This window comes from Heloderma suspectum, chromosome 5, assembly GCF_057233095.1.
Source record: "Heloderma suspectum isolate Gila_16-S chromosome 5, 16-S_ref, whole genome shotgun sequence".
In the NCBI taxonomy this organism is placed as follows: domain Eukaryota; kingdom Metazoa; phylum Chordata; class Lepidosauria; order Squamata; family Helodermatidae; genus Heloderma; species Heloderma suspectum.
Genome location: NC_139462.1, coordinates 127612978 through 127684596, shown reverse-complemented (window position 1 = coordinate 127684596; position 71619 = coordinate 127612978). Strand labels below are relative to the sequence as shown.

The 71619-nt window shown below is 47.9% G+C and overlaps 2 protein-coding genes across 2 annotated transcripts; both read left to right on the top strand.

Annotated features, from left to right (window-relative positions):
• Positions 1–24700: 24700 nt before the first annotated feature.
• LOC146344433 (uncharacterized) lies at positions 24701–45067 on the top strand. The gene is made up of 11 exons (XM_084860371.1): positions 24701–25913; positions 27436–27546; positions 29265–29383; positions 29986–30044; positions 30766–30929; positions 34657–34719; positions 36724–36886; positions 39346–39507; positions 39814–39917; positions 40174–40235; positions 41063–45067. Exons 1-11 carry the CDS (start codon positions 24773–24775, stop codon positions 41099–41101), a joined length of 2187 nt encoding a protein of 728 aa, XP_084716497.1. The 5' UTR covers positions 24701–24772; the 3' UTR covers positions 41102–45067.
• Positions 45068–59977: 14910 nt separating this feature from the next.
• LOC146344432 (uncharacterized) lies at positions 59978–61551 on the top strand. The gene is made up of 2 exons (XM_084859788.1): positions 59978–60172; positions 61138–61551. The coding sequence occupies exons 1-2, from the start codon at positions 59978–59980 to the stop codon at positions 61549–61551; spliced, it is 609 nt and encodes a 202-aa protein (XP_084715914.1).
• The last annotated feature ends 10068 nt before the right edge of the window (positions 61552–71619 follow it).

Here is a 71619-nt window from a genome sequence, read left to right as displayed (position 1 = left end):
AAAGGCGAAGAACAGGCTGAAGGGGCAGGATTGCAGCTTGAGATCGATAGGCATATGGTCAAGGAACACCTAATTACTTTGAATGAGTTCAAATCTCCAGGGCCAGATGAACTGCACCCTAGAGTAATAAAGGAACTGGCAGATGAACTCTCAGAATCGCTGTCTATTCCCTTTGAGAAATCATGGAGGACGGGTGAAGTGCCAGATGACTGGAGGAGAGCTAATGTTGTCCCTATCATCAAAAAGGGTAAAAAGGAGGAACCTGGGAACTACAGAACAGTCAGCCTGACATCAATCCCTGGGAAAATTCTGGAGCAGATGATAAAGCAATCCATCTGTAAGCACCTTGAAAACAATGCAGTGATTACTCGACGCCAACATGGATTTGTCAACAAGTCCTGCCAGACGAATCTGATCTCATTTTTTGATCAGGTAACCTCCCTTGTGGACCGTGTGAATGCTGTAGACATAATCTACCTCGACTTCAGCAAAGCTTTCGACAAAGTGCCCCATGTTATCCTGATGAGCAAACTAGCTCAAAGTGGGCTAGATGAAACAACGATCCGGTGGATCCACAGTTGGCTACAGAATCGGACTCAAAGAATGCTTATCAATGGGACCTTCTCAGATTGGGGAGAGGTAACGAGTGGGGTACCGCAGGGCTCAGTCCTGGGCCCAGTGCTCTTCAACATTTTTATTAATGACTTGGAGGAGGAGGTGCAGGGAATGCTGATCAGATTTGCAGATGACACAAAATTGGGCGGGATAGCTAATACTTTGGAAGACAGAAACAAAATTCAAAGTGAACTTGATAGACTGGACCGCTGGGCAGAAAACAAGAGAATGACATTTACTAGGGATAAATGCCAAGTTCTGCACCTAGGAAAAAGAAACCAAATGCACAGTTACAAGATGAGGGATACGTGGCTCAACAACACTATAAGTGAGAAGGATCTTGGAATTGTTGTAGATCACAAGCTGAAGATGAGCCAACAGTGTGATGTGGTAGCAAAAAAGGCAAATGCTACTTTGGGCTGCATTAATAGAAGTATAGTTTCCAAATCTCGGGAAGTACTAGTTTCCCTCTACTCAGCACTGGTTAGGCCTCATCTGGAGTACTGTATCCAGTTCTGGGCACCGCACTTTAAGAAGGATGCAGACAAGCTGGAGAGGGTTCAGAGGAGGGCAACAAAGATGATCAGAGGACTGGAAACAAAGCCCTATGAAGAGAGACTGAAAGAACTGGGAATGTTTAGCCTTGAGAAGAGAAGACTGAGGGGAGAGATGATAGCACTCTTCAAGTACTTGAAAGGTTGTCACAGAGAAGAAGGCCAGGATCTCTTCTTGATTATCTCAGAGTGCAGGACACGGAATAATGGGCTCAAGTTACAGGAAGCCAGATTCCGGCTGAACATCAGGAAAAACCTCCTGTCTGTTAGAGCAATACGACAATGGAACCAATGACCTAAGGAGGTGGTGGGCTCTCCCACACTGGAGGCCTTCAAGACGAGGCTGGACAGCCATCTATCAGGGATGCTCTGACTTGGATTCCTGCATTGAGCAGCGGGTTTGACTCGATAGCCTTGTAGGCCCCTTCCAACCCTACTATTCTATGATTCTATGATATATTTCTTGTAACACACACTTCCATACCAGTGGGACCCTGTTGTTAACCTCCAGTGAATAGAGGACAAACTGCCAGCTATTCTAGAACAATCAGAAAGCTAGAAACATAAGGGAATAGAGCAATGGAAGGAAAAGACTCTCCAGTGGTGGTGACCTGCAAGGTCTGTGCAATGTTTGTTTTCCTGCCTGAGATCAGATGGCCTACACGTGCAACAAGTGCAAGTTGATCACGCCGTTGGAAGAAAAAGTAAGAGGACTGGAGCGGCGAGGATCGACCCTCCAGGGAATAGGAGAAGACTATGAGTTCTTGGACATAACGGTGGAACTACAGCATCAAAGTGAAGAACAGAAGCCAGAAGAGTAACAGCAAGCTGAGGCAGAAGAGGAAACTGCTAAGGTGAGGAAAAATGACATAGAGGATAGTCCTTGGAAAAGGATGACAGTTAGGAGCAGAAGAACTAGAAGCCACTCTACACCAGCGGAAGCATTGGAACTATGGAACTGTTTTCAGGTACTTGCGGATGAGACTGGAGGACAGCCTGCAGAGGAAGCATTACAGGGGAACCTGCATGAGACTGAGCAAGAGGATGTAGGCCAGTCAAGCAGAGGCAATGAAACTAAGGCCTACAAGAAGAAGAGAAGAGTAGTAGTGGTGGGAGACTCCTTGCTGCGTGGGATCAAAACCCAAGTATGTTGCAAAGACCCATGGACTCGCCAGGTATGCTGTCTCCTCAGAGGACAGATGAGAGACATGACTGAAGGGTTGCCTGCACTCATAAAGCCTACTGATAGGTATCCCTTTCTTCTCATCCATGTGGGAACAAATGATACTACCAAGCAGAGCTATGAAGAAATCACGTCAGACTTGGAAACGTTGGGAAGGGAACTCAAGAACTTTGGGGCCCAGATAATTTTCTCATCCATCCTTCCAGTAGTTAGAAGAGGGATAGAAAGGGAAAGAAAAATATTCCGGGTGAATGACTGGCTACAAAGGTGATGCTGACGAGAGAGATTTGGATTCTGGGACCACGGGCTATACTTCCTGGAGGATGGACTGTTGGCAAGGGATGGGTTGCACCTCACAAAGGATGGGAAGAATGTGTTTGGTCACAGCATGAAGAACTTCATCAGGAGGGCTTTAAACTGAATCCTATGGGGAAGGGAGACGTAAAGTTGGGGGTAACAATGGACGAAGGCTCATGCACCGCAACAGAGAGAACAGCTCTAACAGCACCCAAAAATAGTCTTCAGAAGCATGTAAGAAGAAAACCAGACTATGAAGCACATGGTCTTCGATGACTAAACACTAATGCTCAGAATATGGGAAACAAACAGAACAAACTTGAATTCTTAATACAGGAGGGAAATTATGACTTGATAGGTGTAACTGAGACTTGGTGGGATGACTCCCATGACTGGAATACAGCAATTGAAGGATATAACTTGTTCAAAAAGAACAGGAGGAACAGAAAGGGAGGTGGAATTGTACTATATGTGAAAAATACCTATCTCTGCACAGAAATACAGGACGATGAGCTTGGTAGCCCCATCAAGAGCATCTGGATTAAAATAAATGGAGCAAAGAATAAAAATAACCTGTTTTAAAAATAATACCAAAAAAAGCATCTATTATTACCCAATTATATACGAGATCCTCTGCTCTTTCCATGTTTAGTTTTGCAAAACTAGTGTAGAGTTCTTGTAGAGGAAGAATTCTCAGCCTGGGGAATTCTGGGAATTCTTAAAATCAAGTGTTTTTCAATGAACCATTTTTTTCCAATGATTTGCCTTTTTCTCCCCCCCCCCCTTCTTTTTTTGTCATTTTTTTCTGTATGGTGTAGTCTTCCCTTACAGTACAATCCTATACACATTTACCTGGGAATAAGGCCCATTAAATTCAGTGGGGCTTACTTCTAATTAGACATGTTAGGTCTGCACTATTAATCAACTTGCTCCCCACAATCAGGGGGCCCTGAGAAGTCAGAACGCCAAGGCGAAGAGCCAGCAGCTCCTGCCTGGTCTCCAACAGCTGGTTGGCCACTGTGTGGACCGACAAACCCTTGGCCTGATCCAGCATGGCTGCTCTTATGTTCACAGTCAGAAACAAAGTTGGGGGGAACTCTTCCCAGTGTAGTTGAGACTTTGGTATGATTATTTCTTGCTGGGCAAAGAGCACCTGAGAGCCACCCAGCATCTCCTACTGGGCCTTGCCTGAACTAAACAATCCTGATGGAATCATAGCAACATTGATAAGAAGACCAGCAGCACACGCACACACGCACAACACAAACGCGCACCTTGACTCATAACTTATAAATAGCTCAGTAGGGACATTCGTCAGTTATGCAAATCCGGTAGAGGTCTATCAACAGTAATGTTAGCTAAATGGAAACTTCATGTTCAGGCACAGTCCATCCCTGAGTAGCTGCTGGAGATAGACAGCAGGATGAGACTGGTCATCGTCTTGCTGCTCTGCTGGTGAGCAGGGCCAGCCCTGCCATTAGGCTGAGTGAGGCAGCTGCCTCAGGTGAAAGATGCTGGGAGGCAGCAGCCAGGTGGTGGAGGAGAGAGCTGTGTGTGATGCAGCCTGCCCTGTGCCCCCTACTGCCTTCCGGTGCAGTGCAAGATGCTGACTCATCCCTGGTAGTGAAGTAAGATCCAACTGCCAGTCCAGTTGGCTTTTGTATAGGGAATGGGAGGGGGCACCATCTTGTTTGTCACCTCAGGCAGCAAAATGTCATGGGCCAGCCCGGCTGTTGAGCATCCCAGGGGCTTCCCCAGTAGACTCTTGATTTAATCTAACAAGGCTCGTCTTATGTTCTTCTATGCCAAGAGCTTAAAACGAGCCTTATATGGTGTGATCAAGATTGGTTACTCATGGAAGTTTGCGGGTCCTTTACATAATGTTGTCAACCTCCAGGACCCCTCCCATGGTTTATGACCTTTATCCTGCCTTTGTAAAACGCGGTGAAAGTCCAATTTTTCTCTAGGAAGCGATATGAAGAACTTTACTTGTTGGGTGTACTTCCGTAATGGTGCTATAACAGCAGCACCATATAGTGGCTGTAAAATGAAACATATAGAACTTGCCAAGAAATAAAAACAGCATGTGTTAGCCTGTGTAAAGAAGCCAATCTTAATCGCACAAAGAATCCGGAAGCAGAAGCCCTGGTAAGGATGTGGGATTTTAGCCTCATGTGGTGAAGCCCACACTCATCAGAGCTTAGCTCCAGAACTTATTTCAGGGTCAAAAGGTGGGATAACAAATATTTTAATAAAGACAACAACGTTATTATCATAATCAACAACAACAACAACAACACAACAACAGCAACAACAAATATTTTCAAAGTCAAGGCTCCAAGTCAGCGTTGGAAAATCAGAAGCTACAGTAAAGATTAGAGTAGCTCTGAGCAACATATGTAGAGTGCCTTTTCTTTCCCACTGTATAACCACACACATGGGCAGGTTGGTACTTGAGGAGGAAACTGGAGGACAGCCTGCAGAGGAAGAATCACAGGGGAACCTGCATGACAGCGAGCAAGAGGCTGAAGGTCAGTCAAGCAGAGGCGATGAAACCCAGGCCTACAACAACAAGAAGAGAAGAGTGGTAGTAGTGGGAGACTCCTTGCTGCGTGGGATCGAGACCCAAGTATGTCGCGAAGACCCATGGACTCGCCAGGTATGTTGTCTCCTGGGAGGACGGATTAGAGATGTGACTGAAAGGTTGCCTGCACTCATAAAGCCCACTGACAGGTATCCCTTTCTTCTCATCCATGTGGGAACAAATGATACCGCCAAGCGGAGCTACGAAGAAATCATGTCAGACTTTGAAGCTTTGGGAAGGAAACTCAAGAACTTTGGGGCCCAGATAGTTTTCTCATCCATCCTTCCAGTAGTTAGAAGAGGGATAGAAAGGGAAAGAAAAATACTCCGCGTGAATGACTGGCTACGAAGGTGGTGCTGACGAGAGAGATTTGGATTCTGGGACCACGGGCAATACTTCCTGGAAGATGGGCTGTTGGCAAGGGATGGGTTGCACCTCACAAAGGCTGGGAAGAATGTGTTTGGCCACAGAATGAAGAACTTCATCAGGAGGGCTTTAAACTGAATCCTACAGGGAAGGGAGATGTAAGGTGGGGGTAACAATGGAGAAAGGCTCATCCACCGCAATGGAGAGAACAGTTCTAATAGCGCCCAATAATAGTCTTCAGAAACATGTAGGAAGAAAGCCAGACCATGAAGCACATGGTCTTCGATGTCTACATATTAATGCCCAGAGTATGGGAAACAAACAGAACGAACATGAGCTCTTAATACAGGAGGAAAATTATGACTTGATAGGTGTAACTGAGACTTGGTGGGATGACTCTCATGAGTGCAATACAGCAATTGAAGGCATAATTTGTAGGGATGTCAGAGAATTTTGCCACGAATCTCAGGGAGGCCGAATGCCAGTGCATTTGGCCCCCCGAAATTGGTGGCGAAACGGTCTGCCACCCCCCGCCCCCCCCCGGGACGGGACTTACCTTGGGTGAATCTCCCTGGCGGCGGTGGCGGCTCCGGCGACGGTTCGGCGGCGGCCGGTCTTCTGACCGGCTGCCGCCGCCACCATTTCCAGTAAAAAAAAAAACGTGATAGGCTACGTAAAGATTTACGTAGCCTATCACGGCTAGATTTTTAAAAAATACCATGATAGGCTACGTAAATGTTTACATAGCCTATCACGGCTGAGTAAAAAAAAACAAAAAAAACCGCACGTACACAAATGGCGGCGCCCATGGGCGCCGCCATTTGCATTCCTTATTTTGGCATGTCTAGTCTACGTAAACATTTACGTAGACTACGGCGAAAATAAGGGGAACGCAAATAGCGTAGATGCTACGCTATTTGCATTCCCCTTATTTTCGCCGTCGTCTATGTAAACGTTTAAGTAGACTAGACGTGCCAAAATAAGGAACGCAAATGGCGGCGCCCATGGGCGCCGCCATTTGCGTACGCGCGGTTTGGTTTGGTTTTTTTTACTCAGCCATGATAGGCTACGTAAACATTTACGTAGCCTATCACAGCTGACTGCAAGGACGCAAACGGCGGCGGCTATGGCTGCCACCATTTGCAGACCCGGCCGGCCAGGATTCGCGGCGGGAGGGACAGGGCGCCTCCCCCCCGGCCAGAATTTCGGGGGGGAGGGATGGAGCGCCTCCCCCCAGCCAGAATTTCGGGGGGAAGGACGAAGCGCTTCCCCCCCACCGTGAATCAATTTCGTCATAAGGTAAGTGACTTTCGTACATCCCTAAAATTTGTTCAAAAAGATCAGGAGGAGCAGAAAGGGAGGTGGGGTTGCACTACCTGTTAAAAATACATACCTCTACACAGAAATACAGGACGATGAGCTTGGTAGCCCCATTTAGAGCATTTGAGTTAAAATAAATGGAGCAAAGAATAAAAGGAACATGGTGGTCGGAGTCTACTACCAGCCACCCAATCAAGGAGAAGACGAGGATGAAACTTTTGAAAAGCAAATTGCCAATGTTTCAAGGAAGCAGGATGTAGTAGTAATGGGGGACTTCAATTTCCCCGATATTTGTTGGGAGACGAATTCTGCAAAACATGGCCCCTCCAGGAAATTCCTGACTTGTGTGGCGGATAACTTCCTCCGACAGAAAATAGAGGAAGGAACTAGAGGATTGGCTATCCTTGACTTGATCCTAACCAACAGAGATGACTTAGTGGATCAAGTAGCAGTTACAGGAACTCTGGGGATAAGCGACCATGTTATACTTGAGTTCTTAGTTCTAAAGGAAGCAAAAGCCGAGTGTAGCCAAATGCGTACCCCTGATTTTAGGAAAGCCAATTTTAATAAACTCAGAACAATGATAAGTAAGGTCCCATGGCAAGCGACGCTAACAAGAAAAGGAGTCCAAGATGGGTGGGAGTTTTTAAAAAAGGAAATTCTCAAGGCACAATTACAAACAATTCCAACAAGAAAACAAGGCGGAAGACAACAGAAGACACCAAAGTGGCTTCACAAAAAGCTTAGAGATGGCCTGAAAACAAAAAAGTACACAAATAGGAAGTGGAAGGAAGGGCAAGCAACAAAGGAAGAGTACAGGCAGGTAGCACAGAATTGCAGGGATGGCATCAGGAAGGCTAAAGTTGAGAACAAGCTGAGGTAAGCGAGAGATGCTGAAAGCAACAAAAAACGTTTTCTTCAGCTATGTGCATAGTAAAAGACAGAGGAAAGCAATGGTTGTTCAGCTATTAAATAAGGATGGCAAAATGATAACAGATGACAAAGAAAAGGCAGAGGTGCTCAATTCCTACTTTGGCTCAGTCTTCTCCCAAAAGAGGGTCTATGACCCCCCTGGCAAAGGCGAAGAACAGGCTGAAGGGGCAGGATTGCAGCTTGAGATCGATAGGCATATGGTCAAGGAACACCTAATTACTTTGAATGAGTTCAAATCTCCAGGGCCAGATGAACTGCACCCTAGAGTAATAAAGGAACTGGCAGAAGAACTCTCAGAACCACTGTCTATTCTCTTTGAGAAATCATGGAGGATGGGTGAAGTGCCAGATGATTGGAGGAGGGCTAATGTTGTCCCTGTCGTCAAAAAGGGCAAAAGGAGGAACCTGGGAACTACAGACCAGTCAGTCTGACATCAATCCCTGGGAAAATTCTGGAGCAGATGATAAAGCAATCCATCTGTAAGCACCTTGAAAACAATGCAATGATTACTCAAAGCCAACATGGATTTGTCAAGAACAAATCCTGCCAGAGAATCTGATCTCAATTTTGGATCAGGTAACCTCCCTTGTGAACTGTGGGAATGCTGTAGACATAATATACCTCGACTTCAGCAAAGCTTTTGACAAAGTGCCCCATGTTATCCTGATGAGCAAACTAGCTCAAAGTGGGCTAGATTAAACAACGATCTGGTGGATCCACAGTTGGCTACAGAATCGGACTCAAAGAGTGCTTATCAATGGGATCTTCTCAAACTGGGGAGAGGTAGCGAGCAGGGTAGTGAAGGGCTCAGTCTTGGGCCCAGTGCTCTTCACCATTTTTATTAATGAACTGGAGGAGGAGATGCAGGGAATGCTGATCAAATCTGCAGATGATACAAAATTGGGTGGGATAGCTAATACTTTGGAAGACAGAAACAAAATTCAAAGTGATCTTGATAGACTGGAGCGCTGGGCAGAAAACAACAGAGTGACATTTACTAGGGATCAATGCCAAGTTCTGTACCTAGGAAAAAGAAACCAAATGCACAGTTACAAGATGGGGGATACGTGGCTCAACAATACTACAAGTGAGAAGGATCTTGGAATTGTTGTCAACCACAAGCTGAAGATGAGCCAACAATGTGATGTGGCTGCAAAAATGGCAAATGCTACTTTGGGCTGCATTAATAGAAGTATAGTTTCCAAATCCCGGGAAGTACTAGTTCCCCTCTACTCAGCACTGGTTAGGCCTCATCTGGAGTACTGTGTCCAGTTCTGGGCACCGCACTTTAAGAAGGATGCAGACAAGCTGGAGAGGGTTCAGAGGAGGGCAACAAAGATGATGAGGGGACTGGAAACAAAGCCCTATGAAGAGTGACTGAAAGAACTGGGCATGTTTAGCCTTGAGAAGAGAAGACTGAGGGGAGATAGGATAGCTCTCTTCAAGTACTTGAAAGGTTGTCACAGAGAGGAAGGCCAGGACCTCTTCTCGATCACCCCAGAGTGCAGGACACGGAAGAATGGGCTCAAGTTACAGGAAACCACATTCTGGCTGAACATCAGGAAAAACGTCCTGACTGTTAGAGCAATGTGACAATGGAACCAATGACCTAGGGAGGTGGTGGGCTCTCCCACACTGGAGGCATTCAAGACAAGGCTGGACAGCCATCTGTCAGGGAAGCTTTGACTTGGATTCCTGCATTGAGCAGGGGGTTGGACTTGATGGTTTTGTAGGCCCCTTCCAACCCTACTATTCTATGATTCTGTGATGGCAGAACGTCCAAGAGGCCCAAGCTCCAGCACCTCTCTGCTTAAAAATTAAGCCCCAGTTTTACCCTTTGGAACCAGGACAAACACATCTGGACCTGGATTTATTTTGCTCCAAAGGGGTAGGTCAGGGAAGCAATTGCAAGAACATGAAGTCTCAGCAGTTGTTGCAGTTCCAAGCGCTAGGAAGGATCTAGAGGGAAGGAATAACCTCCCTAAATCCTTTGAATTCTGCCACTGATGATGAGGCGGCCTCACCATCAACGCAATGGGATCATTTTAGGGTTTTAGCAAGTGAAAATTGCTGGATGTGGCCAGCTGATATTAACTGATAGATATTTGATATTGATATATTTTAATTTCAAATTTGCATTTTATATTTACTGTTTTATACTTATCATAATTGGTATTTAAAATCTATCAGCAAGACTTAAGATGACACTTTTTAAAAAATTGTCCCTTAAAGATCAGATTTCACATTAAAAAATTAACACACTGAAACTCAGATGCAAAGTTGAAAACTGCAGTATGAGCTGCATTCCTATATCAAAAGACCCAGTGAGCCTAATGTTTAGTTGAAGATGACATGCCTCTAGTCCCTATAGTAAAGAGGGAAGCAAGGGCTGCTAGAAAAGAAAGGGGGTAGAATCATAGAATAGTAGGGCTGGAAGGGGCCTATAAGACCATGAAGTCCAACCCTCTGCTCAGGGCAGGAATCTAAGTCAAAGCATCCCTGACAGATGGCTGTCCAGCTTTATCAAGATGTAAGCTTTTAGGTCACACAGGACTTTTTCTAATGCTGGGTGTGTTAAAAATACTTTTTTAAAAAGTGCTTGTATCCGAAGGGGCACCTTTCCCTGACGATCTCATGCCTGCAGATGGAGAACGAGTGACTTGCCTAAGGGCACACAGAGAAGCCGTAACAGAGGGTGAACTTGGCTCTGCAAGCCTCTCCCCACCAGAGCACACAAGTTCTGTGTGATTACAGTGTGAGAAATGACAAGGGCCAGGGGATTTAGGCCCGGGAATGGCCATGCTTTTGCCCCCTCAACAGGCTGAGCTGACCGGGGGAGACTGAGAGTTGCTTACGTCATGCCCCATGGGTTGGAGGAGAACTTTGGATGGAGATTCAGAGGTCTGATTCCATGCTTCTCTCCTGTGTTATTATATAAAGCATGAGCTCTGGACTCCAGTCTGCAATCAGGTGCTATTCTTAGCTCCTGATTGCGGCTTAAACTGCGTCATGATACAACGTCTGATGATAACAGGCCCATCAGCAGAGAAACAGGGTGAGGCCCATTCCTAAAAGGGGTGTGCACAATGGCCTATGCGTTGTAGTAACATGTCTGGATTGCAGCCAGAAGGCATTCCCAGATACTTCTATCCCTTCCCTTCCCAGTCAGGGCTGTTGAGCCTATAACACCTGTGTGATAGGCAGAAATTCAAAAGGTGAAGCAATGCAGTATTGGGCAAAAAAGCACCTGTTGAATTTTGGGCTGCACTGCATCTATCAGAGGGGGGTGGGGTTCCAGGAAAAAATGTTGCCAGTGGTAACTGGGGGAAGCAGCACAATAGGAGTGAGTCTGAATAAGAGGAGGTGAACTGATTGCCAAAATCCTGTGTGTGAGCTGCACAGCACAGAAATGTGGTCTTCCACATGTAGTTTGTCTGGCACCTCCACTATACTGATATTTTCACACATTTTCCCCTGACTTTCCATCTCCTCCAAGGGCTCGTCAGATAGGACATATGTGATGCCAATTTTCTTTTTACTTTAAGACAGCCACATGGGGGTCCAGTTGTGATTGTCGCAACAGAACTGGGAGGGGTCCAACCCTGCCCCCATGACATTTCCCCAATCTAAATCGCCCCCACAGAGCCACAATGTGTGTGTGTGTGTGTGTGTGTGTGTGTAAATATGAACAATAAAGGCATGATCAGATTCCTGCATTGAGCAGGGGGTTGGACCCGATGGTCTTATAGGCCCCTTCCAACCCTACTATTCTATGATCCTATGATCCTATGATCAAGATAGCTGTATTTTTCTCCAGCTGAGTTAATAACAACTTTAGGAGAGGAGACTTAAATCTTCGAAATAGCATGGGAGGAAAAGGTTAAACACCCCTGCCCCAGTGCCACTGCTGTGGTCAACATCTGAGCTCCCTCCAGCTGTGTTAAACAGAAAAAGAAAAAGTCTGGAGACACAGCCAGAGATCTCCCAGGTCACATTTTCTTTTAACCAGGCCTTTAAACACCCACTTGCCCTTGCCATGCCATTTCACTCGTGGTCTTGTGATGATGGCATAATACATGTCCCTGTTCCCCGTTCACTGCTGTGCGAAATGTGGGAAATCACTCTGGAAAAGGCAGGCACCTTTTCCCAGAACGTCACCACAGCAACAGTAGCGAGCAAGCTCTGCAGCCTGCACCAAGCGCCCCGTCTTCCTGCAGTTGCCCCCACCAGCTGCCCCCGCAGGCAGGAGATCAAGACTCATCAGACTGGCCATTGCATACGCTGCTCTGGTTCCTGGGGAGAGGAGCATAGGGATGCACCCCGAGTGACTAGCAGGAGATGCTGTTCTGTTTGCCCTGCTCACTTGACGGGCTTATGCTGCAGGCATCTATTAAGAACTCTGGGACAAGGCATTTTCAGAACAGCGCAGCACAGCCTGCCGTTGCCGTTCTCTACCCCTTCCTAAAAACCCACGTCCCAGGGTCGTTGTGAGGGTCAAATAAGAGAATCCCCTATGTACTGGCCTGAGCCTCTGAGAGGAAGGGCCGAATATGTATGAATAAATGCAAACACGGGGGGTTCAGATGGTTCTTTCTCTCTCTCATCCTTCCAGCAACCTGATGTAGTCAGTGGTGGCAATGTCACATGCCAGATGGAGAAACAGAGACTGGAAGCAAGCAAATGGCATGCCCAAGGCCGTGATTAGAACTTTAGCTACCAGTGGGCTGGGTTTACCCAGATGTGAAAGGAAGGGTGCCTCCTTGTACCATATTGGTTAGCGGCCCAGTATGGGTTGATCTGATCACACTCAAACAACCTGAACTTCCTTTTTCTCTTCTGCACGGACTGGCAAATTTCCAGCCTGGCTTTATTGCCCTCCTTGCACACATGCTCTGTGCTCAGTGCCAGGAAAAATATGACGCAGTTGCCACCTGATCATCCTTCCTTTTCCTTCCTTCAGAAGTCCAGTTCGATGTCCCTTCCTTCGAAAACCAGATTGCGGTTGCCAGCAGTGGTTGAGTCCCACTTTGATTCAACTGATCTGGATTGTACCAGAGGCTTTTGGGGCTGACCGATGAGGAAAGCTCTGGCCCTCTTCCTCCTCCTCCTCTTCTTCATCACCCATTGTGCCATCTTCAGCACTGAAACAAGTGAGTAGAGCAAGGGCCCTTAGGAAGCCTTCAGATACACTGCAAGGGCCAGGGTGGTATACATGTCTGCTTCTGTCTCTTTCTCAGAAAAGTTGGGATGGAGTTTGACTCAACATTCGGAGCAGAATGTCCATAAAGATGTACAAAAAGCAGGGATAGCGTATTCAATTCCCACTCTGTCAGAGCGTTTGGACTGTATTTAAAGCCCAAGTGCCATGTGCAGAGTGCATTTCCGGGAATAGGGGGAAGTGCTTTCATAGAGTATAAAAGTTGCATCTTCTGAGGTGAGATGGATGGCTATCAGGGATAGGGCCTTTATAGTGGTGGCATCTCAGCTGTGGAAATTAATGGAGGCTGTTGTGAAATTCCATGCTCATTTTTATAAAGTAAAATGTGTTTATTTGATTTGTACTCCGCCTTTCCATGAAGAAAATGGCGCTCAAGGCTGTTAAAATTAAAGTGTTGATTTCTTGTTATTCTGAAGGCAATAAATGGGGTTGGCAGATAGAGAGATAGATAGATAGATATCTTAAATATATTTTTGAATACTCTGTTGTTAGTCTTTCTATCTTTCTTATACATTCTACCTTAAGACTGACTGCATCCACAGTGCATCCAGAGCCTCCTTGTTGCCTGGCACCTATTGTGTCTTTGAAGCCTTTGTTAAAATAATATAAGAATCCTAGACTCTGAGTCCTCAGTGTTCTGGTTCACCACTTTGTTCCACTCTGGTACTGAAATTACCCAATCAGTTCCATTCCTGGCTGTTGGTCCAGTGATGCGCACTGGGACCACACGACTGACATCACTCAGTTTCCTGGCCTACTCACTCCTGGAAGGATCCCTAAACACTTTTTAGGAGCGTGGCAGGACTCGGAGTTCCATGGCCACCTAGGAGCAGGTATCTCCTCCATTCATCCTGGACAAGCCCAGATAGACCCAGTTGCCTCCACTGGCTCTTGAAAGCCCAGACAGAACCACTAAGAAGTGCAGGATGTTGTTCAGCTGCCAGCCCACCCTGCCACGTTTTGCACAGTCTCCTCAGAGCCTGGCTGCCTAGGGCCAAACTCAACATTCTTTGGATTGGGACTGTGGTGCCCTGGGAGGTAGATCGAACCTTTCTCCCCCTGTTTTCATCCTGCGATTCCACAACCCCTGTGGTGGTGGGGTTAAACATGGATATGTTTTTTCTTTCTTTTTTATTACCCTCCTCTTTCTCATGGGGGGTGGAATTTTAGGACAAACGTGGTGGTGGTGGTGGTGGAAAACTTAAATCCCCCCTCCCAGAACACCATGGTCCCAATCCAAATAGGGGCTACACGTGCTTACACTTAAGTAAGCCTATACATAGTTCTGCTATGTGTAATTTGAACAACATTTAGCTTGGCCCCTATGTTCCACCTTGTCAAGGCAGATACCTGAAGCAACCTCCTTTTTAAATTGACATATTTCCCCTGTTGAGACCCTAGGACAGGGGTGGGCAACTTCGGGGGAAAGGAGACTACTTTCTACCCCCTGAAATCTGCTCTTGACTGCCAAATTCAGTAACATAGTGGTAGCAGCAAAATAACTAAATTGGCAATTTGCTGCTGAAATCCAGCAGCAAACCACTGAGGAGGCTTGGAAATGACAAATTTAGCTTGCAAACAAGTTGAATCTGTTCTTTTAAAGGCTCTGTAATGGTTTAAATTTGGCGGCAAACCACTTTTTTTTCTTTTGCTGCCACGAGTCGCAGAAGAGAAGGGAGGGGCACATGCAGTCTGTGGTCTGCATGTTTCCCATCCCTGGCCTAGAAGTTTCAACCCGTCCCAACATTCAGCTTCAGGAATGTGTTACTCGAACACAAGGAAAGGTATCTTCCATAGCTCTATGCTAGTTTCAGAACAACGTTCATCTACAATTTGCAGCCTCCTACTCTATACTTTCTTTCCTGTTGTATGTCATGAAACCTTCTCTGTCCTCCGCACTCTTGCATGCTTGGCCCACACCTTTCCCCCCCTCTCCCAGTAGTGTTAGCGCTGCCTATTTGCCTGGCTCCCACCTCCTCAGTCTCCTTGAAGCCAGAGGCCCCGCCCAGATCAGCCTGGATGCCTGTGGCCTAGTCCAGGCACCGTGGACCTCAGTTTAGGCATGGAGATATCTAAGCGAATTTCCCCATCATTGGAAACCAGTGCACAGAGTGACACATCCTCCCTTTCTCAATAGTATCTATTGGTTTGCTCTGCATGTTTTGTGTGTGTGTTTGCTAACGTTGTAACAAATTATCTACCAGCTAATTTCTGAAGGTAATGAGTGTGCATTTCAAATCCTATGTGCTTAATACATTCTCCCTATTTTTGGAGAAACCTGGGTGTGTTTCCTCCTGCCTGTACTGCCCCTGCAGTAGGCCTCTTAATTTAGAGGTGCCAGGATAGTGATAAATCAGATCCAGGTTTACTTACAAGGAGCACTTTATTGAGTACCATCAGCACATCGGCATACCCAATGGCTGGATCAGACAGCTTCTCTGAACCCCGAGCCAAGGGGTAAAATGGGTTTTGTACCATACATAAAAACAACAAAACTGTCTCTTTTGCAAGGAGAAAAGGAGAGATCTACACTGGCTGTCATTCTTAAAGCTGTTCATGTGGCTTTACAGACTATAATTAGCTATGATCCCCTCCCCTTCTGCAATGGTAAACTTACAGTTACAGGGCAGTTTTGAACTGCACGCTCTTAACAACAACAGAACAACAACTGTACTTTTCAATGCTTCTCAAACGAGGACTAAGGGAACTGAAGCATGAGTCAGGGGAAACACTCTTGGGGCTATCCATCACTAGGCAGGCTAGCCGGGGATTCCCAACACGACACACACACTCTTCTTCTCCCTCAACCTGGCGCACAGAAATAAAGTGCAAAACTCAGGACGCTGCAGGGAGAGGGGGGTCGCCTTATACTTGCATTCTTTACGCAGCCATCGATCCTCTTTGGGAGGCGGCGGCAGGTGATTTGCAGGGCTTGAAAGTAAAGCTTCACAGTTTGTATTCGTAAATCCCAAGTTCGAAACAAGATACAATGAGATACAGGGCAACCAAATTTTTGCCTTGTCAGGGGCAACAAATGACTCAGGTCAGCTTTTTTTGCTGGGGTCTCAAACAGGAAAACAGTCTTAGTTTGCAAGTGTAACATCACTTACAGCATCAGCCAGCCAGCTATGCAGGTCTCACTGTTTTTGGAGACAGCTGCTACGTTATCTTCTTTTCCTCTCAATCACGTTGGGTCTCCCAGCTTACACAGTTTGTTGCAGCTTGCAGGAGCATGGTAGTAGTGTCGTAGAACATGGTAGTAGAACACGCTGTCCAGTTTCTCGATCTCTTCAGCGCACACACTCAGGCAGTCTGACACTGAGTGAGATTTCTTCATTGCAGGGAATCCCACGGCAAAAGCTTAATGGTTACACTCTTCAGAAATCATATAGCAGATGGTCAGTAGCTACAGGCTCTATAGAATTCTAGAACAGTTCAAAGCTAAACAGTTACCTTGACTGAGATCTTCAATGTGGTCTCTCCGCTTCATTCTGCCTTGGGACCATCCTCTAGCGCACTTTCCACTCTAAGAGGGGTCTAGTCCATGCCTGGGCGCACTGATTCTTCACCTTTACTCCGTTCCTCATCTTCATCTTCTGGGTCTTCATCTGGGTTTCCACTTCCTAGGGATTTCATCCCAATTAGATGAGGTGATGATGTTGCACACTCCGGCACTCTTTGGGCAATTCTTCCAAGCTCAGCATATCTATCTAATGGTTACTTCTTCAGCCTCTTGCTCCCACGCCTTGTTTGAGGCCAGGCTATCTTGCAACGTTTTTCTAATTAACATCCTCAGATCTTGTTCTTTCCCCAGCTCGTCCTTGAGCTTTTTTGCTTTCTCTCTCCGTTCTGACTCCTTCTGCCCGACAGTTTGCAATGCTGTCAGCAATAGCCATGCCAGAGTTCCTGCACTCTATGCCTCCTTAGCTGACCACTTTTCCAGCTGCAGAGATTCCAACGCAGTTTCCAGAGCCACTGGCATGCAGTCCTTCTTAGCCTCTGGGCAGGCTCCCAGGCCACTCAGGACCATCGACTGCTTTGCGACCGGATCCCACAGCTCCAACTGTGGACAGCCCAGTTTAACACACCAACAACTGCATCTTCCTTCCCTTTGAATCTGAATATAGCAGTCTCCTAGGCACCCTGCTCGCTGTGCCAATTGTATTTCCCCTGCAGTAGGCCTCTTAATTTAGAGGTGCCAGGATAGTGATAAATCAGATCCAGGTTTATTTACAAGAAGTACTTTATTGAGTACCATCAGCACACAGGCATACCCAGTGGTTGGATCAGACAGCTTCTCTGAACTCAGAGCCATAAGGTAAAATGGGTTTTATACCATACATGTTAGCACTGAGGCAGCATGGCAACAGCAAGCGTTATTTAGCATTCATCTACAACTTTCCCAGCATAGGCTAACAGTGCTTGGTCAGAAGGGAAACAATCAGAGCTTTCCCAGCACAGACATCTGCAGCTTTAAGGCAAACAAGCTTCACTTCCCAGGCACATCTTGATAAGACACTCCAGCTCCTTAGTATGGAATGTGTGCTATTGACCTTTGACTCATCCTGGTAAATCAAGAGGCCTGTTAGGGAAAACAGCGGCCAACTGAACCAAAGTCAGAGAGTATTATGGATCATCTAAACCCCTCCAAAACTACTAATCAGGCCTGGGGCCTTACACTGCCAAGATACACTACTGCAAAAATTAAGAGGTCCCTTAACAGATGCATGTCCTGAGAATGTGTGCAAGTTTGTATAAAATGTTGCCTTGAGAATGTGTGTACATTTCTATAAAACTTTGTCTAAGAGAGTACGTTCGGTAATATTAAGCTCCCAGTATTCCCTTCTTCCATGACTTACTCAGTAAAACATAACCCAAACAGCCTAGGCAGAGTGAGGGGAAAAGCATGCAAATTTACACTTTAAAAGTGTAAATAAGAATCCAATCCTGACTAATAGGGCTGTTCACCACTTTGGCCGAGGCCCAAACCCCGAGTCGAAGCAGGCTCCTTCGGGTCACTTTGAGCCCTTTCCGAGGTGAAGCGGAGGGGGTATGTAGCAACCCGGAGCGGATTGGGGGCTCTCCAAAGCGCTTGATGTGCTTCAGAGCTTCAGTGCCCCCGGCCCAGCCATGCCGGCGCCTCCAGGTCCTTACCTGAGCCGCCCGCCTCCTCCTCTGCCACCTCCACCGCCGTCATCGCCACCATCTTCTCCTCGTCCTCCACCCCCCGCCGTTATCACCACTGCCAGCTCCTGAGGCCTGGACACGCGCCAACTGTTATTGCAGGGAGTCGCCATTTTAAAAATGGCAACTCCCTGCAATAACAATTTGGTTCGGCATCCAAATCCCGCTTCGGGTTTGGGCCTGAGTCGGGTCGGGGGTCCCCTGAATCAGCCCAAGCCAAATCAGGCCTGCCTCTGAAGCCACAAAGTGGCTTCCGAGTCAGATCGGGGGTCCCTGCACAGCCCTACTAATAGTCCAAGTGAGTAAAGGTTATTAAAGTAATTACGATAGGATAGTGAAGGCAAGCAGTGAGTATGCACTATAAAATAAGAAAAGCAAATCTGGAACCAGAGTGCTTGTCTACTACATGCTTATCAAATTTGCAGATGACATAAAATTTGCAGATGGGATAGCTACTAGCTTAGAAGACAGAAACACAATTCAAAATGATCTTGGTAGCTTAGAAAATTGGGCAGAAAAGAACAGAATGAAATTTAACAGAACCAAGGTCGAAGTTCTTCATTAAGGAAAGAGAAATCAAATGCACAGGTGGGGGATACCTGGCTTAGAAATTGTATGTGTGAAAAGGATCTTGCAGTTGGAGTCGATCACAAGCTGAATATGAGCCGGCAGTGTGATGTGGCTGCAAAAAGGCAAATGCAATTTTAGGTTGCATCAATAGAAGTAAAATTTTTAAATCACAGGAAGTAATAGTTCCACTCTACTCTGCGCTAATCAGACCTCACCTTGAATACTGTGTCCAGTTCTGACTGAAATGCTCCGATTGAAATGAAATTTCATATACCAGATAGTTATTGGATCCCCAGACCCTGGTGTCAATGTCATGGGAAATGCCCTAATGGAACTTGTCAGAAAGTCCATATTTCAAACACCACATAATGAGAACAAGAAATGTATTATTTCATGTAGGATTGCTATGTATGTAAAACATATATAAGGAACTGGGGCCGACTCTAGATTTTTAAACAGGAATGCATTATGATATTCCATACAAGGGTATAAAAAGATGTTGTTTGCTATGGTGGTGTGAAGTTTTCATGAAAATGTAAACTTCACAGAATAATACTTCCTCAGTTTCAAGAAAAAAAGCCCAGTCATTGTGATACCTAGAAAACTGTCTACATTAATTTATTAATCCCAGCATTTTTAACTGTGAAACTGTTTCAAACCTTTTAACTGTAAGCTTGGAGGATCATAAAATATAAATTTTCAAGGCAAACACAGTAGTTTACTACATCGCAAATGGTGTGTTCTGAGTGCAGCTTATCAGGATGTGAACCTTGGTAACCGTCACTGAGTTGATTGCCCTTGTCTTCATCAGTCTCATTAATCCCTAGTGCAGCCGTCCCCAACCTGGTGCCTGCCAGATGCTTTGGACTACAACTCCCAACATAAATTCCTGACGATTGTCCATGCTGGCTGGGGCTGATGGAAGTTGTAGTCCAACGCCATCTGGTTGGGGAAGGGTGCCCTAGTGCATCTGACATGCTTACATATTCTGTGACATTTCGGCACTGTTCATCGGACCCACACATCTCAGCACATGGTGGCTTCCAAACAACTGCATCTTCCAGAGCCACATCCCTTCTTGTATGAGCATTTTCTCAGGGGTGGGATGTGCTGTGGTGCTGGGGATCAAGACACCACGCTGTTGAGTGCCCCCCTCATCCTTCCATCCATAACGTGGTTGGGGATGGAAAATATGATTGCAGACGATCAGCATGGACCCAGAACATTGCCACCAAATGTGCTCTTGAAACATACAGTTGGGGCTGGAGGTAGTTTCCTCCCTTCAGCGTGCTTCTGCATGAACAGGTGCCAGCAGAGTCCCAGTGTCTTTCTGTGTGGGGTATTGTACCTATAGAGTCTTTACAAATCTCTCCAGAGCTTCAACTGTTTTGTCACAAGGGAGGAAATCTTCATGGCCCAGAGTCTGAAACACACAAAGAATCTGTAGCTAAGAGGTCAGAAATGTTCTGAAGAGCGTACCTTTGCCTGTGCCAGAAAATTTGCTGGTAGCATCAGCACCAGTGAATGCATGAAAGGCTAGGAGGTGCTTTCCTCACCTTGAGCCTGCTATATGGGCCAAGCTGGGATTGCCTGCTTCGATGAGTCCTTTTCTGTCATTAATTGGGTGTTTGGGCAGCACTGTGGATACCAATGCACCTGCAGCAAGGGGACATCGGTGTCAGGTGGATACACCCAGTTCTCCTGAAGGGAAGTTCTTACTGGCATCGATGGCATGAAGAATAATTGTTGTGTCAGCTTCCTCCTGGTCATGCTGATTAATATGTCATTTAAAAAAGGAGTTCCCCTCCCCCTTTCCTTCTTCCCCTCACACACTGATAAGTTACATGTTAGGGAGCAGAGGCCGCTGGGAGATGAGCTCTCCCTAAGGCTGCTCCCCCTGTTCCTCAGTAGTTTTACTTACCTTGTCTTGCACTCAAATGGGCTGGTTACAATTCTACTGCAATGAATACAGGACATTCTCCTGGAGCTGCTTGTGGGTGAATGGTTTGGGTGGCCCAGAGCTCACTGTGGGTATGCACAGTGCAGGCACAAGCTCTCCCACTGCCTGGGGGGGGAGAACACACATGCCGCCCCTTGCCGCCACTGCACTTGTCTCCCTCCCTCCCCGCATGCACATGCTGTGTCCGTCTCCACCACACACCTGCTTATTGCCTCCTTCTCCCTCCCTCCCTCCCCCCACCTGCCGTGTCTGTCTCCCTCTCTCCGCACCAGCCCTCCACCTCCACCCCCACCTGCCCATGTGCCCATCACCACGTCCATCTCCCTCCCTCCCTCCGTCCCTCCCTCCCTCCCTCCGTCCCCTTTGGCACCACGTCTTATGGTGTGTCTCCTGCCCCATTGCTGCTCTCTGGAGAGCCAGGGGGCCGGCACATCACTCCAGAGAGCTGGCGAGGCCCAAATGCATGACTGAGCTAGGCATTGGCGGAGGGGTGTCCTTGGAGATCCACAGAATGGGTAGTGGCAGCGGCAGCGGCAGCAATGGGCTAAGGAAGGAATGGGAGATGTGGCTCCAGTAGAGTAATGCACTTCTTTCCAGCCCACCTCATTCCCGAAGCCAATTTCTTCTAGCCCAGCTTTCCCTCCCTGGGGCCCTTCAGATGTGTTGAACTACAACTCCCATCACCCCCAGCCAGCATGGCCCTTGATGAGGGAAGTTGTAGTCTAGCACATCTGGAGGGCCCCAGGCTGGGGTTTTGAACCCCATTCCTTCACATTCATCACCCTCTACCCATGGAAGGCAACTGTCTGGAGAGGAGAATTGAGAACTCTGATTTTCTCAGGTACAGGGGCATGCTGGAGCACTCCTTCTCCTCAGGTGCTCACTTTAACCCTTTTTGGAATGCCTGAACAGGGCTATAGTGCAGTGCTTCATTGGATTTGAGGCACATCCTATGGTTAACCGAGAAACAACTCTACTAGTCCCTCCAATACCTGTGGAATAGTTAAATAATGGGATCTGGAAAAGAGTCTCAGAACTTAAGATATCCGTAGCAGCCATGAGAGTTCCTAATCTCTTCAAAGTTTAGGGGCCACATTGATAGTGTCCGCTATGTCAACAATGTGCTTGTCATTCCACAGGTGGATTCAGAGATGAGAGCAGAGGCAAACATCAACTTCATGATCTGGAAAAAGGAGAACCTCTTCTGTGGGGGTTCTTGGAAAGCGGTGACGATGAAAGCAGCCAAATGGCAGTACTTGATTCTGCACACATTGGAGGAGTCAACAGCACTGTGTCTTCTGCAATCAACAACCCACCACAAAACATGCAGTCTGGGGGCACAGCTAACTCCCCACTGGAGACCAGCCCCACAGTGGATGTGATCACAACAAAGTCACCTTTCACAAGCACTCCGTCTGGGGACACAAGTAGCCCTGCAGCTGTCACAAACCCCACAGTGGATGTGATCAGAACAAACTCACCTTTCACGAGCACTCCGTCTGGGGATACGAGTAGCCCTGCAGGTGGCACAAGCCCCACAGTGGATGGGACCATGACAAAGTCACCTTTCACGAGCACTCCGTCTGGGGACACAAGTACCCCTGCGGTTGACACAAGCACCAGCAGAGGTGACTTCACCACAGACTCACTTTTCACAAGCAGTCCATCTGCGGACACAAGTAGCCCTGCAGCTGGCACGAGCCCCACAGTGGATGTGACCATGACAAAGTCACCTTTCACGAGCACTCCGTCTGGGGATACGAGTAGCCCTGCAGGTGGCACAAGCCCCACAGTGGATGTGACCATGACAAAGTCACCTTTCACGAGCACTCCGTCTGGGGACACAAGTACCCCTGCGGTTGACACAAGCACCAGCAGAGGTGACTTCACCACAGATTCGCTTTTCACAAGCAGTCCATCTGCAGACACAAGTAGCCCTGCAGCTGGCACGAGCCCCACAGTGGATGTGACCATGACAAAGTCACCTTTCACGAGCACTCCGTCTGAGGACACAAGTACCCCTGCGGTTGACACAAGCACCAGCAGAGGTGACTTCACCACAGACTCGCTTTTCACAAGCAGTCCATCTGCAGACACAAGTAGCCCTGCAGCTGGCACGAGCCCCACAGTGGATGTGACCATGACAAAGTCACCTTTCACGAGCACTCCGTCTGGGGATACGAGTAGCCCTGCAGGTGGCACAAGCCCCACAGTGGATGGGACCATGACAAAGTCACCTTTCACGAGCACTCCGTCTGGGGACACAAGTACTCCTGCGGTTGACACAAGCACCAGCAGAGGTGACTTCACCACAGACTCACTTTTCACAAGCAGTCCATCTGCGGACACAAGTAGCCCTGCAGCTGGCACGAGCCCCACAGTGGATGTGACCATGACAAAGTCACCTTTCACGAGCACTCCGTCTGGGGATACGAGTAGCCCTGCAGGTGGCACAAGCCCCACAGTGGATGTGACCATGACAAAGTCACCTTTCACGAGCACTCCGTCTGGGGACACAAGTACCCCTGCGGTTGACACAAGCACCAGCAGAGGTGACTTCACCACAGATTCGCTTTTCACAAGCAGTCCATCTGCAGACACAAGTAGCCCTGCAGCTGGCACGAGCCCCACAGTGGATGTGACCATGACAAAGTCACCTTTCACGAGCACTCCGTCTGAGGACACAAGTACCCCTGCGGTTGACACAAGCACCAGCAGAGGTGACTTCACCACAGACTCGCTTTTCACAAGCAGTCCATCTGCAGACACAAGTAGCCCTGCAGCTGGCACGAGCCCCACAGTGGATGTGACCATGACAAAGTCACCTTTCACGAGCACTCCGTCTGGGGATACGAGTAGCCCTGCAGGTGGCACAAGCCCCACAGTGGATGTGACCATGACAAAGTCACCTTTCACGAGCACTCCGTCTGGGGACACAAGTACTCCTGCGGTTGACACAAGCACCAGCAGAGGTGACTTCACCACAGACTCACTTTTCACAAGCAGTCCATCTGCGGACACAAGTAGCCCTGCAGCTGGCACAAGCCCCACAGTGGATGTGACCATGACAAAGTCACCTTTCACGAGCACTCCGTCTGGGGATACGAGTAGCCCTGCAGGTGGCACAAGCCCCACAGTGGATGGGACCATGACAAAGTCACCTTTCACGAGCACTCCGTCTGGGGATACGAGTAGCCCTGCGGTTGACACAAGCACCAGCAGAGGTGACTTCACCACAGACTCGCTTTTCACAAGCAGTCCATCTGCGGACACAAGTAGCCCTGCAGCTGGCACGAGCCCCACAGTGGATGTGACCATGACAAAGTCACCTTTCACGAGCACTCCGTCTGGGGACACAAGTACCCCTGCGGTTGACACAAGCACCAGCAGAGGTGACTTCACCACAGATTCGCTTTTCACAAGCAGTCCATCTGCAGACACAAGTAGCCCTGCAGCTGGCACGAGCCCCACAGTGGATGTGACCATGACAAAGTCACCTTTCACGAGCACTCCGTCTGGGGATACGAGTAGCCCTGCAGGTGGCACAAGCCCCACAGTGGATGGGACCATGACAAAGTCACCTTTCACGAGCACTCCGTCTGGGGACACAAGTACCCCTGCGGTTGACACAAGCACCAGCAGAGGTGACTTCACCACAGACTCACTTTTCACAAGCAGTCCATCTGCGGACACAAGTAGCCCTGCAGCTGGCACGAGCCCCACAGTGGATGTGACCATGACAAAGTCACCTTTCACGAGCACTCTGTCTGGGGATACGAGTAGCCCTGCAGGTGGCACAAGCCCCACCGTGGATGTGACCATGACAAAGTCACCTTTCACGAGCACTCCGTCTGGGGACACAAGTACCCCTGCGGTTGACACAAGCACCAGCAGAGGTGACTTCACCACAGATTCGCTTTTCACAAGCAGTCCATCTGCGGACACAAGTAGCCCTGCAGCTGGCACGAGCCCCACAGTGGATGTGACCATGACAAAGTCACCTTTCACGAGCACTCCGTCTGGGGATACGAGTAGCCCTGCAGGTGGCACAAGCCCCACATTGGATGGGACCATGACAAAGTCACCTTTCACGAGCACTCCGTCTGGGGACACAAGTACCCCTGCGGTTGACACAAGCACCAGCAGAGGTGACTTCACCACAGACTCGCTTTTCACAAGCAGTCCATCTGCGGACACAAGTAGCCCTGCAGCTGGCACGAGCCCCACAGTGGATGTGACCATGACAAAGTCACCTTTCACGAGCACTCCGTCTGGGGATACGAGTAGCCCTGCAGGTGGCACAAGCCCCACAGTGGATGTGACCATGACAAAGTCACCTTTCACGAGCACTCCGTCTGGGGACACAAGTACCCCTGTGGTTGACACAAGCACCAGCAGAGGTGACTTCACCACAGATTCGCTTTTCACAAGCAGTCCATCTGCGGACACAAGTAGCCCTGCAGCTGGCACGAGCCCCACAGTGGATGTGACCATGACAAAGTCACCTTTCACGAGCACTCTGTCTGGGGATACGAGTAGCCCTGCAGGTGGCACAAGCCCCACCGTGGATGTGACCATGACAAAGTCACCTTTCACGAGCACTCCGTCTGGGGACACAAGTACCCCTGCGGTTGACACAAGCACCAGCAGAGGTGACTTCACCACAGACTCGCTTTTCACAAGCAGTCCATCTGCGGACACAAGTAGCCCTGCAGCTGGCATGAGCCCCACAGTGGATGTGACCATGACAAAGTCACCTTTCACGAGCACTCCGTCTGGGGATACGAGTAGCCCTGCAGGTGGCACATGCCCCACCGTGGATGTGACCATGACAAAGTCACTTTTCACGAGCAGTCCATCAGGGGACACAAGTACCCCTGCGGTTGACACAAGCACCAGCACAGGTGACATCACCAGCACAGCAGACCACACTGCTGTGTCAGGCTTCACCACTGCCAGCTCCACTACGCTGGAAGTCACCAGGAGCAGCTCAACAGCTATAGTCACCACCAGGTCCTCCAGCACATCAATGCCTGGTTTCAGTGCTACTGCCTCTAGCACACTTGGTTTTCCTCCCAGAACAACCGCAAAGCCCATTACCTTGAGCACCCCCAGAACAACAACTGCAGGTGAGCATCTGGTCTCATTAGTGCAACGTTTTGAAAGGGTTGTTGTGACACAGACACAGAACTGGGATCAAGTCCTCTGCAATGGCCTGGTCATGATGGGCAGAGAGGATTTCTAGTCATCACTGGGGAGGGCTATGCCTGTCTATAGCTGTAGCCCAGGCAAACATAGTCCATAGTGTCCCAGTGTTGCAGTGGGGCTGAAGAATGGGCAGGGGAAATGGTGCTTGGGGGGCAATGTTTGGGGTACACAGAGGTGGAACAGCATTCCCAAAGATGGGGCGACGCAAAGGAGGGGCTGGCAGGAGGTGATAATGAAGGTGAAAGAGCATCTTCAAGCAGCAACAGCAGGTCTCCCCCTTGCTCAGACCAGGTGACTAGTGTCAGCACCTGGCACCTTGGGCCACAGCAGGGTCCGTGGGCACCAATTTACCATTTACATTTCCCACAGTGCTCCCACTGTAATAGTGCTCTGAAGCACAGTGGGAAGTTGAAATGGTGACTGCCACCAGGGTCCCAAAAATATAGAAGGAGGCCCAACAGAGGGTACTTTGTCATAGGCCCCCTCAGATCTGGATGTGGCCCTGGCTCAGGCTGTTGAACACACCTGACCTGGAAGTTCTAACGTAAGTCAGGGATCCTCATGGGAGCCTATTTGGCCTTCTTGGCTGATGAGGCCTGTTCCTGTAGGCCTTTCTTCAGAAGTGACATGGGTGGCAGCACAGAGGCCAAGTCCGTGCCTTGCACCCTTCAGGCCACCAGGTGAAGACCTCTTGTGGCTGAAGCCTCAGCACAAGGCATGCACAGGAGTGGTGGGACTGGCGGATGGAGCTGGGAGAAAGTTTGGCTGGTGGATCTGTGTGGAGATGGGATCCTGCAGCAAAAGAAAATGTCCTAGAGTGGCAGGAGAAGGGCGAGGCACAGAGGTGGATCCCCTCTTCCATGGCCTCTCCAAAGTTTAACCATGTTTCCCAGTTAATGAGGCTGAGTCTCTGACTCGGCAGCAGAGATGCTCCAGCGGCGGCTCTCCATTCTCCATGGTGATTGGGCGGGGGGGTCAAAGGGCTGTAAGCTTTGACCCCACCGCCAATACAGGCTTGTGTCGTGCTCAGCCAATAAGCGATACCTCCCACCACCCACTCAGGGTCTTTTGCGTTGCTGGGGGAGGGGCTGTTTCTGTTTAGCTTAAGAAGATTCCTCCTGAGCTCCCGTCTTTGCCCAGTCCTCACTCCCCTCCATCCCCGGCCCAAGCTTCTACCGGCTCACTTCCATTGAAGCCCCAGAAAACACAAACCCATCTTTCCAGGGGAGGGCTTGACCCTGAGGGAGAGGCCTGCCTCCCCGTGCCCAGTCCATCTCCTCATCCTTTAAGCTGCGAGGTTCCCCCCTGCAGCACAAAGGTTTCTGTTGGGATGGCTGGATGGAAACTCCTCTCGGGAGGTGTGTGCCACATGTCAGCAGGAGAGCGCTGTGCAAACTGCCATTTCCAAGTTACGTTGAGGCATGGGGGGCTTCTGTCTTCCAGAACTGTGCTACAACGGAGGAACCCATGATGGGATTAAATGCCTGTGTCCCGAAAATTCATTCTATGGGCCGAAGTGTGAGTTCCCTATGGAGGAGATCTTTATGGAAGTGTGTAAGTGCAATTAGGAGTGGCCTGACCTCCCCTTCCCAGCCCCAAAGCCCAGTTAAAATCCCATCACTCCATTTGTGTTGAATCAGGACAAGAAACTCCAGGGAAATGAGTAGTTCCCCCATCCCATCCTCCTGGGTCTGGGTGGCTCAGAGAAACCTGCACCCACCCACCCAGCAGGCTCTTTTGGAGCTACTTTATAGTGTGGCTATGGAGGCCTCAAAGTGGGATTAGAAGATGCTGACAGCTCCATGTTGATGAATAGAGTGGCAGCGACATTTTTTAAGCCAAAGAGGCCCGACTTAAACAATATCAGAGGTCAAACTTTGGAGGCTGCCTTGAAGATGCCTGATCAGTATGAGCAGGGCCGCACACACCCTTTGCTGTTACTAACAAGCTAGAAGGGTGCTTGTAAGTTACACAGACCTAGGGGATTTCTCCATGACAATGGGAGGAGATGGAAGGAGAAGCCAATCATGGCTTACCCAAATTTTTCTAGGAGCCGGCTTTGCTCCCCACAGGGCTCCACAAGCAAGTGTATCACACCAGTAAAAGTCGCTTCATAGAACATACTTCCGGGTAGGGTGGGGGGTTTGGAGTGAACGTCATCTGATGGGCAGGGTCTGCACAACAAATAAGAGATGCTCCCCCTCCAGGCTCTCCCCCCTTTCACCTTTGATAAAATCCCAGGAGGTTTCCTCCTGTTTCGCTACATAAATCACTCTCCTCTCTCTTTCTCTCTCTCTCTCTCTCTCTCTCTGTCTCTCATCGCTCCCCAGCATTATTTACTCCATTAAAGAACAATCACTAAAGAAACACAATGTTCTTTCTGCCCTGATCAACGGATGATGCGATCAATTGAAGCTTCGAAGCTTCAAAGCTTCAACATTAAAGCTCTCTAAATGCATTATTTTGACTCATGGGAATGTAGTAACTTCAGGAGTGCGCATTTTGGGGACAAGTCCCATTGGCCACAATGAAAGTTACTTCTGAGTAGACACACATAGGTTTGTGCTGGGAAATACAGAAGGGAAACAAAGGGATGGCAAACCAGCCCCCTTTCTAATCTGATGCTGTGTAGGATCCAGTGATCAAAGGTGGAAGTAGTTGCTTCCGAAAGGCAATAAACCAAACAACAAAGAATCACAACTTTGGGAAAGTGCTTTACAGCCTTTAGGGATTTAGTGCTTTAAAATAGGATGTTTCAGTTGAAGGGGATCTCTGTAAATGTTGGTGTGTGCATTCAGGGGACAAGCCTCATTCATCACAATGGGAGTTACTTCTGAGTAGGTACTGACTGATTTGTGCAGGGACGGGAAACACATAGGAAACACCCCTTAACTGAGATCACAGTGAAAGGCACGATTCACGATTCACCCCTGGGCAGGGCTAACATACCTGAGGTCAGTGCGGGGCTTGGGGCACACAGCAACTATATCAGGGAGACCCTGACTTGAGGAACAGAATCAGACTTTAAGCAGTCTCAGGAAATCTGGTTTTTCCCTGACAAGCTCCGGGGTGGCTGCTTGATGGCCATGACGTCATCTATCCCTAATGACCTCCAAACGCAACCAGCTTGGAGTAGATCGCTCATGGAGACACCCCCCAGGTCTTTAGTTGTAGGAGTTTAACACAAAAACCTGCAAGGGTTTTCGAAACTACTTTGCTGGGAAGTTGCTGGATTCAGCTAGCGTGGACCTCTCTCTTTCTCTCTGTTTTAGTAACCGTGCCCATGACAATTACAGCCCAGGTGAAGGTCACGAACAGGAATTACACTGAAGAATACAGCAATCCCAGTTCAGCGGCGTATCAGGCTTTTGAGACTGAGTTCAAGCAGCAGGTATCAGTCACCGGATCACGCTCATGCACCCTCTGTTGTCACGGTCACTTTGGGCCACACTACACATGATGTTTCCTGCACAGCTGCAGCTGCAGCTTGGCTTCTCTTCAGTGAATTGATATTGTTACTGTTGTTCTCCACTCAGGACTTTTTTGGGTGCAGAGAGGCCTGTCTGTAATGAACAAACAAACAGCCGTGTTCTTATCAAGATCACAGCATGGGGGGTATATCCCTCTCTTCCCAGCAGTGCCCCCCCCCACTCCTCTACCCCCTGCAGCTGGGTGTATTTGAAAAAAACGCACACATCTCCCATGGGTGCTAATGGGAGTTTTTTTCTCTCTAGTATTCCTACCCACATTGGTGGTGCAGGTTAAGGGGGGTCATGGGATGGAAGGGAAAAATTGCCCCTCCCTGCACACTTCAGTCTTGATACAAATAGAGACCCCACACCAAAGAATAAGCAGAAACAATGTTGCAGGCTACATGTTAAACATCATGTGTAGTTTGTCCCTAAATAATGTCTTTCTTCCTCCCTTTCCCTCTCTGGATGGCTTTCGTCTTATTTACAAAGACAATTCTTTATTTTTCCCGCTACCTTGTAGATGGGCGACATTTATAACTTCATCCCCAAATACCATGATGTGGCGATCCTGAGCTTAAGGTGGGTGCCTAAGTCAGAGACCAGATTGAAGTCTTATGTCATTCCCCAATGGCCTATTCATATCTCAGAGCTGGGGATCGTAAACCCAGGAAATGAGTCTTGGCTCCCAACTCCCCTGTTGTAAGGCCACCAGAGCCCCCTCTCGCCAAAGGAAACCCAAGAGGCCTTCTCCAGGCTTGTGGTTCCTGGCTTCTCCCTTGTTCTAAGTCACACCCAGGCAACACATTCCCCACCCCACCCCAGGAGTCCTTAGGCAAGTTTTCTCTATCCTCACATTATGTGGAGGAGCTGAATGTTTGTTCAAGGACTGAGGAATGCCCCACTTATTCAATACTGACCATTGCAGTACATACCCCAGATCAAAAATGTTGAGAACTAGGTCCAAGTAGAATGCTCATACATTCCTACTGGCAAACCAACAGAAACACAATTTAGCCTGTCTTTACATAGTGCTGTTCTTGTGTGGTAGAGTAGTAGAATAGGATTAGGGACCCATGTTCAACTCCCCAATCAACCATGATGCTTACTGGGTGGCCTTGGTCCAGGTACATCACAATGTTGTTGTGAGGATAAAATGGGGGTGGGGAGAAATATGTCTGCTACCTTGAGTTCCCTGGAGGAAAGACAGGCTATAGATATAATATCGCCACATTCTTTCTATCAAACAACAAAGTGGTGATCCAACAACTGAGATGTTGTGCTCCCTTCATTGCTGTGTTAGGAATGGCAGCATCATTGTGATCCATGACATCATCTTCACAGCCAGTATAAAGAACAACTTGAACACCATCAACACAACTCTTGAGAACCTGTTGGAGGATGTGAAGGACTCAGTGCAGCAGAAAATAGTTACCATCACCCAGGAGACTTGTACGGGTGACTTGAGTAAGTGCTAGCTGGGCAACAGTGTTCCAGTTGAATGAGATATTTTAACAGTGTTACCCTCCCCTGAATGGTTAGACGTCCAGGGGCATCACTGCTAACAGGCTTAGTTTCCTTTGGCTAAAAAAGCATTAGAGGTTTACAGCCTCTTTGTAATATTTGCCATTTACAAATCTATCAGTGGAGGCTGGTGGCTCCGATGTCAGTGGGGCAGTGTATCTGCTCTGGGTTTCAGTCAGAACTATAAAGGAGCTATCCAAGGTGCTGAACTCAACCCCCCAAATAGGTTCAGTGCCTTGGCCAACAGCCTCCACTGCTCTTTCTCTCTCTCTCTCTCTCTCGCCACTTTGTGGAGCAAAAAGGCACTGCTACAGCAGGCAGCAGATCCACCCACATCACATTTGCTGAGAGCATCCCCAAGGATGCACTGCACTTTCAGCGAGGAACTCCCAGTTCATTCTGTCTATATCTCCGAGTAACGAAACTGCCTTCTCTTCTCATCCCTGCTGCCATGAAAATACTAGGCTGACCTTCTACCCCTATAGGTGAATTGCACAGTCAGGGAAGTCTCAGGTCATGAAAAGTATTCACATTTCTTGTTATGTCCCTGACAGTGATCAAGCCAGCCAGACTCATGTCATCTTGACAATACCCTTCTTGGTTAGAGACAGGAAGGAAAATGTTTCCGTTGCCAGTAACTGGGACCCTACTTTGCATTAGCCTGTTTCTGACACCAGGTCCCTTCAGAGCAATTCACATGCTGTTAGATAAGAACACAAGAAGAGCTGTGCTGGATCAGACCAAGATCCATCTAGCCCAGTATTCTGTTCACACAGTGGCTAACCAGCTGCTCACAGAAAACCCACAAGCAGGATGTGAGTGCGATAGCACTCTCCCTCCCATGTCCCCCAGCAACTGGTGTACATAGGCTTACTACCTCTGATAGTGGTGGCAGCATATAGCCATCAGGACTAGTAGCCATTGATAGCTTTTTCCTCCATGAATTTGTCCAATCCCCTTTTAAAGCCAACTGAATTGGTGCCCATCACTACATCTTGTGGAAGTGAATGCCATAGTTCATGGACTGGGTGAAGAAGCCCTTCCTTTTATCTATCCTGAATCTCCCACCAGTCAGCTTCATGGGGTGACCCACTGGGTTCTAGTATTGTGTGTGAGAGAGAGAGGAACATGTATCCCACTCGACTTCCTCCACACCATGCATAATGTTGTACGCCTCTATTATGTCTTCCCTTATTTGCCTCTTTTTTAAGCTAAACAATCCCAGATGTTGTAACCTTTTGTCATAATGGAGTAGATAGAAGATCAGTTATAGACAGAAGATCATAGATAGAAGATAGATAGAATATCAGTTCCATTTCAGGGCTGGCTACTGACCAAACTGTGCAGTGTTACATTGTCTGGGAATAAGGCTCAGCCTCCACCTCATTTGTTCAGAAGTACATTGTATTCCTGCTGGTTAAGGTCTCTGTTCCCTCTTTATGTAATATTCAAGCACAGAAGTGTGCTCTTTTGGTTGCCTTGGACTACCCAAGGGATGACAAGAAGGAACAGATCAGTGTGCGAAAGCCTGCATCAGTTTGAAGTCCTTCGCCAATATTATCAGTGCACAAACTGCTCGGGTGTACCTTTCTGATGTTACGTCAACTCCACACACAAAGTGAATGAGTAGAGGGGGATTGTGCTGACCCAGCTCTTGACTCTGTACATTGGGCCAAAGGTGAGAATGGAGTTTCTATGTGCATGCGTAGTAGTAGTAGATACGTCCATTGAGAACCTTATAAGCCTCAGGCATTTGCGCTTCATGTTGGAGTGTTTCGTGAAATATCAAAGTGTTTTCCGCATGCTTTTTCCATAACTTATATCAGCAGCATCAGGCTAAGGTATGTAAATGTATAACTGGGCTCCTTCACATGGGGCTTGTATCTTACTATGGAGACTGCTTACTCACACAAGTTTGCGGGTCCTGTACACCAGGGGTCCCCAACCCCCGGGCCACGGATCCGTCCCGGTCTGTGGCCTGTTAGGGACCGGGCCGCAGTAGGGGTGTGGGAACCCCCCCTTACCTTGGGTCTGCGGGGTGGGGGGAGGCGATCTGTCCCTCCCCCCTGCCCCGGAATCCTGGCCGGCCCTGGCCGGCTCCACTCCATGGTGAATTCACAGAGCTGCTGGCCGGCTCCGGCCCTGTTCTTTGCAGTAATAGCCTATTACTACAAAGAACAGGGATGTAAATGGCGGCCGCTATGCAGACGCCATTTGCGTCCCAGCAGCTGGAAGTCCTCCCCTGGCTGGAGCCAGCCAGCGGCTCCACAGATGCTCAGTGGAGCACAGCTGGCCAGGGCCAGTGAGGATTCAGGGTGGGGAGGGACGGATCATCCCCCCCCCATGGACCCAAGGTAAGGGAGGTTCCCACACCCCTACTGTGGCCCGGTCCCATCCCCCCCCCCCGGTCCGTGGAAAAATTGTCTTCCACGGACCAGTCCCTGGTCCCAAAAAGGTTGGGGACTGCTGCTGTACACAACACAGTCCTCTTCCAGGGAACCTCCTGCTCTTTGTGAGCTCTATTGCGTTGTTTCCCACCATGGAGTGGATATAAATGAGGTATACTATTTAAAGTCGCTTTTATTGCAAATAAAACAGCAGTGCCACCTAGTGGCTTTGTAATAAAACACATAGCCCTTATGGAGAAGTTTAGTTGTTGTTGTTGTTGTTGTTTTTAAAGCCACTTGGAAAGGGCCCGATCTAATCCCACAAAGATTCCGGAAGCAGAAGCCCCGGTAAATGGCAGGATGTTTAGCCTTGTGTGATGAAGCCCTGGGCGAGATTTGTTTGCCCTGTGCAGGCTTTTAGATTTCACCGAACTCATCATCTAGAAAATCTGAGGAAAGTGACTTAAGGAGCAATCCTATGGCCACTAGACACTGTCTAGAGAGCCATAGGATATGCTGTTTTCCGGGAACCAACCTTGGAGCCCACGCTGCGGCGTCAGTTCCTGGAAAACCAACCTCCCCGCATTGAGAAGCCCCATCCTCTGCACTTGGAAGAGGAGCACGGAGCAGCTGAAAAGGGGCGGGGTGGGGAGCGTTACGGGGCGGGGAGAGCGGAGCTGCGTGTACGACACATCCAGAAATGGCTGTCTAGTGGAAAACAGCAGGGCACGAGAGGCGCGGAGGGAATGATCCCCCCCCATGCCTCTCCTGCCTTGCTTTGGATAGGCGGTCGCCTCTGAGTTCAGAGGTAGCTGCCTATCTTGACAGGATTGCGCCCTTAGAGCGTGTTAAGCTTCAGACTGAGGATATATTTGCATTGTTGTGAATGGGCTGGATTACACATCACAGGATATATACCAAGCTGAAAACACTTGTATTTTTCACATCATTCAGAATTTTCAAGCAGAGAGATCTCTTCTGACCCTGATATCTGAACCAGCTGATCAGGAGATGCTTTTCCAATTCTGTGGAATTCTGCCATTAAATCTGGCTTTCAGCTTGAGCATTGGGATTTCAAAAACATGTCAAATACTGTTGGCAGTTTGTCCCATCCCAGAAATGCCTCACTGGGACGGTCCTCCATTGGGGAACTAGCAGGGCCTATTTTGCACCAGCATTTTGTGGGGTGCAGTGCAGAAGCATCATTCTCTGAGGAGAAAAATGCAAGAAGCAACTGCTAGCCACTAGGATCATACAATGCAGCCATCTCCTTTTCTTTCCAGAGTTGTGCTTCTCTCCTACAAATGACTCAGTCCTTGGCGCGACTGCAGTTTTTTCAGCAGAGGGTGAGTTTTGGACATCAGAATGGGAGGGAGGATGGAGGGTCTCTTCCAGCCCCCTGGTAGCCCACATCTAGTGTTCACCCCACAGCCCTGGGATCACCAGCTTGGTGGCTATGGGCTCATCTGTGCCTGAAGACACTTTCGTTGGCACCACCAGGCTTCCCAAACTTAATAAAAAAAAAAAACAACTTAAAAAAATTATTTCAACCTGGGGGGCTGACATGTTGGACATCAGTCTCCAGCACCATCTCTATTTCCAAGAATGCCTCTGGGCCCTACTTGGTATTTTCTACTCTTAGAAAATAAACATGGTAGGAGGCTGCAGCCCAGTGCTTGCCCAGAAGCATGCCCAGAAAAAGGAAAAGGTAAGCTGGGTGTGGCCAGGAGTGGCTAGGAGGTGAAAAGGGGCAGCAAGGAGTGAGGGGGTGTTTTGCCTGTGCCATGCATGTGTTGCCTGGGCTTTTTTATGTGAGGTGCATACATATATGTTAGCTGGTGTGCATGTGTGTATGTATGTGTGCATGCTTTCCTGCTTGTGTGTATGGGGTATGTATGTTTGTGTGGGGGGTGTATGTGTTTTGTTTGGTGCGGTGTCTGTATTTCTCTGAGCTGCATGAATTTCCCTTCTCTGAAACAGGTATTGTGCTTTGCAGGGCTAAATGTGTGATTTGGCATTTGAGACTCTGCCCACGTCTGCCTTGTACTCAGTTTCTTGGGCAAGGTACATGCCTCTGGGCCTTTTCAGTATGCCTTCTGTGAAATGGGGCTTGGAGCAGAAAAGTGTGGGTTCAGAAGAGTGGTTTTGTGTTTTGCACACCATGGCAGCCATTTTGTGAATGGGTAAGCCCCCATGGCAGCCATTTTGTGAATGAGTAAGCCCCCATGGCAGCCATTTTGTGAATGGGGAAGCCCCCATGGCAGCCATTTTGTGAGAGTGCCCACAACACTCTCAAAATTCCAGATGTGTCCCCCCCAGCCCAAAAAGATTGGGGACCCCTGGCATATCCTCCAAAACCGGGCATGTCCAAATTGGTTTGGACAAATTGGTTGCCCTCCGAAAACACCATGTGGCAACTCGAACCCAAGGGAAGGTACTTGTCTGCATGACCCAGCTGGATTGTGTTGTGCTCAGTATTACCTACCCTGCACTTGCTTCCATTTCATGCTGGGACAGTTCGGTGTAGCATGTGCCTGGGCCCTACAGAGGCCTGGCTCCCTTGTGCAGAAAGAACTGCCACATGGAATGTGTTTAGATCGTCATCACTTCTGTTAATCTAGGCAGCTCTCATTTGGGGGGATCAGGTTGCATCTTGGTGCTTTCAGTGGGGTGGTTGCGCAGACCCATGACTGGCTTCCCACCATGACCACAGACATGTCTTGGGGTGGGTCACTCAAGGGCACTTTTCATGCATCTGTTTGTGCACTGGAAGACTCGTGCAGGAGTGGACCCACCCCATTCATAGACAAATTGCCTTTCTGGCTCAGGTCAGACTGAAGGCCCATCTAGCCTGGCATTCTGCCCCAACAGCAGCCAGCTGAAACCCCTCAGCAGCTCACAAGGGAGGAGGGGAGGGTGGAGATGGCCATCCGATCATAGAGGTCCCCGGTATCCATCAGCCAGATGTGTCCTCCCTCTGAGCCTAGAGAGGCCCCTTCACAGCTGTCATTGACAAGCATTTCCTCCATGCATCTCTCCACTTTTCACATGGTCATGTGTGCCAAGGACCACCACAGCAGCCTATGGCAATGCATCCCCACATTTCCTGTAGAGGCGCTTGCTTGTCTATTGCATCTCTATCCCACCCTGCTCCCAAGTGGAACTCAGAGCAGCACATAGGGGGGTTCCCAGAAAGTCTCCCGTCCAGGTACTGGCCAAACCGGACTTGCTGCCTTTCAGGAAGCTTGCTGCATCCTCTGCCTGCAGACTGTCCCTTGGCACAGCTCGTTTCTTTGCCCTCCATATACTGCCCACGTTTCCTTGGACGGTCACTTCTCTTTCTTTCCCAGGGACTTGCAAAACAGCTGTTGGTCCTACGTATGCAGCCTACTTTTACCCCAATACAACGACAAGCACCCTGCGCTGTGTCTCCAACTGCACCAAGGACAACCCATACTCCCTGAACTGCAACCACGGAGTTTGTCGCATCTCTGAAAAGGGCCCCCATTGCAAGTAAGCAGAGGGAGGACGGGGCAGCAGAAAAATCCCCAGACCCAGGCTGTTCAACCCACCTGCTGCCACTGAAACTTTGGAAGAACTATCAGTTCTGATGGTAGTTATCAGAGCAGTGGTTCCCCCCTCCCACAAACCTTTCTGTGTTGACAGCCCACACGTTTTCTCCTCACACGTCATGCAAGCGTTCTTATTAAGAATTGATTGTTCAAAAAGTATTGTTATGCACTAGTACTCCACTTCTGAAGGGTGCAACGCTCCAGCGATTCCAGTGCTTATCCAGGATTCCGTTTCTCTAGAAGGAGGTCACTGGAGACTTACGGAACATACACGATATACGGTTCATTTACAAATATCTACTGGCTCAGCATAAGATGGTTCACAGCATTAATACCTCAACAGATTCCTGCTCCCCATCAGATATTGAAGGGAACCAAGAGTGCCTTAGGATTTCCTGCAGAGACCAAAACCAGCTCTCTGCCGCCTTTTCAGATCCAGTTCCAGCACAGACTGATTTCCTGCTGCACGCACAGATATCTGTTGCCCCTTCCCCGTGTCTAGTAAGGGTGGGGGAGGGAAAGAAAAAGTGGAAGTAAAAGCTGAGTTAAAAAAAAAAAAGCTGAGTAAAAGTGGAAGAGGTGGGCATGCATGATGACCCATCCGTTTTTAAACAGATGGGCTGCCGTTACATGCAAACCAGGTCTTAGTCTGGGGGCTTCTTCACACAGAGCTTTTTATCCTGCTATTGAGATGGGTTCCACACTGAAGTTTGCGGGTCCTTTAGATGACATTGTCAGCCCCCAGGGCATCTCCTGCACTAAATGACCTTCACTCCATAAAACCCGCAATAAGAGGAGCTAGACCACAGCGCCATCTAGTGGCTGTATCATGAACATATGGAAGACTTATATAAGGGGGAAAAGGAGGGGGAAAGGGAGTGGGAAGGAAGCGTGTGTAAAGGGAGTCCATCATGATCCTGCATTTAAAACGGAGGCGGAAAGCCCCATTTTAAATGTGGGATTTTAGGCTGCTGTACAGATGCTCAAGAATTACAGAGTTGGAAGGGAACCTGAAGCTTTTGCAATCAGGGGGACTGGGCTGTAAGAGACTCCTGAAAGGTCATTTAGACTAACTGCAAAGCCATCCCAATATAAAATAAAAATAACTAAATTCTGCAAAAACCTAAATCAGAAAAAATACGCAAATTAATGATTGTCAAATTTTCCAAAATGAACAAGGGGAGAGTATCACTATCATGGATTATATTGGTTGGGCTCCCTAAAGTGGCTTTATCTGAGGTGCTGTCTCTGCCATAAACTGCAAATGCAGTAGAGATTTTACAGGTCAATAGGGGACATAGTATGAAGGCAGCAGACTCTTAGACTATGGGAAACGCTGCCCCCTTTCCTTCCACAGTCTGCTCATGGTTCCCCCCCCCCCCACACACACACACACTCATATTCCCCCACTGCTGGGAGCTTGCTAGCAATGGAAGTTTGAAGAGGGAGGGGAAAGGCTGGAAGAACCTCCTGCGAAATTTCACACTGGTATTTTACACAGCATCTGATTTTACTGTCCCAAACCAGAAGTTTTGGCTTCTAAGGAAGCTCAGTGACTTCAGCACAGCACATCATTTAATTAGCCTCCACAAACATCTTTCCCCATCTCCACCTTTAACCTCTCCCATGTAGCAGCAGATTATACCAAAAGGGAGTTTGGGGCTATGTGACATCATGTTCCAGGAATTACTAGGGAGGCTGCATGCAGAGTGCTGCCACAGGAACCCAGGAGGCTGCTTTATTCCGAGTCAGGCCCTGGGTCCATCTAGCCCAGTATTGTCAATACTGAGTGGCAGCAGCAGCTCTCCAGGCACTTTCAGGCAGCAGCTTTTCCAGCCCTACCTAGAGATGCCATGGATTGAGCCTGGGACCTTCAACATGCAAACCAGGTGCTCTACCACTGAGCCACGGCCCGTCCCCAACGGGGCTAATAGATGATGATGGTGATGGTGGTGATTTTATTTCTATACCACCCAATAGCCAAAGCTTTCTGGCCAGTTCACAAAAATTAAAACCTTAAAATACAACATGATAAAAAACAATATAAAATCTTATCATACAAATATTTAAAATAATTTTGAACAGCTAAAAATAGTGCTGAGGAGGGAAAAGCTCTTATCTCTGATTTGCTGCTGGTGGTAGATAAGAGCTTTTCCCCACCAGGGAAGTGGGGGAGGACCTGGAGAAGAAGCAGGAGGAGTGGACGGGGCACCCCTGCGGGCTGGATGTGGGCTGTGGGCTGGAGGTTCCCCATGCCTGCCCTACTGGCATAATGCATGTAAGTCCATGTTGCAAACCAGAGCATGAAAATGGCCATAGCTTAAAATGGGCTTATGCCAAAATTGTTGGGGAGTGGGAGGTGCCTTTGTCTGTTCATCTGCCTTTGTTTCTGTCCTGTAGCTGCAATGATTTGGACACATTTTGGTACGTAGACAGTCGCTGCCGGACGCGCTTCCAGAAGAGTGAGGTGGGCCTTGGTCTTGGCCTGGCTGCCCTCTTAGTGATCTGTGCCATCCTGGCTGTCTTCGTAGTCAGAGCCAATCGAAGGAGATCTGGAGCCAGGTAGGAAGCACAGTTCTAACAGAAGAATGGTGGGAGAGGAGAACATCAACACCTGAGCTTTCAGCTTGAGGAAGAGAATGCCCTCATGGATTAGAGAAGCCCGGGGAGCCCTGGGAGAGGGGTGTGAAGCTTTAAGGCATCTGCATTTCCAGGTCACGTAGGAGGTGAGGAGGGGGCTGCCGTTGTTATAGAAACAAAGAATTGGTCTCCTAAGGTGCTGCCATGGAGGGGGGAAGGCAGCAGCCTGTGCTGGGGGTGGGGTCATTCTCCTTTGGATCCAAAAGTGACTTTTGTGTATTCCTGCAGCTTGTCTGATGATGCTGAGATCTGGTGTGGGGAAGATCAGGTGGAAGAGTGGATACGCTTGGGGGGTCTGAGCATCGTGAATAAAGCAGCCACCACCTGGGATGGTAAGGACTCATTGCGTCATGAACAAAGTAGCATCTCTGAGGGGTGGGGATGGCAGGAGGTGTTGCTCATTGTGGGCCAGGGCTTGTTCTCCAGAGCTTAGGCTCAAAGCTTTGCTAGAGTGCAAGGAGCAGCAGTTAGGAAGGGAAAAGTAGGTGCGTACACCCCCTCCAGAAAGGCCATACATGGGATGAAAGGGGCTCCCTGGGTTACGGCCAACAAATCATTCTGACACTTTCGGTTCTCTCTCCTTCTCAGGACACCAAGACAGGAGCAAAGTGTTCAAGCCATCTCTTGACTCAGTAGATGCCTCAGTACAGGTGTGTATGGCTGGACTCTCCTCTTTCACAGAGCTTAACAGCTATCATCCTCCAGAACCAAACAGTTGATGCATACCATGTAACCAGGAAGGAGGCATAGAGGCCTATGTGGTTATGGAAGATTTCAGGTGTAAGAATAGAATGTTTTCAATAGGAGCTGAATGTTCAGTGCTGATGCTTGCTGAGGTGATCCAGTAAATGCTATATACTTGGACTTTCAAAAAGGTTTTGACAAAGTCCCTCACCAAAATCTTCTGAGTAAACTTGTCATGAGATAAGAGGGCAGGTCCTCTTGTGGGTCAATAAATGGTTCAGGATCAGGAAACAGAATAGGAAGAAATGGACCATTATCATAATGGAGGGAAGTAAGAAATGGAGTCCCCAAGGCTGTGTGTTTGTGAGGAGTATAAGGGGTTGTGGGGAGCATAAGGGGATTTGAACCCCTGCATAGGGATTGCCTGGTGATTGGCAGTAGCAGGTGGCTGCTGGCTGTGCCACTGGGGCTTGATGGTGTGGGGTGCTGTGCGGCTGCCTTGCGAGCTATGCCAATCACAGCAGGAGTGCCGTGTGTTCCTCACCCTCGCATTAAAATTGCTGCCACTACCAGTGGCTTCTTATCCCCCCCCCCCAACATGCTGGAACCCCCCTTTCCTGCTTACAAATGGGGTGGTGAAAATGGGAGGAGCTTTTTCCACTCAGCCTTAGTTCCATGCCATCCAAATGCGTGATGCAAATAGGTAAGTGTTCATTTCTTCTGGTTTCAAAGAAACCACGGGCCTCGTGCTTTTACATGGACCTCACAACACACTTCGTACTTCTCTTTGCAGCTGCATTTCCAGAAGCCAACAGTGGCAGCACACTGTTGATTCCATTCTGAATAGTTCCCCTGAGCACCTGAGGATAATGAATGAGCTAACATCCTAAGGAGTGTCCTGGAATCCACCAACAGGCAAGCTGATCTGATGGGTGGTAGTGGTGACGTTCACCTTCCCAACCTGCTCAGATTCTTCTGTTTCTGGAAGTTAGTTCCTGGTGAGACCATCAACCTGTTAACAAGTACAACAGACTATTTACTGAAACCTGATTAGTATAGAAACCACTAAGAGCGGAAGGTTTTTTTTTTCAGTTTGACAAAAACATTAAGGTTTTCCCCATACACCTGCTGTTGTTTTAATGAAACAAACACGGAAGATGTATTTGTCAATAGGCCTTCATGGAGAAGCAAAGGACTCTGATATCCTGGAGGGAGATGACTGAAATTGGCATTGTTTTAGCTAAATCTTTCCCATCCTGGTGACAGAAGTTCATAATGCATGACTAGTTTATATCCACCTTATACTCAACTACTTACCGTTTAATATATTCACACAGATCTGATTATAATAATGTATAACATATTATGTATATTTGTTATTTGTGTCATGTTATTGAATATGTGTGCTTTTTTATATGAATATTTTTTTTAAAAGAAGAAGTCTGGCAATGGTAGTGGAATAATGTGTCTGAGAGATGGATAATACTGAAAGAAAATCTATTTTTAGAATATACCACCCTTGGTATCTCACCATGAAGAAAAATTAATGTATAATATGACAGTTGTTGGCACTGTGTAAATTCCCATGCAGATTTTCTTCATGATTTTTGGAAATGAAGCAGACGTAAAGACAGATGTTGGAGACATAACTGTGTGGGGAGCCAGCAAGGAACTTTCAGGAGAGCTATCGATTAGCGATTCATCTTTTCTAAATTAAATCAGGAAGCTAGGAAAGTTGCATACGAACACTCCATCTGAGGTTGCTTCCACACTAACCTTTTCTCTGTTCATTCTTTTTTCTTTCTTTTTTTAATGGGCTGGCCTGGGCCCTGTGTATGCCACACTTTGGATGTGTGGGAAGTGCAAGCCACAGTCCAATCATGTAATGATCTGGGATGAGAATCTGAAACCAAAACAAATGGCTAGACAGTGTTATAAAGACGAACTGCCCGCTTCAACATACGCTCACTTCAAAATCCTGTACCTTTTCCATGTGTTGTTGTCTGGGCGCAAGGATGATGTGATTCTCCTGTTATGATTCTCTGGGCTGCAGGCCACCAGTTCCTGCTGCTCCTTACAGCCATGCTGTCTCTTGTAGATCAGGCGGCTGGGGCCTGTCTTCATGGGTGATTTGCTGCAGATTGGGACCGTTCGTAGGTCCTCTGTGGCATAGGATTTCGTGGCCAGTCTGCAGCCACCCTGGAGTTTACCTGTGGGGAAGCCACATTTTTGCAGAGTACTTCCCCCCCTTTAATTCAGCTCCCCTGCAGTTCAGCTGCTGTATGCCCATCCCTCCACTTTAAATTTGGTATGATCGGAGTGTTCCTAGGGGTGTGTCTTTCACCTGGCCGTGCCCTCAGTAACCTAGGTAACTAGAGTAACTAGCCTGCCTCTCCGCTCATCAAAGCTCTAGAGTGCTCTTCTGTGCCTTCAGAATCGCGCTGTACTTCCTTCTTGCCATGGGGCGGGTTTGCACGTCCTGTTAAGCCACCCTGCAAATAAGCCAGCATGGGTTGGTTGTTCACTAAACAACCCATGGTACTCCCAACAGATGTGAAAGGTGCTGAGAAGGGATGAAGGAGTATGGCGATGGCACTAGTGAGATTGCCTGGAGCGGCAGGGGGTTTTGCCACTCTTGCCAGCTGGCTCTGTAGCCATTCCCAACAATCCACTATGAAGTCGCCCTGCTGGGTTCAGAAGACACAATAAGCCACTATGGGCATCAACAACCCTAAAACAAGTGATGGGTTCTCAGGGTGGCTTGTTTGTGAAAAATAAGCCATCCTGCAGAAGCTGCGCTGGGTTCACACAACAACCCATCATGGCTGATCACCCATAGTGGGTTGTCATGTCGTGCAAACCAGATCTAGAGCTGGATGCATGCTAGGTGTTTGTAAGGGAGTGAGAGATGGGGAGGGGGGAGTGCAGAGATGAGGGCATGGTGCCATCTGAGCGCTCTCACAGTGCACTTGACTCAGCCTCCCTCCCCCTGTTTGGTTAGGGTACCTGATAGCTGGGACATTAGTTACACTTTTTCTGTGGGATGTGTTGATGTGCTCTGTCCAGGGGGTAGCTTGCTGCATCGTCTGTGTGTGTCAGTGATCCTGGAAAGCTGGGCAGCCAAGGCGCTGGCGAGAGCAAAGTGCACATGGCAACCCGGGGTGGCGGTCTGCTCCCTTTGCCCTTCACCCGCAGGACACTGGTGAATGCCTTCGGTTGCTCATTCATTCCTGCCCAGTAGACTGCTTCTCTGACCCATCGTAGACATCCTTCAATTCCCAGATATGATGAATGCACTTTGTGCATGATTTCTCTCTGAAGGGCTTCTGGCATAGCTGCTCTTTCTCCCCGGATGATGATGCCATTCTGTACACAAAATGTGTCCTGTATCTGGAAGAATGGTTTTATCTCTTGGGGTACATGATCTTTTGTTTCTGGCCAACCCTGTAATATCATGAGTTTTAGTCTCTGGAGGACGTTGTCTTCCTCTGTTCGTCGCTGAATCTCTCTCAGTCTTTCCTCAGATATGGGTAAGCACTGTACCATATTGATGATGTCTACTTCAGGTTCTACTGATCCCTCCATGGCAGCTTCTGGTAGGTATGCCCGGCTCAAGGTATCTGCTAACACCAGGTCTGTGCCAGGGCAGCAGTTGTTTCATATATCATTCTTCTGCAGATGCATCACCATGCATTGCAGACACTTTAATGCACTAAGATTTTTTTCCATATATCTTCCAGAGGTTTATGATCAGTTGGGACATCTACTGTGCATCCATAAGTGTACTGGTGAAATTCCAAAAAGTATTGCAAGTATTTATTTTCGATTTGGGTGCAGCCCTTTTCTGATAAGGCTCTTCTTGCAAATGCAATGGGCTGCCCTCCTGGCAGAATGGGAGCCCCTAGACCTGTTCCTGGTGCACCACACTGAGGCATTAATGGCTCTTCTGGGTTGTAATACTTCAAGCGGGGGGCTGTTGCAATAATCTCCTTTACCCTTTGGAAAGCATCTTCACGTTGCTCGGTCTCCTCCCACAGTGTCTCTCAGTGTGTCAACTGCCTCAGAATCTCACAATTCTCTGAGAGGTGTTTACAAAACCTAGCTAAGTAGTTGGTCATTCCCAGAAATCTCTGGACACCCTTGATGTCTTGGGGTCTTGGCATGTCTCAAATAGCTCTTACTTTTTCTGGAATGTCTCAAATAGCTCTTGCTTTTTGCTTCAGGCCCCTTAAGGTCAGTAAATGGCCGATATATGGTACTTCTGTGACCCTCTGTCAGAGTTTGTCCCTATTCAATGTGATATTCCTTTCTCTGCATCTTTTCAGAAATGCTATTAGTTTCCGATCATGGTCCTTACGATCATGGTCATTAAGGGTTAGGACAGGCTGTTGTGATACACACACACACACACACACACACACATGTATGTTTGTGTGCAAAATTTCGGCTTAAATTGAAGAACGTAGGGAAAACCACTAAACCATTCAGGTATGACCTAAATCCCTTATGAATATACAGTGGAGGTGATGAATAGATTTAAGGGATTAGACCTGATAGACAGAGTGCCTGAGGAACTATGGACAGAGGTCCGTAACGTTGTTCAGGAGGCAGCAACTCAATCCATCCCAAAGAAGAAGAAATGCAAGAAAGCAAAATGGCTGTCTGATCTCTGATGAGGCTTTACAAGTAGCTGAGGAAAGAAGGGAAGCGAAAAGCAAGGGAGAAAGGAGAAGATATACCCAACTGAATGCAGAGTTCCAGAGAATAGCAAGGAGAGACAAGAAGGCCTTCTTAAATGAACAATGCAAAGAAATCGAGGAAAACAATAGAATGGGAAAGACTAGAGATCTCTTCAAGAAAATCGGAGATATTAAGGGAACATTTTGTGCAAAGACGGGCATGATAAAGGACAAAGAAGGCAGGGACCTAACAGAAGCAGATGAGATTAAGAAGAGGTGGAAGAAATACACAGAAGAACTATACAGGAAAGATCTGAATGTCCCTGATAGCCATGATAGTGCGGTCACTGAACTTGAGCCAGACATCCTAGAGAGTGAAGTCAAGTGGGCCTTAGGAAGCATTACTAACAACAAAGCTAGCGGACATGACAGTATTCCAGCTGAGCTATTTCAGATCCTAAAAGATGATGCTGTTAAAGTGCTGCACTCAAAATGCCAACAAATTTGGAACACTCAACAATGGCCACAAGACTGGAAAAGGTCAGTTTACATTCCAATTCCAAAGAAGGGCAATGCCAAAGAGTGTTCAAACTACCATACAATTTCATATGCCAGCAAGGTTATGCTCAAAATCCTACAAGCCAGGCTTCAGCAGTATGCGAACCAAGAACTACCGGAAGTACAAGCTGGGTTTCGAAGAGGCAGAGGAACTAGAGATCAAATCGCCAACTTTGCTGGATCCTGGAGAAAACAAGAGAATTCCAGAAAAATGTCTATTTCTGCTTCATTGACTACGCTAAAGCCTTTGATTGTGTGGATCACAACAAACTGTGGCAAATTCTCAAAGAGATGGGAGTACCAGACCACCTTACCTGTCGCCTGAGAAACCTGTACGAGGGTCAAGAAGCCACAGTAAGAACCGGACATGGAACAACCGATTAGTTCAAAATTGGGAAAGGAGTACGACAAGGCTGCATATTGTCACCCTGCTTATTTAACTTATATGCAGAGTACATTCTGCTGGGTTGGATGAATCACAGGTCAGAATTAAGATTGCAGGGAGAATTATCAACAACCTCAGATACACAGACAATACCACCCTAATGGCAGAAAGCGAAGAGGATCTCAAGAGCCTCTTGTTGAGGGTGAAAGTGGAGAGTGCAAAAGCTGGTTTGAAACTCAACATTAAAAAAACTAAGATCATGGCATCTGGCCCCATCACTTCCTGGCATAGAGAAGGGGAAGAAATGGAAGCAGTGACACATTTTATTTTCTTGGGCTCCAAGATCACCGCAGACGGTGACTGTAGCCATGAAATTAAAAGACGCTTGCTCCTTGGGAGGAAAGCTATGGCAAACCTAGACAGCATAGTAAGAAGCAGAGACATCACCTTGCCGACAAAGGTTCGTATAATCAAAGCTATGGTTTTCCCAGTCGCAACGTATGGCTGTGAGAGCTGGACTATAAGGAAGGCTGAGCGCCGAAGAATCGATGCTTTCGAACTGTGGTGCTGGAGAAGACTCTTACGAGTCCCCTGGACTGCAAGGAGGTCAAATCAGTCAGTCCTAAAGGAAATCAACCCTGACTGCTCCTTGGAAGGACAGATACTGAAGCTGAAGCTCCAATATTTTGGCCACCTAATGCGAAGAGAAAACTCACTGGAAAAGACCCTGATGCTGGAAAGATTGAAGGCCAAAGGAGAAGGGGACAGCAGAGGATGAGATGGCTAGATAGCATCACTGATGCAATGAATATGGACTTGAGCACACTCCGGGAGAGAGCGCAGGACAGGAAGGCCTGGCGTGCTATGGTCCATGGGGTCACGAAGAGTCGGACATGACTGAACGACTGAACAACTATATATATATATATATATGTATGTATGTATGTATGTATGTATGTAAAGGTGTCCCCAACCAGTCATGTCCGACTCTAGGGTGTGGTGCTCATCTCCATTTCTAAGCCAAAGAGCCAGCGCTGTCCGAAGACGCTTCCATGGTCATGTGGCCAGCATGACTGAACACCGAGGTGCACAGAACGCTGTTACCTTTCCCGCCGAGGCGGTACCTATTTATCTACTTGCAATTTCTTGCTTTCGAACTGCTAGGTTGGCAGAAGCTGGGACTGAAGACGGGAGCTCACTCCGTCACGCAGCACTCGGGTCTCGAACTGCTGTCCTGCTGACCTTCCGGTCTGCAGTTCAGCATCTTAACCACTATATATATCATAGAATAGTGGGGCTGAAAGGGGCCTATAAGACTATCGAGTCCAACCCCCACTTATACACACACACAGTGCATTGCATAAGTATTCACCTCCCTTTGACTTTTCCACATTTTGTTGTGTTACAACCAGAAATTAAAATGGATGTAATTAGGATTTCTTGTCACTGATCTACAAAAAATAGTCCATAATGTCAAAGGGGGGGGGGGAATCTACATATTTTACCAAGTGGTCTACAAATAAAAAACTGAAAAGTCTGGATTGCAGAAGTATTTACCACCTTTGCTGTGACACCCCGAAATAAGCTCTGGTGCAACCAACTGCCTTCAGAAGTTGCATAATTAGTTGAATGGAGTCAATCTGTGTACAATTCAAGTGTCACATGATCTCAGATTAAATACACCTGTATCTGCAAGGCCCCAGAGTTTATTGGAGAGCAAACAGCATCCTGAAGACCAAGGAGCTATCAAAACAAGTTCGGGATAAAGCAACAATCAGGGTTGGGTTACAAAAAAATATCCCAAACTATGAACATTCCCTGGAGCACCGTTAAATCCATTATTACAAAATGGAAAGAATATGGCACAACCATGACTCTGCCTAGAGAAGGCTGTCCACCAAACTCAGTGGCTGCTGGGTAAGGAGGGCATTAGCCAGAGAAGCAACCAAGAGGCCAATGGTAACTCTGAAAGGAGCTAGAGAGATCCACAGCTGAGTTGGGAGAACCATCCATGGGACAACTATCACCTGGATGCTCCACAAAGCTGGGCTTTATGAAAGAGTGGTAAGAAGAAAGCCATTGCTGAACCACCACCACCCCCGCCATCAAATCCCATTTGGATTTTGCCAAAAGCCATGTAGGATACACAGTAAACATGTGGGAAAAGTTTATCTGATCTGATGAGATCAAAACTAAACTTTTTGGTCTAACCACAAAACCCTATGTGTGGCGCAAAGCCAAGAGTGCTCATTGCCTGAGAACACCATCCCCACGGGGAAGCATGGTGGCAGTATCATGTTGTGGGGATGCTTTCCATTGGCAGGTACTGGGAAACTGGTCAGGACTGAGGATGGAGCCAAATACAGGGCAATTCTAGAGGAAACCCTGTTCCATTCTGCAAGGGACCTGGGACTGGGGCAGAGGCTCACCTTCCAGCAGGACAATGACCCTAAACGCACGAAGTTACACCAGAGTGGTTTAAAAAGAAGAACCTGAATGTCTTAGAATGGCCTAGTCAAAGCCCAGACTTCAATCCGATTGAGGATCTGTGGCAAGACCTGAAAATGGCTGTTCACCAACAGACCCCATCCAACCTGACAGAGTTTGAGCAATTTTGCCAAGAAGAATGGGCAAAAATGGCAGGATCTAGATATGCAAAGCTGGTAGAGACTTACCCCAAAAGACTCACAGCTGTAACTGCTGCCAAAGGTACTTCTACCAAATATTGACTCAGGGGAGTGAATACTTATGCAACCAACGAATGCCAGTTTGTTTTTGTTTAATTAACCTTTGTGCCACAATAAAAATATTTTGCACCTTCCAAGTGTTAAGTATGTCATGTAAATCAAATGGCACAAATGCCAATTAAATCTATTTTAATTCCAGGTTGTAACACAACAAAATGTGGAAAAGGACACAAAATGTGTCCAAAACTTCTGGAGGGCACCAGGTTGGGGAAGAGTGTTCTATAGAGTGTTCACCAATGTTGCCAAAATGAAGGAAATCATTCTAGGACGAGTGTTGTAAAGTTGTAAATGTTAGGATAAGGGCAGTGATGCCATAAAATATACGTTATGATATTCTTAAGACAGCTTTACCATGTTTGTGCATCTGGGTTTTTCCCCCTTGTTTGTGTGTGTGTGTGTGTTATCTCTCACTCCAAATAAAGTTTTATTGGTGTTCATGATGCTTCTTGAATATAACACTCTTCTGCTTTAGTGCTGTTCAATTCCCAGGATCTTCTACTACTCTGTGTAGACTTCTAGATGTCATGGAATGTGACACTAAGCAACAAAGAGCACACACAAGGGGGGATCTTCACGACAATGGACTGAGAAGCGCGTTGGAGTATTATCCAGATTATCATGGAATCGGCTTTGGTCTATCAGGGACACACAAAGCAAGAAAAGCCGAATGTAACATACCTTTGAAGTCTGGTTTTCATGGGTCACACAGCTCTTGAAAGGAACATACTTCCGGGTGTGGGGGAATAGAACAGAACCTCATCAACCTGGCAGGGACTGCCCAACCAATGAGAGAGGAATCTTTCCCACCCCTGCCCATGCTCTCCCCTTTTTCACGAAGATGCCAAAATCCCCAATTCTCCACTACAGCATCTGAAGGCTCCCCATGACAGCAGCCCTCCTGCATTTTGCCCCATTCCAGCAAACTGTCAGGAAGTTATTCCTCTCCTCCCTTTTCCCCCAGTGTGTGCACTTTTGCATGAAGAAGCCAAAATCCCTGATTCTCCAGTGCAGCACCTGAAGGTTCCCCCAGAGAACATCCCACCCATCCCAATTTCACCCCATTCTACCAAACTGTAATTACAGAAATGCCATCGTTTTACCATGACAGCCTTCATGAATCAAAACCAGTCCTTTTGTACATATCCAATAGTGTTTATATATTAAGCAATTAAGCCCAATCTACATGGAAATGGAATGAGAAGTGCTTTCTGGTTTTATCTGGATTTTCATTAAATCAGTTTTGGTCTGTCAGCAGCACAGGAAGTAAGAAAAGTGGACTATACGCCACCTAATAACCTGCTTTCACAGGTCACACAAGAGCACTTTAAATCACCTTACTTTGTGGTTGGGTGGAGTCTCTCCAGTTGAAGTGAATGTCATCAACCACAGAGATGCTGCTCAGCGAATGAGAGAGGCTTGTTCCCCAGCCTGTCCATGCTCTCACTACTGGCCACCCCCTCTCCTTCCCCTCTGAGAATGAAGCTGCTCAACTGAGTGCAAAGGATACACATGACTTACTTCCAAGTAGGCCATGTTTAGCGAACACCTTCCCTCATGTGCTCCCTCTCTGAGGGGAAGTCGGGGTGAATTAAATTACTGTGGACATACGGCCAGACAGGCTTGCCCCACACACACACACAGACTCTGTGCTTTGTTAAATCAATAGGAGATACTGAGTTACTTCCAGCCCGGTCTCTTTTCTGTGCCCAGTCACATGAAATGGATGAGAAGGGGGGGGGGGAGATGATCACTTTTTGAGCTTGTATATGCACACATTCAAACCATTAGCTCTCAGAATCAATAAAGCTCTATGTAACTGCGCATCTCCATTTTTTTTACCCTCTGCTCCCTCCACCCACCCCCATGCAGCTTTGAATCAACAGCCGAAGCTGAAGGTTAACTCCTTCCATTTCTTCCCTCTCCTGCTGTTTGAGGCGTGCTCTCTGCCACTCTTTCCCCCACCCCCACCCCTGCAGGCAGTGAACTGCAAAAGAGGACAAGTTCCTTCCCAGCAGGGATGCATAGTTTTAAAAGGGCAGGCCTGAGGCTTGCTCTCCGCCACTCCCCTCCCCACTCCCTGCTCAAAGAATATTGTAAGGACAGGCACGGGAATTCTCCCCACCCCCCTGCTCCTGTGCTCAGCAAAGTGCAATCTGAAGTTACTTCCGAATAGACATGACTCTGCTCTCCCCGCGCCCACCCCCGCCGCTTTTCCTTCCGCCAATCAGAGTTGCGCCATGCAGAAAATAACCAAGGCAAGGCCATGTTGTCTCAGCTTTTTTCTATGTAGCAGAATCCTCAAAAGCCTATAACTGTTGTCTTTGTTTCTTTTGTATAAAAGAAGAAACTGTTAGGAAAGTAGAGATAAGTTACCTTGTTTCCACAGCAGCTCACCTCAGACCTATGAATCATCGTCCTTGCAAAAAGTTGCAGGGCTCTGAGAGAAGAAGCTGGCGGTGGGGGGGTCAGTAAAAGCTCAGTTGATAATGAGCAGACATGCGCGCTAGGCTTGGCTGATGTCACTTATTTAGCCACATTATGATTATAAATGTAACTGGTGAGTGTTGATCTGGGCTGCCTCTGGGTTGACTGAGCTGCCTTCATTGTACACGAATAAACTCGAGTTGAATATTACCTGCGTGTCCAGAGCTTAACTGGAGAGCAGCTCAGCACAGGCCTCCAAGACCAAGTCCAGTTTGGACTTTTACCACAGTCTGGCGAGCCAGGTAGGAGGGCCCAGCTTTGCAGCGCAATCACACCCCGCCCGATGCCTGAACAACCCAGTTGGCACTAGGTGAGTTCACCTTGGGGTCTTCTTGAACGGGCAGGATGGGTGTGCTTCAAAACCAAGGCCAACTCCTAGTAGGGTAAGATTCACTGGTAAAAAAAGGTGAGACACCCTGGTTGGTTTCCTTTGTTTAAGGTGATGTCCATTAAGTATTGAAAGGTATATACAGGACAGCCTTAACTGGTTGAAGGAGACAATATGGGTGGGGGTTGGAGTGTCCCGACAGGGTCATCTCTAGATGTTTTGCTTAAGCAATGGAATACTCTGCCAGGCATGGCTGGTTTGAGTAAAAAGCGCTTGGTTCTGTTGTGCACAGAAAAAATGGCCAGTTTTTAGTCACTCATGGCCACCCAAAGGATCCTTCAACCAAAACATCTTAAGAGATCTCAGCCTTGTTCTAGAGGACAGGGTGTCCAAAAACATGGATTACTGGTTTCTCTGGGCCAACATGGCTGAGAAAAGGCAGGCAAGAAGTAAAGCAGTGTCCTTCGTGAGCGTACCATCCGCGCCGCCTCTGCCATCTTGTCCACCGCCCCCCTACCCAGAGAACCAAGATCTGGCACCATCCCAAAGGATATATCCAGCTATAAACCAAATTCAAGGTGTCTGTACACAAATGTGTCAAATAGGGCTTTTAAACGCCTACCCCAACTCCTGTCCCCTGTTAAATCCGAATGATGCAGCTGATTGGACAGTCATAACTCAGTACCAAGAATGGATGCGCACCGTTCTACAACGAATGGGTCAGAAAACTGTAAACTCATCTAAGGTGTGGGCTGTGACTCAAGAAAAATCAGAATCCCCCGCTGATTTCCTGGTTCATTTGACTCACTCTCTGCTCATGTATGGGGGCATTGACCCTGATGAGGCAAGGCATGCTGCCCTGATAGTAGGTATGTTTGCGGAGCAAGTCGCTCCTGATATTCAAAAGTATTTCAGGGAACACCAGCCAGGGTGGCAGGAAAATAGTGTGGAGATGTTGGCAATAGCAAAGTATGTGTGTGATGGAAGGAAGGAGAAGGCACAGAAGCAACAGAAGAAGGAGAAAGAGTTAGAGGCAAAGTTGTTGGTGGCAGCCATTACGGGAACAAGGTTCCCGGGGCATAGCCAAGGGAGAGGATGAGAGTTTAGTCATGGATGTGGTCAGAGAGAACGTGGTAAAGGAGCAAGTGCAGGGGCAAATGAGGGAGGACAGGGAAGTGGTTACGTGTGCCATTATTGCAAGCAAACTGGTCACTGGAAAAATGAGTGTCCCCAGAAGGGGAATCAAAGGCAAGAAGGTCAGTGGACTGGGCAGTGGCAGGGGCAAGGCCCCGCCACTTACCAGGGAGCAGAAAGTGTTGGAACGTCGGAATGACGAGTAGAAGGAGGTCTAGAGTTGGTTGGTAGAGAGAGCCAGAGTCAAACCCCAAACAGCTGGAAATTGAAATTGGCAAAACCTTTTCTGACCCTTAACATAAATGGGAAACCTTATGACTGTCTTCTTAACACTGGTGCTGCAAAAACATGCTGAATAAAATCACCTTACCCCTTTCTGGTTCCGGAAAAAGTGTCATAGGAATTGATAGAAAAATATCCACTGTTCCCCTTGAGTCAACCAGTTGCGGTTAAAATTGGCCCTTTTGCAGCAGATCATTCCTTCCGAGGCATGGAGGAGAATTCCACCATGGATCTCAGTGAGGCCGAATGCCAGCGCATTTGGCCCCCCGAAATCCGTGGTGGAACGAAGCCCCCTGCCCCCCCACCCCGCAAAATGGGCCCAGAATGGAGCCTACCTTTGTTGGCCGTTCCGGTGTTCCTCGAATGGCGGCCGCGTCTGCAGCCGCCATTCGCGTCTTTCAAATGGCCGTGATAGGCTACATAAATACTTATGTAGCCTATCACGGCTAATGCAGGGACGCCATTTGTGTCCCTGTGGAGGCTGTGATAGGCTACATAAATATTTACGTAGCCTATCACGGCAAAAAAAGGGAATGCAAATGGCGGTGGCTACAGCCTATCACAGCTATGGCTACGTGATGGCGGCTACGGCCTATCACAAATATTTACGTAGCCTATCACAGCTAAAAAAGGGAACACAAATGGCGGCCGCCATAGCCGCCATTTGCGTTCCCTTTTTTTTTTGCCATGATAGGCTAACGTAAATATTTACATAGCCTATCACGGCTAAAGCGGGAACGCAAATGGCGTAGGGGACGCCATTTGCATCCCTGCTTTAGCTGTGATAGGCTACGTAAATATTTACGTAGCCTATCATGGGCCAGCGTAGGGACGCAAATGGCATCCCCTACACAGGACGCCATTTGTGTCCGCAGCAGCCTGGCAGTGGCTGGACACCCCGCTGCGGGTTAGCCCAGCTGGCGGCTCTGCAGTCTGGCCGCTGAGCGGAGCCAGCCGGGCAGGATTCCGGGGGGCAGGAACGGATCGCCTCCCCCCCGTCGAGGATTCCGGGGGGAGGAACAGATCGCCTCCCCCCACCTGCAGAACCCAGCGGAGCCAGGTAAGCGGGGTTTTGTACACCCCTATTCCTGATGATGTCAAAAAGCCCAGTAAACCTCTTGGGAAGAGACCTGCTAGCAAAGTTAAATGCTTCTATCAGTTGCAGCCGAGATGAGCTCTATGTAGCTGACCATACGTACCGTTTTAAACGGGACAGTACCGTTTTTTTCATATTTCCCGACCATCCCGTTTTAATATACATGTCAATTTTGTCCCGTTTTTAATTTGTTGTAAAAAACTGAACGCGCTCATCATAAGGCTCTATGCTAATCAATGCGTGCAGTAAAACTACTAGTGAGACGAGGGAGGAAGCTCCATTTACGTTAGAGGGAGTTCCATGTATGTTATCCAGCCAGGGCCAGGCTTCTTGAGCTAGCGATGATCAGACGCCGCCCCCTGGCTTGCCTGCAGTGGTGGGGAATTCAAGAGGCGGCCGCTAAGCCCCATTCAGCATGTGGGAGCCAGGAGGGCGAGTCTTACTGTTATTTCTACCATCATTCCGCCCATAGAGATTCTTTCTGCCCTACATTCAGTTTGATCCGTCCCGTTTTTGTCATCTCAATATCCCATTTTTGTCTCAAGGAAATATGGTCAGCCTAGCTCTATGTCACCCTGCCTTCCTCCAATGTTATAGCTTTTTTAAAGGAGGCCAGTCCCCTGACAGACACAGATCTGCTGGAAGAGCTCAGAGGGCTGCCATCTGAGTATTGGGCGAAAGATTCAGATAAAATTAGGCTGCTAAAATCTGCAGCCGTGCTGACATGGCCTCCCCCGCACGGGTGAAGCAATATCCCATGTCATTGAAAGCCAGAGAATGCATTGGGAAACTAATTGAAAAACTCTTAAAACAAGGTGTCTTAGTACAATGTTCTTCGCCATGTAACCCCAATTCTGGCTGTCAAAAAGAGGGTAGAGCCAAGACAGCCCCCCAGTTACCACATGGTGCAAGACCTCAGGGTAATCAATAAATTTGTGATCCCAAGACATAATGTCCCAAATCCCACCACCATAATATGCAGCATCCCTGCAAGTGTACGTGTATATATAGTATTAGACCTGATATTTTACTCTGTGCATGCTCAGAGGAAGATTGCAAAAGTGATTTGGTTGTATTGGTTAACGCCTTAGGTGACCGAGGACATAAAATTGCAAAGAGGAAGTTGCAGTGGTGTAAGTCTGAAGTTGAATATCTGGGACACATTCTGTCTTGTGGAACTAGAAAGTTATCTTGTAGATGTGTGCGTGCCATTACAATAATGAATGCCCCCTCTACTAAAACCCAGGTCAGAGCCCTGTTGGGCAATTGCAGAGCTTGGATCCCTAGTTTCTCTGAAATTATGAAGCCATCGATAGAAAAAACAAAGGCTGCAGCCCGAGAAGAGTGTGAATGGACAAAGCTTGACTCCCAGGTTTGGGAACAAGTAAAGACTCTCCTTGTATCAGCTCCACCTTTAGGTCTCCCAGAGAATACTAAACCTTTTATTCTATTTGTACATAAGGAACGTGGTGTAGCTTCTGAGATTCTCTGTCAAAATTTTAGAGCTCATAGGAGGCCAGTAGGGTATTACTTTGGGCAATTAGGCAGCACTGCGAAAGGCCATGCCTCTTGTTTGTGCAGTGTTGCAGCTGCGGCACTCATTGTAAAAAAAAGTCCAAGACATTGTACTTGGTCACCCTTTGCAACTCTGGGTACCCCGTGCAGTATCCGCCTTGTTAACCCAGAGGAATACCCAGCATTTTTCCAACGCCCATTATACCAAATACAAGACTTTGTTGCTCCAAACTCCAGAATCAATTATTTCATGGTGTAATGTGTTAAACCCCACAACTCTTATGCCTGAGCAAAGTCAAAAAGAAGTAAAAAAAAAACCCAGATCCAAGGATCTGCAGACCACTCTTGCCTTGGCTAATGTGAGTGTTCATGACTTAGCGATCAGAAAAAGAATGAACAAGAATGGTGTTCATGGGAGGATAGCCAGGAGGAAACCACTGCTCTCTAAAAAGAACATTGCTGCCTGTCTGAAGTTCACTAAAGATCACATAGATGATCCCCAAGACTTCTGGAAAAAAGGAAAGGTGACTGCAAAGGTTTGGCCTCAATGAGAAACGTTATGTTTGGTGAAAAACAAACACTGAGTTCGAACAAAAGAACCTCATCCCAACCGTCAAGCATGGTGGTTGGAATGTGATGGTTTGGGCCTGCTGTGCTGCCTCAGGACTTGGTCGGCTTGCCATCATTGACACAACCATGAATTCGGCAGTGTATCAGAAGATTCTTGAGAATGTCAGGCCATCCATCCATGAGCTGAAGCTGAACCGAAAATGGATCATCCAACATGACAATGACCCTAAACATACAAGCAGATCTACAAAAGAATGGCTGCAGAAGAAGAAATCCCATGTTTTAGAATGGCCTAGTCAAAGTCCGGACCTAAACCCCATCAAAATGTTGTGGCAGGATCTGAAGTGAGCTCCATGACATTTGAAGCCCTCAAATGTCATGGAGCTGAAGCAGTTCTGTAAAGAGAAATGGGCCAAAATTCCTCAAAACCGATGTGAGAGACTGACCAACAATTACAGGAAATGCTTACTTGAAGTCAGTGCTGCTCAAGAGGGTGCCACCAGGTACTGAATCTAAAGGTTCACATACTTTTTCACACATGGATATTGAATGTTGAATCAGTTGCGGATAAATGTTGAAAAACCATCACGTTTGTGTGTCATTTGTTTAATCAGGTTATCTATTGTTCTTTATCTTGGATAACAGGGTTAGATTAAGATCTAATAATATTTTAGGTTGGAAATATGTGAGAATCCTAAGGGGTTCACACACTTTTTCTCACCACTGTAGTGGTTAAGTTTGTCCCAGTTGTGGCATTTCTTCCCATAAATTGGACAACTCTCATTTTGTCTTGCATGTTTTCCCCTACAGTACTTGCATTGCTCTACGGTGTTCACTGTTGTACTTCCATCAAGTTTCTCCTTCTCTTTCTCCTATACTATATGGACAGGTTCCGCTGTCTGTCCTTCCAGGGCACTAATCCTGTCTTTGGACAACTCACCTGCCCTACAGATCTCCAAGCTTTTCTCTAAGGTCATGTCTGCTTCCCTCAGCAAGCTCTCTCATACTCTTGTGTCCTGTACTCCATATACTATTTGGTCCCTTTTTAAGGAGTACATGATGTCTCCAGAATTGGAGCTGGCTGCTAACATCTTTAAAGTGGTGCAATATTCCTCTATGCTATTTAAAATCCTAAAAGATGATGCTGTTAAAGTGCTGCATTCAATATGCCAACAAATCTGGAACACTCAACAGTGGCCACAAGACTGGAAAAGGTCAGTTTACATTCCAATTCCAAAGAAGGGCAACGCCAAAGAGTGTTCAAACTACAGCACAATTGCACTCATTTCACATGCCAGCAAGGTGATGCTCAAAATCCTACAAGCTAGGCTTCAGCAGTATGCAAACCGAGAACTACCGGAAGTACAAGCTGGGTTTAGAAGAGGCAGAGGAACTAGGGATCAAATCGCCAACATTCGCTGCATCATGGAGAAAGCAAGAGAATTCCAGAAAAACGTCTATTTCTGCTTCATTGACTACACTAAAGCCTTTGATTGTGTGGATCACAACAAACTGTGGCAAATTCTTAAAGTGATGGGAGTACCAGACCACCTTACCTGTCTCCTGAGAAACCTGTACGAGGGTCAAGAAGCAACAGTAAGAACCAGAGATGGAACAACCGATTGGTTCAAAATTGGGAAAGGAGTACGACAAGGCTGTATATTGTCGCCCTGCTTATTTAACTTATATGCAGAGTACATCATGAGAAATGCTGGGTTGGATGAATCAGAGGTCGGAATTAAGATTGCCAGGAGAATTATCAACAACCTCCGATATGCAGACGATACCACCCTAATGGCAGAAAGCGAAGAGGATCTCAAGAGCCTCTTGTTGAGGGTGAAAGAGGAGAGTGCAAAAGCTGGTTTGAAACTCAACATTAAAAAAACTAAGATCATGTCATCTGGCCCTATCACTTCCTGGCATATAGAAGGGGAAGAAATGGAAGCAGTGACAGATTTTACTTTCTTGGGCTCCAAGATCACCGCAGATGGTGACTGTAGCCATGAAATTAAAAGACGCTTGCTCCTTGGGAGGAAAGCTATGGCAAACCTAGACAGCATAGTAAGAAGCAGAGACATCACCTTGCCGACAAAGGTCCGCCTAATCAAAGCTATGGTTTTCCCAGTAGTAATGTATGGCTGTGAGAGGGGGACTATAAGGAAGGCTGAGCGCCGAAGAATTGATGCTTTCGAACTGTGGTGCTGGAGAAGACTCTTACGAGTCCCCTGGACTGCAAGGAGGTCAAATCAGTCCATCCTAAAGGAAATCAACCCTGAGTGCTCATTGGAAGGACAGATAATGAAGCTGAAGCTCAAATATTTTGGCCACCTAATGCGAAGAGAAAACTCCCTGGAAAAGACCCTGATGCTGGGAAAGACTGAAGGCAAAAGGAGAAGGGGACGGCAGAGGATGAGATGGCTAGATAGCATCACGGATGCAATGAATATGAACTTGAGCACGCTCCGGGAGAGAGCGCAGGACAGGAAGGCCTGGCGTGCTATGGTCCATGGGGTCACGAAGAGTCGGACACGACTGAACAACAACAACAACAATTCCTCTATGCCTTCCCCTGTTGCTTGGTCCTGCATGAAGAAGCTATATCTTTCCACTGTTTCATTCTTTCTGGGGTTGCAGTGGGCATCAAAATAACCTATTATTCTTGCCAAAGTACAAAGTACACTGTGCTTGGGGAAAGTTTGCACACAGTGTCTCCCTCACTTCTCTCCCCCTTTCTCCAATCAAATATAGAAACAGTTTCATTTTCACAGACTGCTCTTTATCTGCCCTTGCAATGTCCACAGAGAGAATAAACTCCTCTTTCCAGGTTTACCATGCCTGGGCTAAGTTCGAGCTTGCAAGTTTAATGTGCTTGGTGGCTTCAGGCCCCCCATTTCCACCCTTTCTTTCTTTCTTTCTTTCTTTCTTTCTTTCTTTCTTTCTTTCTACTCAGTTTGTTATTCTTCTTCTGTCTAGGATTCAGTCACTGCTGCCAGCGTGTTTCAGACTTGGTGGATTGCACCCCACAGAACCAAACAGACTCTGCTTTATAAACAAACCCAGGGGGCATCTACATGACAAGGACTTCATCGTTCGCTCCATCATAAGTGCGCAGTATTGCTGCTGTGAATTACCCCTTGGTGTTGTACATGGGAGAGTTGCTGCAGACTTCTCAAAGAGAAAAATCTGCTGTGCGCTGACGCATCACTGTTGCTGCGAAGCAAACTTTGGCTGTTATGCTGGTCTTTTTTCCTATGGTCTATATTTATTTTCTATTTATCGATGCCTAAACGTGCAGCTGCGTAGCTATGTGAGGAGGGGGTGTGGCATTTTGAGTTTTCATTGGATGTTTTCATATTTTAGGGGCGCTTCTGTGTCCTTTGGTTCCTCTGGTAAGATGTGGGTAGGCTGCTTCTCCGTTGCCATGCCAACTGTTTGTACACAATCACAGTAGCAGTCCTCCAGCCCCGTACTCTCACGATGGTTTGCACCGGCAAAGGTGTGTGCCCACGTGAGCGGCCTGCCCATCATTCCAAAACGGATCCCTCTGAGCTTCGGGTGTACCTCTTTGGGATCTTGGCTGTCCTTGGGAACATTGTGAGTCTTTACAAAGTATTTCTGGACCTTGAATCTCGAGATGCTAGGCGGAGGAGGGCAACAGCATTGCTATGCCGAAGGAGGCAGAGTTCCTCCTTTCTGGCCACCATTAAGTACAAGCAGATAGCATCGCTTTATGGACCGCCAGCCACAGGAGTGCATCCATGGAAAGAGCAGCAGTGGTGGTGCTTCCCAAAGAGTCATGATTAGTGGGAGAGCTTTGTGCTTAAAGAATGGGATGATGAGCTGTGGATCGCCCATTTCCAAATGTCTAGGGGAACTTTATCCCAGATTGCAGCCAATCTGTAGCCGATCCTGGAGCGGCAAACTGCTAACATGTGGGAGCCCATCCCGGTCTTAAAAACGGTGGCACTGTGCATATGGCACCCAGCCAACGTGTCTGTTTACCGCACCATAGCAGAGCAGTTTGGAGTAGGCAGATCAACCACTGCTGCGATTGTGATCAAAGTCTGCCTTGCCATGGAGCATGTACTGTTGCATCGAACAGTGAAAGTTGGTGACCTTGCCAGTGTAAGTGCCTATCTTTCTTTTTCTGGGACTTTCCAACTGCTCATTTCCTTTTTAGTTCATGGATATTTTCTGTCTCTACAACCCCGTTCAAGTAATTCATAAGTAACTGCACCACACTTCACCCCAGTATCAGTGCCGCAATGTTCATGTCTTATTCCCAAGAACAAATATGTAGCCTTTAGCAATTACGTCTTTGTTTGGGTGGATGCTGCAGAACTGGTACCTACATACACCCTCCTATTTCTTCAATTGCTCATGACCAACCCCTCTGAGGGTTTTAATGGTGCGCATGGACACTCCACTGGTTTTCAGCATTTGTGTGAACAACAGAAATGCTCTGCAATACTCTGAAAACTTCTCCTGTCTTCCTTGTCCTTTCCTTTTCCTGTGTGTTTAGTTTGCTAGTTCACCATTACTTTCATTTCATTTCCTCACAGTAAAGCCACTATGGCAGCTTCCCATATGGTTGTTACTGTCATTTCAAATAATGTCTAGCAAAACCAAGTGCAATATGTTCCTCCCTTTCCCATCTTGCAAACACATGTGGTATGTGTTCTGCAGTTATTTCTGTCTCCTCCAGAATATGGTATTGCTGTATGAGTTAATACTGGGGAATGTACTTGAGTGAGATAGTAGCCTCGTACAGTCCTAAGAGTTTGTTCCCAGATTGCATGGTACGGTGTCTTCATTTGTACTCTCTTTGTTCTATTATAATCATAGAATAGTATGGTTGGAACGGGGCCTATAAGACAACCTAGTCCAACCCCCTGCACAATGCAGGAATCTAGTCAGACCATCCCTAGCAGATGGCTGTCCAGATTCTTCTTGAATGCCTCCAGTGTGGGATAGCCCACTGCTTGATAGGATTTCTCCCACTGAGTACTTGCATCAGTACGATCCTGCCACTGACCAATCCAATGAATTCACGCAACTGCAACCTCACTCATCATCTCCATCTCTTTCAGGTGAGGGCGGGTTTCGGGAGACTTGGATTTGGGCATTGTGTAGGCACTGTGCATGGGACGCATCTCGCAACAGTTTCCCCAACAAGGCAGGGGGGCGACTTCATCAACAGAAAGCAATACTACTCCATGCTGCTCCAGGGAACTACTGATCACACTGGGCGCTTCATAGACATTGAGGTTGGCTGGAGTGGAAGCAACCACGATGCCTATATGTTCTGTAACTCGGCACCGTGCGAGACCATGAATGCTGGAGCATTCATTCCTGGAAACCCGACAATAACAGCAAATGGGGTCTGGGTGCCACCACTAATAGTTGCTGTTGGGGCATGGCCTATCCAGAAGTGGTTAATGAAGCCATATGGGGGCAGTCTGGGGGAAGATGCACTTCTGCCGCTCCCTGAGCAGGGCATGTAATGTCTTGGGGTGTGCCTTTGGGCAGCTCAAAAGCCATTGGCGCTGCTTGACAGCGAGGCTGGAGATTGCGGAGGAGAATGCTATATCTCTAATGACCTCCTGTGTCAGTCTGCACAACATTTGCGAAAGCAAGGGCCATGCAATCACTGAGGGCGTCTCTACACCAGCCTCAAATCCTGAATTTAAAATGGGGCTTTTCTGCTTCTGTTTTACGGACTCCCTTTACTCGCGCTTCCTTTCCCCCTGCTTCTCCCCGTATCTGAGTCTTCCATGATCTTTCACTGATGTCGCTCCTCTTCTTGCTGCTTTTCCTCTTTTCACGGAGGGAACTCAAGCGGAACACAATGGGGTAATTTGAGAACTCAGTATCTGCAATCTATTTAAAAATGGAGTGAAGGGCATTTAGCACAGGAGACACCTTGAATGATCACGGCATCATGTAAAGAGCCTGCAAACATCCATGAAGGAGCCATCTCAATCACAGGATAAAAGGTCCGTGTGAAGAAAGCCTGAGGCTGTGGAGCCACGGCACCTATAGAACTAGCTACCCCGGGGGCACAGTTGGTGAATGAGGACCAGAGACATAAAGAGGAGGGGGAGAAGGTGTGAGATGCAGTCTCCAAGCTGCTGTGCTCTATTTATTTTATTTTATTTTATTTTATTTATTTATTTATTTATTTCATTTCTATACCGCCCAATAGCCGAAGCTCTCTGGGTGGTTCACAAAAATTAAAACCAAACAACACACAATAAAAGAATTTAAAATATAAAGAACATTAAAACCACAATATAACAATACAGCCACAGTAAAACCTAGCAGCAGTGCAGGAGTTTAAAATACAGATTTAAAACAGCAAAGATAAAAATTTAGAAAACTAAATTTAGCTTAAATTAAATTGTTTATTAATTAAATTAAATTAAATTAAATTAAACCTGCTCTAGAGGTGGGCGTTGCGAAGGTGTGGATGCCTACCGGGGAAAAGTCTGTATGCTTGCGTATCCATGACACACATAAATAAAGACAGATTTCCTGCACCGAAAGTTGCCTGATTGGGGTCCCTTCAAGTGCAGATGGCCTGTGAAAGGGAGGGCAAAGGCACTATGAGTTCCAAGAGCCTTCCACTGAGAGGAAGCACTTCCACACCACACACACACAGCACCGCAGATTGGATGATGCACCTCCGTAATACAGAGTCAGTTCAGCATTTCTACATAAACACACAGGAGAAGAGCGAGTAGTTCCTGCACATTGAGCAGTGTCATCAGTGTATAATCTACGTGGTTTTTCTTAGATCCCGCAGTTTAATGGGCAAATGAACATGCCTGTCTCTCTTGCATGTTTGACAGAGGCCTCTCCATGGGAAGTAAAGTACATAACGTCACAGTTCTTACACAAAAATGGTCTCTGTAGCCATTTCTGTTGTTGGAACTGTTAACTTCTCAGGGAACCTACAGTTCAGCGATCACATCAGAAATGCTAAGCGTCTTCTGCAGGCTTTGAACAGCTGTCAGTTTTGGCGTGCCATAAAACGTGATGCAGTTGCAGGGAGGGTGGGATGATTTCCAACTTCCAACATGAGCACCTGCGGGGGGAGGGTAGTGAAGGTGGACATTCACCTACATCTCCAGTCTTTGGTTCAATTAGCAGCCAGCTTGCCTTTCTAAGAGGTCATGTAATATTGGTTGGCAGTACATGCCAGAATTAAATGCCCATTTTTTCAGCTGCCTTTTCTATGTCACGGAGTTCTACAGAGAGTTGGTTGCTCCACTGTTACTCCCCCTCACTCCATCCCTTCCTCCTTGCTGTTGTGGGTGGGTGGGAGTCACAGCAGCAATCTGATTTAAATGTGAAATTTACTTAGCTCCCTTGCAGTACAGGGGAGAGCAATATTTTGCCATCTCTAACCACCACAAGAAGGACGAGGACAAAAAGAGCCCTCACGTATATCTTTGACATGTATGTCATAGGCCTGTCCATGTCAGTTGAAGCATACTCCTCAGCAATTTGGACCTACCGGGATCACTGCTCCACTGGTTTCTTTACGAAGTCTTTAAGATTTCTTTCTGGCAATGACAATGTGTTCTCACTGAGGATGGCACGATGCAAGGGGAAGCCCACCCTCACGCAGCATCTCAGTGAGGAGTCCTGTGAGAGTGTTTTTGCACTTTGTTGCTCAGATTTGGGTCCCTCAGCAAGTCGCTTTCTGTGGTGGTCTCATGGATCTCCCACCTGGGAAATGGCTGCCCTAACACCGCGGCAGCCATTTTCCGATTGGGCAAGCCACCGCAGCAGACGTTTGGTACAACACCGATTTCAAGCACTACATGTAAATGCGCACCCCGGAAACTGCGCAGGTCCGCGCCAGGAACCCCTTGGTTTGTGGAGAGGAGAATCTATCGCACAAACAGAAGCACCAATGCGCGCGGTACGAGAAAGGGTTGGTGCGATGCCATGTGGCTGCACACCATTGCACCAACAGGAGTCTGAATCTGCACAGACACCCAACGCTTCCGCAGCGTTACTCCCGCCCATGCTGTCGCCGCCGCACTTCCCTGGATGTCAACTATAGGTGGTGTACTACACTGGCCTCATGCCAGTAGCACTTGCAGACTGCCCTCGGACACCGGAAGTGGCTCCACGGTGTGGTGCTTACTGGCAGGATGGGGAGGTGGCGAGGCTCCTGCAACTGCTCCTTGAGAGTGGGTGGGTGGGATGACCGGTGAGACGTTCCAGCTTGCCCACTACCCACATCTTCAGGAGGGTTGCTAGAGCCTAGGGATGTACGCATTACTTACCTGCCGTTCCGGCGGGTGGGGGGAGGCGATCTGTCCCTCCCCCCGGAATCCTCACCGGCCGGCTCTGCTCTGCGGCGATTCCACAGAGCTGCTGGCGACTCCGAAGCCCCAGCAATACGGCCACCACTGCCGTATCGCTGGCTGGACTGACAGACCGCATAAATCTTTACGTAGCCTTGTCAAAGAGCAGGGACGCAAATGGTGTAGCGGACGCCATTTGCATCCGCAGTCCATCAGTCCAGCCAGCAATACGGCAATGGCGGCCATATCGCTGGGGCTTTGGAGCCAGCGGCAGGCAGGATCCAGCTGGTGAGGACTTTGCGGGGAGGTGGAGGTAAGAGATCCGATCCTCCATGGACTTCGGGGGGCCGGATTCAATAGAATCTGGCCTCATTGGGGGCCATGGAGGATTTCTCCAACATCCCTACTACAGCCCTTACAGAGGAGGGCTACCCCAGGGAGCCGATGCAGGGCCGCACCAAGTTCAAAGCCATTGAGGCTGCTTTCTTTAGGGCCTTGGAAGAACATGGGGAGCACCTTCCACTGGTCCATAGGCTGCGCTACATTGCCCAAATGCGATGGCTGTGGGTGCAGGCAGGGTGGTCCAGGCCAGCAGAGCAGAGGTCAGCAGATAAGTGCATGGGCTCTGCCAGGCCTGGGGATGCAGTACCAAGAGATGACAGACTGCAGGCCCCCAACCAGAGGACCAAGCTTGACAAATGACCGCTCCTCACCCTGCCATGATGATGGGTGCTACTGTACCCATAGACAGCTGTCAACCTGGCGCTGCTTGTACAGCCTAGTCCCCCTTGTTCACTGAACTCTCAGCCGTGGCAGTGCTGTTCACTAGACAAAGGGGCTGGGGATCCCACAAGGGCATGACGCTATAATCCCACCTTCCCCACCCCCCCAAAGACCACAGTTTACAGCCTGTTCCTGCACAGAAGCCATGGCCATCACACCTCCATAGAGCCAATCTCGCATGTGCAACCCCTTCTGTGTTTCCTGCTCCATGGAAAGGGAGTGGATGTTCATTTCCACCAGGGCAGGGCAATTCTGGGGCCATCAGATGTGGCACAGCTGTCCTGATCCAGACATTACAGGAAGTGTAGAAGAGTAATCTAGTTCGCATGAGGGAGAATAATATCAGGCTTCCTTATAGCTGCACCCATTGGGGGAATGCTTACACCGGAGAAACTCCAACATTTTGCAGGAATTCCTCGCCAGCCGAAAGAGCCACTCTGTCTAAACATGTGTAGGATCACACCCCTGGAGTGCAACCCTATGCACGTTTAGACACGGAAAATGTCCCTCAAGTCACAGCAACCATAGCCAGCCATGCCGGGGGTTGTAGGACATTAACCTTTGTAAGTATGCCTAGCACTGCGCCCTCACTTGATTGTTGGGTTTTGGCCAATGAATTGATGCATTAGCCAATGGGATCTGTTTCGCACCACAACTCCCGCAAGTCCCAGCCAGCATGGCCACTGCTCCAAATGACAAGAGTCCTAATCCAGAACTTTCTGGAAAGCAGCAGGTTCCCCACCCCTGTAGGTATTGATACGGCAGAGCACCAGCCAGGGAGAGACTTCTGCCATCACCATGACATTCCCCACTCTTTGCCTCAGCACTTGGGGACCTCTGCCAGAGGAGGAGGATGACGAAAAGCCACTTAACGCACCTGCACCCAGTAATCCTCATGGCTGGTGGTGAGCTTGTGGTTGCGCTCACCACTGTAGCGCTTGGCGGGAGAGATGGCAGCCAAGAGTTCAGAGGGGGCAGGTGTGGGCATGCCTTTCTTGGACCAAGGGGCAGCCTTTGTCCTCCAGCAGGTGTGTGACTGTGTTGCAGGCTTTCCCCTGTTTAGCAGAACAGGAGCAAGGGGAAGGAGCGGGCGAAGGACAGCCACAGGAGCCACGGGGTCCAGAACAGGGAAAGGAGGCCTGACGCGCTGCAGCTCCCTGGCTGAGTGGGGGGCTATGGTGGTGTCTGCCAACCATGTCGATGCCTTCCAGTCGCTTCGCGATGTGGTGCACATGTCTTGTAAGTACTCCCAAGGGTGCATTGTGTGACCACTGTATGTGTTGGTGCGTTGAATGTACCTCATTGAAAGGGTGGCAGCAACAGCAACAGGGCCCTCCCACAGCCCCACTTTGGAGAACAGGTAGAGAAGTGCCTGGGAGCACTCTTCATTCTCCAGGTGATGGTTTGTGAGTGTAGAGCAGAAGACAGTAGTGTCTACATAGCCACATTCTGTGACTACGTAGACGCTACAAGGGGGGGGGGACATCGCAATCCTATGCATGTCTATTCCATAGTAAGCCCACCTTGGTTAAATGGTCTACCTTCCCCTGTAGCTGGGATTGCATCTTCGTCAAACAGCCCCCTGAGCAGTTCTGAGGAACAAGAAGAGGAAGGCTCACCAGTTTCTGCTCCATGCTCTGAGTCTTGATCACCCACTCCCCGCCACAAAGTTCGCAGTCTGTACAATATACATTCTCCCACCTCACACAAGGGGCACTAAGAAGGAGTCTCTGTGTACATGTTATCTCACCCTTACCCTGCTCCTTCTCCCAGCAATGGCAGCCCTGGACCAGCGTGTGGCTGACTGGAAGAGGTGATGCAACGCCGCAGGAGGGTCATGGAAGGGGGGAGGATGCACCATTGAGGCAACCCCCACAACAATAGTTGGTGGCACCACATGGTGGGAAGCACAGAACATTGTTTGGAATACTTACTTTTATTAGTAGACCGGTTGTTAAAAAAGATATGTTTCCGAGTGCTGCTTTCCGGGGGCAGGTGCTGGCTGTCAGGGGGGACATTTCTGAGGCCTACGTATGGGTCGTGGGTGCCTTCTCTGCCCTGTGCCAGCTTCAGCGGGTGTAGATGTGCAGAGAGGCAGCACACTTTGAGAGGGATTGTGTGCAGCAGGGGTTGGGGGCTTCAGCTGGACAGGATGTGTGCAAGGCCTAGCAGCACTGGCTTCTGGGAGGGAGTTGTGTGTCAGAGGGATGCCATGGCCATCTTCCTGAGGGTGTCCCTCCCCCCACCCACAACTTTTCCCACGAGGGCCTGCAGCAGGAGGCACCACTTGTCCAAGGAAGATACCACTGCTTCTCAGTGTCTGCGCACATGAAGGTCATTCTCCACCATGTGCCTCATGAATCGGTCGAAGGAGTCGGCATCCCAATCCATCCTATGCAGCAGGTGACCGGTCTCCATTGATGCATGGTGGAGAACACGTTCTGTGTCTGGATGGGCAGTCCTGTGGGGCCTCCTGGTTCTTGCCACAGCAAGCCTGGTTGCCAGAGAAAGGGTGGCCTTGTGACTGGGGATGGCTGTGTCAGCAACTGCAGAAGGAGAACGCAGTCTTGGTGAGTCTGTGTGCCAATCCATGGGCAAGGCATACAGGGAGCATATACCTTCACCCTCTCAAAGTAGGGCAGGCCGAGCACATCCTTTTCTGGGGTGTTAATGTTAGATGAGGGCAACGTTATGCTGGTGTACTCAGAATTACGTGCTCTTGTGTATGCTCATTAAAAGGGATCTTCCTTAATTGGGAATCGATCAAATAGAGGAAGAAGGCTGGTGCCTCCTCATGAACCTAGAGGGACAGTGCTGCCCAGCTCTTTGGATATGTATCATTAGGTCTTATTTGGAGAAAGGGTACAAGCCGTCATGGGTTCTTTCTCCTGTGTGCACATGAGTTTTTGCTGGTGTATGTCACAAATGCTGCCTAACTTCTAAACATGGGGGAGGAGAAATGTGGGTGTGCTGCTTCTCCAAGTACTTCAAGGAGCTGTTTGGAGATAAACTAATAATAGATTGAGAAGGGATAGAGATGTGAAATTAGCATAGCAGCTGATAAAACAGAGCTGAGAAACAAAGTAGTTCAGTGTTGAACTGTGTCTGCCCTAGTTAATTACTATTATTGTTATTGATATTACTATTATTAATAGTTTCATTTCTGTCTCTTGACAAGGGCCTTAGGGCAGGCCAGGGAATGGATTGGGTTTGGAAGCACTCTGCACATACCCAGGTGATGTAATCTGAGGTTGATCATGAGAGCACCGGCGGATTTACCTGGATCAGGGTCAGTCTCCACTTCAGTCTCTCCAGATGTGTCTTGGACTGCCATGAGACAGTCATCCCCGAAGTTGTGGCAGAACTGGATCCTGAATGCAAGGGCAAGGCATAGGTTAGGGAACGCTGAGGAACCACAACCTCAGACACCAGACCAAAACTTGGGGAGTCACCACCTATGCTGGTAGGGCCAGCTGGTGTGTCTGTGTGCCCCCTGCCACCCCAGGCTTAGGATCAGTTTGGGAAGTTATGCTAGACTGCAATGCTACCTCCTCCCCCACAAACTCCCTCCCTTCCTCCCCCCCTTCACACATCCTGCTCCTGAGCCCGTGGTCTGTGCTGTTGCAGGCTGACCACAGAATCTTTGGCACTAGGTAAACCACTCCAACATGGTTATGGTGGGCCCAATTTGGATGGGGGCTGAGTGGTTAATACAAGAGAGGAAAGCAAAACACTGCATATTAACTATATTGGGCAGTATGACCCTTAGACTCTAGAAGTCCACAGACAGATCTGTGTGTATAGTCTCCAAAGGCAATAGTGGAAGCATGTCAGTCCTTGCACCATCACAGGACATCTCTTGGTGCTCACTGTAGGACCAAGGCAGTCATGGCTTCTATATTTGCTCATCTGGAGCATTGCCAGACATTTATGCTTACCATAAACATGAATACTGAAGGTTGAACAAAACTCAGTCCCAGGTCCAGACTGACCTGGGCCATTGAAATACCTGAGGTCAAAAAGCAGCATTCTTCTACTGCCTTTGGCTGAGGAGTGGGGCAAAAGTGCATAGAAATACAGAAATAAGTACTGTGTCCTCCATGCTTCATTGGGGTGGGTAGGAGGAAGGCAAGGGTTGCACCCACATTGGATATTGCCCCAAGGTATGCATCCAGAATGCAGGTCTGTGCAGTTCCAGGGAGACACAACAGTGATCTGCGCATTTGCCAAGACAGCCATGAGAACACACCCAAATTTCCCGCCAATGGCTTTGCCCACAAGACAATGGGCACCTTGGGTGGTGGACAAAATGGTGGCATATTTTGGAGAGTGGTAGGGGAATGGATAGATGAAACGGTAGAAGAAACTACTGCTGCTGCCCCCCCCCCATACATTTATTCGCAACTGTGCAGAAAAAATAGGAAATTAGATACACAGCTGCACAAGGTCTTACCGCTGAATATGCACAGTTCCGGGTTAACAGTGGTGAGAACTGCTAACCCTGGGCCGGCTCCGCTTCTACCGCATCCTCCTCTGCCATATCCCAGTTAGGAAACTCTTTCTCTGAAAAAGGAGATGCCCAAGTATCAAAACTGCACCACAATTCAGTGAGAGTTAGCAGGTGGGAAAGCGTTGAGGGAGTGCATAAGCTTACTCCCTAATGCTCCCATTGGGTTCATGTACTCCTCTACATCGATGGTTCTGAGGTCATGGGTGAATAGCTCCTCAGATCCCTCTGCAACAGGGCATACAGGAGCAGCCAGAGGTACCCACTGAATTTGGATGCTACAGCACAGTCGCTTGGGCTTAATTGCAACATCTCCACGGAGGATCCTATTCAGATCATCATCATAAGGGCAGGTCATTGCATTGTTCCCTGACAGGGAGTTGTGGTTCACTACCTGGCAATAGTGAAGAGCCTTGGCTTTTGTCCGACATTCCATAGTGCTGCAGTTCTGCCCCCTTTTCCTCATTTCCCGAAATATCTGCTCATAGGAATCAATGTTTCTGTGGCTAGACGGAAGTTGGTCCTCTACCTTCTGTTCCCCCATATGTCTAGCAGGTCCAGAATCTTCACATGTTTCCACGAACACCCCCACCTTGCCCTTGCCCACTGACTCAAAAGCAGCCATTCTTTTCTCTCTTTTTTTGAATATAGTTTTATTTATTTTATCTTTATAAATGAAATAAACAATACCAAAAATACCAACAACCTGATCAATACTACAATTTCTCAGCAATACAATATTCTGATGAGGACACCACAATAACAAAAAGAAAAGGGAAAAAAAGGGGGAAAGGAAAAGAGAAGAGGAAAGGAAAGGAAGTAAAGAAAAATAAAAGAAGATTCTTTCCCCTTCCTCCCCCTCTCCCCCTCCCTCCCCTGTAAACAATTAAGTTTAAACTCCAATACCCCCCGGCCTCCAATGCCATTCTATTTCACAAACTATATCCATAACCTTAACAATCTTACAGTTTAATAAACAACCTTACATTTCAATATCATATTATCAATCTTATATCCAAGAAACAGGTCTACAGTTCATTCCCAGTAGCCTAGATTATTACTAATTATTATTAATATTAATATTATTATTATAAGGAATGTAGTGTTATATAATAATAAAACTTAAAATAAACCTTCAACAGTCAGTAATATATTTTATATTTTATACTAGAGATATAAGTACACATTGTACCCTCAAACAATTAATTTAAAAGCAACATAACATATCTATTTTGAAATAAAAAATAAAGAAAAACAAGAAAAAACAAAAGATGAAAGAGAATAAACGAATATATCTAGCCTGGATCATGTAGACTAAACACGAACAGTTAACAAAGCTTGTTTAAAGATTCCAGTTCATGGGTTTGTAACAGGAATCTCACGGATTTTTACGTTCAACCTATTGATTTATAAACTTCTTCATCTGACCTTCAGACATGATACAAAGTGTAGCAGGATATTTTAAGTAATATTGTAAGTTCATTTGTTTTGCCATTTTTTTTGCTTTGATAAAATTAGGGATGTCAGAGAATTTCTCCACGAATCTCTGGGATGCCGAATGCCAACGCATTCAGCCCCCCGAAATTGGAGGAGAAACGGTCTGCCCCCGCGCCCCCCCTCCGGGATGGGACTTACCTTGAGCGAATGTCCCTGGCGGCAGCGGCTCCCGGCGGCAGTTCGGCGGCGGTTCGGCAGCAGCAGCGGCGGCCGGTCTTCCGACCGGCTGCCACCGCTGCCATTTCCAAAAAACAACAACAACAAACGTGATAGGCTACGTAAAGATTTACGTAGCCTATCACGGCTAGATTTTCAAAAAACACTGTGATAGGCTACGTAAATTTTTACGTAGCCTATCATGGCTGACTTTGGAAAGAACTGCAGGCCAGGGACGCAAACGGTGGCAGCTACGGCCGCCACCATTTGTGTCCCGGCAGGAGAAGGGGTTTTGCGGCCGGAGAGTC

What these genes read in the sequence shown, in the direction of transcription:
- LOC146344433 (XM_084860371.1), top strand. Translation starts at nt 24,773, where the DNA reads ATGACAAAGTCACCTTTCACGAGCACTCCGTCTGGGGATACGAGTAGC. An exon ending in AGACTGAGTTCAAGCAGCAG is followed by an intron (nt 29,384 to 29,985) that starts GTATCAGTCACC and finishes GCTACCTTGTAG; the next exon opens with ATGGGCGACATTTATAACTT. An exon ending in CGAAGGAGATCTGGAGCCAG is followed by an intron (nt 39,508 to 39,813) that starts GTAGGAAGCACA and finishes GTATTCCTGCAG; the next exon opens with CTTGTCTGATGATGCTGAGA.
- LOC146344432 (XM_084859788.1), top strand. Translation starts at nt 59,978, where the DNA reads ATGTGGGAGCCCATCCCGGTCTTAAAAACGGTGGCACTGTGCATATGG. An exon ending in AAGTTGGTGACCTTGCCAGT is followed by an intron (nt 60,173 to 61,137) that starts GTAAGTGCCTAT and finishes CATCTCTTTCAG; the next exon opens with GTGAGGGCGGGTTTCGGGAG.